The 60948-nt window shown below is 45.9% G+C and overlaps 5 non-coding genes across 5 annotated transcripts; all 5 read right to left on the minus strand.

Moving 5' to 3' along the window:
* Nucleotides 1-29933: 29933 nt before the first annotated feature.
* On the minus strand, nucleotides 29934-30059 carry LOC142576869 (U5 spliceosomal RNA). The gene has a single exon (XR_012826990.1). It is a non-coding gene; the product is annotated as a U5 spliceosomal RNA (small nuclear RNA).
* A 3137-nt stretch (nucleotides 30060-33196) lies between these two features.
* LOC142576905 (U5 spliceosomal RNA) lies at nucleotides 33197-33322 on the minus strand. Its single transcript, XR_012827021.1, has one exon. It is a non-coding gene; the product is annotated as a U5 spliceosomal RNA (small nuclear RNA).
* A 3136-nt stretch (nucleotides 33323-36458) lies between these two features.
* Nucleotides 36459-36584, minus strand: LOC142576870 (U5 spliceosomal RNA). The gene has a single exon (XR_012826991.1). It is a non-coding gene; the product is annotated as a U5 spliceosomal RNA (small nuclear RNA).
* Nucleotides 36585-39721: 3137 nt separating this feature from the next.
* LOC142576871 (U5 spliceosomal RNA) lies at nucleotides 39722-39847 on the minus strand. The gene has a single exon (XR_012826992.1). It is a non-coding gene; the product is annotated as a U5 spliceosomal RNA (small nuclear RNA).
* A 20347-nt stretch (nucleotides 39848-60194) lies between these two features.
* On the minus strand, nucleotides 60195-60320 carry LOC142576904 (U5 spliceosomal RNA). Its single transcript, XR_012827020.1, has one exon. It is a non-coding gene; the product is annotated as a U5 spliceosomal RNA (small nuclear RNA).
* Nucleotides 60321-60948: the final 628 nt, after the last annotated feature.

Consider the following 60948-nt stretch of genomic DNA (forward strand, 5'->3'; position numbering starts at 1 on the left):
ATCAACTCACCGCAAGGGCCAGTCTGCGCAGCTTAATATGACACAGGATGTGGTCTACTGAGTAGTTGAGGTATCGGGTCGCGAGTTGCTTCTGTTTAAAAAGTTTTCTCCGAAATTATTATTGCTCTTTTGAACAGCTTACGCCTATACGCCACGCTGTTACGGATCTGTGCGCCGACAACGGCGCGCGCAGGCGCACGTTAGACTTTTCTGACAGGAACGCTATTCTTGCGGGATGAGGCACAGGAGCGGTAACTACGCTCGGTCGGCCACTGCGGTAACACACGATACGCTTGCTCATCGATATCTGCGCCAATCAACAACGTAAGCCTTTCTTTTGATTGCAATGGTAGGCCCTGCCCAAACGGGCAAGGCCTCTCAAAAGTTGGCCTATAGGCACATTGGAGTGTCCCTCCCCACAGTAATCTTTAGTAAAAGGCGAATAAGCAATTTTATTCGTGACTTAGGTACATAAAACAGGTTCCAGTGAAGTTACAGACGTCAAGTTCACAGACAAGTTCCAGACAAATTGAAACACACTGCTTCACATGGTGTATCACAAGAATATATTTACAAGAATGTGGCAGGTTCTATATCCCTGCTGTGGGCACAAACAATACACTTCATGTCTTGCGCAACCCTTCAATTGGCGCGCACTGAAATTTCACTCTACCATGCGTGAGTGCAATAAACGGGCAAGACCACTTCTTAAGGAACTCTTCTTCACCCAAGAAGAAGAGCTCTGCCTCCAAATGGTCAATTACTATGGTGTACATTCTTGAGAGCAGCCTCCACTGGCTCTTTCGGGGCTTACCCTGATTAACAGCCAGCCCCCTGTTCTCCCACAGCACGAAGAACCCAACTGCAAGCAAGAGCCTGGCCACGTGGTTATGCGGGCACACTCCTCGGTTAACAAACTTTTGGATCTCTAAGGAGGCATATACCTTACTCAACAACGTCCAGAATATTTTTGCTACCTGACAGGAGAGCAAGGCGTGTTTGTTATCTTCATGTGATTTACAGTTAATACATTGTTCGTTTTTGGTGTAGTGCCATTTGTACGTGCGGTCCGCTGTGGGTAAGACGGACCAACCAAAGCGCCAGACAACATCCTGAATGTCACCCGGTAACCAGCTGGGGGTTAACAACACCCATGGGAATTGTGTTTTCCTCGTGTCGTTTACCGAAGTTAGCAAGAGTTCTTGGGCTAGCTCTGTGTTGTTCACCTCCAAGAGGGGTGTTTCTAATTGTAGAGATGAGATTCTCTTGAAAATGCCTAAGACATGCCTATAGAACGCTGAGGGGTTTACTGCTTTAGGACCTGTTACCTCTGCCTGAGAAAACAGGCGACCTTGAACACCCAGCAAGTAGCAAGCCAGCTTCCTTGCTGGGTGGTCCGGACTCAATTGTAGTACTCTCAGTGTGGTCTTAAGAGCAACGATGTGTCCCAAAACAACCACCGAGCGGATGTTCCAACCGCCGTTCTCTCTTGGCAAAGCCAAGATTTTCATACTTCACCGAGGCTGTCTTGGTATTCCAGAAGAAACGTATTATTTGCGACTTCACCTGTCTGGCTATCTGGTACGGTACGACCACAGAGTTGGCCAAAAACCACAGGCGGCCCGTAAGAACGCCCATTACGAGGTACCTTCGTACAGCGAAGGGAAAGCTGAACTTGAGGGCGTGGGACACCTCCTCTTTGAAAGAGTGGAGTTCCGTCTTCCAGCTCTCGACTGACGCTCCCTTAGCATTGTACTCGATCCTTAGTATGCGGATCCTATTTACCACTGTAACACCATGCAGCGTTGTTGGTGCTGACGAGTGCAAATAGAGCGACTTACTTTTGTGAATATTAAGTTTCGCGCCTGAAATGGAGGCGTACTCTGCGAACACTCCTAGGGCTACGCCTAGAGTGTCTTCGTCTCTGTGATAAATCGTCACGTCGTCTGCATATGCCGTGAGTTTTACCGAACAATTGCCTGGGAGCTGTAACCCCAGCACGCTCTTATGTTTTTCCACTTGCAACAGGAATGGTTGGATCGTCAGGGCGAATAGCAGGGGTGAAAGCGGAGAGCCTTGTCGCACGCCGCGTGAAACCTGAAAGGATGCTACTATCTCCTGATTCATCGTCAGGTCGCTACCGATATCATTGTACAGTTCCATGATCAGGTACACAAACTGCCTGGGAAACCCAAAGGCTAGTAATACCGCAAATATGTATGTGTGCTCCACCCAGTCGAAGGCTTGAGCTTGGTCGAGAGAAGTTAGCCACCCTCTGGCTTGCCTTGCCCCAGTGTACTCTATTATGTCCCTGTTGAGCATGTTTAGGGTTTGGACATTACGCCCCGAGACGGAGCAGGATTGCCAAGAATGTATTAACGATGGCATTGTCTCCTGCACTCGCATCGTCAGTACGGTGGTCAGCAGCTTGCAGTCGGTGCCCAGCAGCGTAATGGGGCGCCAATTACGTGGATCCTCGAGGCCTTCTTCCGATTTGGGAAGTAAAAGGATCCTTCCCCGTCTAAACGATTGTGGGAGAGTGTGCGTACTTATGAACTTATTAAGGACCTCACACAACTTCGGGCCTATGAGGTCCCAAAAAGTGGAGTAGAATTCGGCTGTAAGGCCGTCGCAACCTGGCGCTGAACCTTTATGCAGGTGCTCGTGAGAGCTCCTCTATTCAGATTGGGGTAACCAGGTAACAGTACTCTTCAGGAGAGCTTTGTGGTAAGTCCGCCAAGAAGGGATGCCCAAGTACACTATCCAACTTGAGCTCAAGCTCGTGGGTAGAGAGGCTCTCAAAATGTGCGTGAAACCTTAAAATGTCCTGTTGACTGAAGTCCTTGTTTTTCATCCGACTCAACCTGCGACTGCTTCCATAGTTAAGTACTTCCGGACGCGAGCGTGGTAAATGCCTGGCTGGAAATGAAGAGACAGAAGACGTTAAATTCCTCAGCCGCGTTAATCTCGTCTTAAGGTCGTTCAGGTAGGTCTTCATTAACAGTGAGGACGGTTGGCCCCGCTGTACGATCCGGATGCGATGCAATGTGTGTCTGATTAAGTCGGACTGCCCGTGCTTAAGCTTTTTTCCTTCATCTGTGCAGATCTCCCTCCATGATCGTTTGAGCTCGTCCCAGTTTCCTGTGTTCAGCTATCTTCAATTTATATTAAATTGATACGGGTAACATGCGTAGCTGTTCAAAAAGTGACATACAGGGGTGAGTACTTATTCAATAATTTCTTATACGAATAGCACGTTATTGAAGGCGACAAACATGGTCTCAATATGTTTTGTATGTCTCGCCCCTCGTTTGCAGGCAATAGCATAAATCGCTGAGCGCGAATGAGAAATACCGACCGCGTGAAATCGAAAGTCCAACAAAGCACTCTCGAGCCCTTTGTAATACATGACAGCCATGATTTAATTTGGAGCAGACATTAATAATTTGTTGCTTCCAGTTCATATCAGACTCAAACACAGCACCAAGATATTACTTGCATTGCGACACGCTGAGGACATTCTTGTTGTTAATAACTGGTGCAACGTGGCGATATTTTATATTATTCGCGAGTGAAGCACGGTGTACTTTATTTTCTGGTTATCAAGTTTCAGCTGATTACTTATGTACCATTATGATACTTCACTAAGTTCTTCATTAAATTTACATTTCAGTTCATCTAACTTATCGCCTGTGGAAAGTAATGCTGTGTCATCGGCATGCATAATAGCTTCAGAATCCTTCTGACCTGACGGAAGATCGTTACTATAAAAAAAGAACAGAGGCCCAGCAAGGAACCGTGCAGAACACAGAAAATTGTGTTTTGTGGTAGAGAGGCTAGATTGCTTACAGCAACATATTGTTTCCTATTTGAAAAATAACGTTGAATTAGATTATAAATCTTTCATTTCAGGCCCTACGTTTACAATTTCTGTTGCGGTATTGTCTGATCTACCGCATCGAAAGCTTTGGTTACATCTAAGTAAACTACTATGGCTAGTTTGTTATTATGCAGGGCAGTATTTATGAGTTGTGTAAGAACAAGAACTGCGGAAGACGTTGATCTTTGGGGCCTGAAGCCATGCTGATTAGGACAGATGATGTTATATTTGTTTTAAATATGCTGTATACGCTTACAAAGTGCCTTTACAAAAACTGTATTGATTGCATTTAGCAGCGATATCAGCCTGTACTTTTCTATGTCGGATCGCTCACCGCTTTTAAAGATAGGTATGACCTTCTTCACCTGCAGTTCATCACGATACACTCCATTTTCGAAAGCATGGTTTAAGATATGCAGTAGATGGATTCCCAGCATATCAAAGTTGTTTTTATCAGACCTACAGGTAATGCATCTGGTTGTGCCGCCTTAGCCACTGAAGGGTTGTTTACTGTTGTAACTAATTCTTGAATTTCTATGTGAGGCAATGCAAAAGCGTTGTTGTCACGCTCTGCCATTTTCACCGAAGGAACATCAGCATGTACATGTGCATGTACAGGTGCCCTCAGAATAATTCGGAACGCCGGACACGCAGCTGCTCGTCGGCGGAGCGCGCCGGCGGATAAATACAGGCAAGGTCTGCGCATGCGCAGTCTCCCTAGCGAGCAAGTTTCGCTCCCAAGTGTTTCTAGATTGGCGTTGTCTTGCTCCAAAAAGGTAGCGCTAGGTGCCCTTTAGCATTGAGCAGGGGGGGCTGGGCGTATGAATGTCTGTAGCGCAGCATGCACCATAATCTATAAATAAAGGCTTGTGGACGCCGTGCAGCGTATTCTCGCCATGGTCTGCATCCCGTGTGGGAGATAATAGCAATGCTTTGCGTGAATACGTGCTAGTGAGGCGGCTTGGCTACAACGACCTCGCTGCCCTATTTTTTCAACCGTGTTAGCCTGCCCTGCGAAGTATTAGTTCTTATTAAATTATCTCCTACTCCGTGGTACTAATGGCTTCGTAAAACGAGGACAATTTCCACTTATACATGACCCTTCTTAAAGGGTGTGTTTGCGATAGTGGCAATAAAAGAGTTTACAAAATGAAATAACGCGGCACGTTCCTCAAGGGCAGTTTCATGCACAGGAGGCCACCTCATTCCTTTTCCTCGAGGGAGGCCGCTCTTCGGGCCACTTGCTCGCATGACCAGCTCTGGCTGGTGGACCGTGCTTGCCTAGAGATGTCCGCCAGGGGGCTCCCGGACGTCTAGGGGCCCAACCACATTTAGATAGATCCAGTAAAGTTTTATCCATCCATCCATCCATTCGAAGGGCACTTTAATGAAATCTTCACGACTCCAGTCATTTATTGGCGCACCACATTACGTGGTTCGCATATATTGTGCGCCAATCAAACACGGAAACTGGATCATTGGAAGCGAGTATTCTTACGTATTGATCGCGTGTCGGCGTTTGTTGGTGTAGATATTCATTTTCATACTCATTTTCTTTTGCTCAGAGGGGATATACAATGATAATCAAGGGTAGGCTGTGTGAGCTGAATGAAAAAAAAAAATATAGTAAGGAGAACATAGTAAATATAAATAACAGGAAGAACACTGGGTTCATTTTTTCCACAGAAAACAAAAAGAATCGAAACGTAACTTTGTTTCGTCTAAAGCGGTTGGCATGTTCTGCTATCAACATCTCGCGATGTCCACGCGAAGCGCAGCTTGTAGGCAGCGTGGAATTGACTCGCAGAGCGCATCTACGAAGTCGCTCCTCTCACCAAAGCCCTTCCACTCGCGCGTTGTGGCGAGCCAGAGCTCGTCGGCACTTGCACCTCCAAGATTCAGCTTGGATAAACTTTCCTTCATCGTGCCCCACACGTTCACAACATTGAAGTCTGCACCTTTCGGAGGCAAATAAAGAACGCGAACACCACATTTTTAAGAAGTTTTTCCACAGCTCTGGCCATGTGCACCGGCTCAGGTCTTGTTGGAACAAGTAGCAGCCATCTTTAAATGGCCCGTCAAGAGCTATGGCAATAGGTGGAAGTCCTTAATTTCAGCTGTGAACAATGGGGACAGCCGGATTATCGGACCGAGGCCCTCTTTGCTAATTGCTCCCCAAACGTTGAGGGCAGAGTGGCCGCTGTTGTAGATCTCGGAAACATACTCAGGCTCATATCTACACGAAAAGGAGGCAATGGATAATGGTCTTTGCAGATAAAATACCTCTCGCGCGTCCGAAGAATTTCTGCTTAAAAGATCAGAATGAAAAGGAAAATACCTGCAGTTGTATGGTCTCCATACCCGGCGCTCTTAATCCCATCTAGATGAAAATGTCGATTCATCTGAGAATATGACTTCCTTCCATTCTTCACAGTCGTCCAGCGCTCATATGCCCTGCCAAACTCAAGGCGCCGGCGTTTTTGGCACTCCGCAATGTGTGGCTTTTGTGCCGCGACAAATCCACGAAGACCAGCCTCTCGCATGCGCCTTCTAATTGTTTCCTTACTGCCTTGCAGGTTGAAGGCTGTCTTGATCTGGCGGATCGGCAAGGCTGCAGCAACAATCAGAAGGTCGGACTCTTGCAACATGCATCGGTGTCGTCCCGATCGTGCTGCATCTTTGAGTCGGCCATCTTCATCCCTGTATGCTTGGATTATTCGGTTGACCGCACTTATAGACTTTCCTGTGAGGCGGCATATCTCACGTTGAGGTACATCTTGTGAACTGAGCTTAATTATATTTCTCCGCACAGTCACCGGCCCTTTTTTCGGCATGTTGCCTCTATTGTAATAGCGCGGAATTCGCGTAACTGTCATTGTTTAAATATGTTCGTATCTCTTTATCAATCGAGCCGCCGATATCATCACGGTTGCATCAGACGCAAACGCCGCCGTTTGCCAGCGCTAGTCACCGTCACGTACCATAAATATTTTGAGCAAATTATAAATACGGCCCACATGAAAAATGAAAAACAAAGGCGCCCAAGCACCCGACCATGCACACACGAGCGCTTATGCTCCAACGCGAGTGCATGCGCAGACAGAGCTTGTCACGGACACCATCGGCCCAGCCCCCTTCACAAAACGTTAAGGGGCACCTAGGGCTACCGTTTTGGAGCAACGCAACCCAAACTAGATGCACTAGGGAGCCAACCCTGCTCGCTAGGGAGACCGCGCACGCGCAGACCATGGTACTACTTTTTCCACGGGCGCGCTCCGTCGGCGAGCGGCCGCGTGTGTTGCGTTCCGAATTATTCTGAGACCGCCTGTACCTTAGGCCCTACGGAGGCAAAATAGTTACCTAATGATTCAACTGTACCTTCATCAGCAGTTTCAGGGAAAGTAGAGATGTTCGATCCTAAGCCGATTGCGTAATTTACCGTGTCCCAAATTTTATTTTGTATATACATGCGCCTGCTTCACGAGAGATGAATAACATTGTTTTTTTTTCCTTTTCCTCATAGGAAACATAGATAGGTTTAGATAGCGTTTAAATTGAGTTATGTAATATTCGTTTGATCTGAACCGTTACCATTTGTGGTACGACTTATCGTTATCTTTTCACAATGTTAATATTTCAATATTCATCCAAGGACACTTTGGGTAGCTGTATATTTATGGGTCGGCAAAGGCCGCCGTTCAATCGCACATTTAAGTATATCTAGAAATTTACTGTACTCGGTATCAACGTGTTTATCATATACCGCAATGAGATCTGTTCTTTCTAATCTTTCACGCAGCCGGATGTAGTCTATCTTAGTCAGTATTTTACTCTGTACCGAATTCAGTGTTTCTCAATAGGAACAATAATGGATGAATGGTCTGCAATCAACTCACCGCAAGGACCAGTCTGCGCAGCTTATGTAATATGACACTGGATGTGATCTACTGAGTAGTTGAGGTATCGGGTCGCGAGTTGCTTCTGTTTAAAAAGTTTTCTCCGAAATTATTATTGCTCTTTTGAACAGCTTACGCCTATACGCCACGCTGTTACGGATCTGTGCACCGACAACGGCGCGCGCAGGCGCACGTTAGACTTCTCTGACAGTAACGCTATTCTTGCGGGATGAGGCACATGAAGGGTACCTACGCTCGGTCGGCCGCTGTGATAACTCAAGATATGCTTGCTCATCGATATCTGCGTCAATGAACAACGTAAGTCTTTCTTTTGATTGCAATGGTAGGCCCTGCCCAAACGGGCAAGGCCTCTCAAAAATTGGCCTATAGGCTCATTGGAGTGTCCCTCCCCACGGTAATCTTTAGTAAAAGGCGAGTGTGTTTAGAAAAAGTTTATTTCGACAAGAGACGATACGAACACTGAGTCATAATCACGGCACGATTCCACCCGGACGATAACATGTAAGAAACGAAACAAAGCGCGTTGTCAACGTAAGTAGTGTCCGAGTCCTCACGCACCAACATATAAACACGTATACCCACGGAAAGGCACAGTTTCACATAAACTAAATGCCACATGTACAAAATGATTTTCAATATATACAGCGTACACAATGGTTATATACAATGAGGATGTGATAGAACACTTTACACAATTTTGAAGTGATGTGCACGAGATGTGTATATACAAAAATGATCATGTATACGAGTGGACACACACACAGAAATCACGGGCACCTGCATTCTATGTGCATTAAATGAATAATTCTGATGGTCTGGCTACAAGAACCAGGCTGGACGAAAATTCAGCCATACGTGTCCATCAGCCACCGACAGGAAACGACATGACCACTGTTGAAGGAACTCTTCTTCTCCAAGGAAGAACAACTCCTCCGACAGAAACGACAGTAGCTCAGAGTAGAGCCTCCCCATAAGTGGAAACAGAGCGCGGTGACGACGTCCCATGGCAACTGCCTCGCACCGGTTACGCCATAGACAGAAGGCCCCCGCAGCAATTAAAAGTCGCGCGAAGCGGCCACGTGAGCAGCGACCAGATGTAATAAAGCGGTTAACTCCAAGGCCACGAAATCCAGTATGCACGGCCCTCCAAAATATCCTGGCAACGACGCATTGCAGCAGTACATGTTTATTGGATTCTTGAAGGGGGCAATTGGGACACTGCGAAGATGGGACAACGCCCCACCGCTCAAGCCTGTCCCGAGTTGGAAGCACTTGCCACCGTAGACGCCACATGAAGTCGCGTAGGTGGCCAGGCAAAAATGACGCCGTTATCGCATCCCACGACACATTATTGGAACGTGCGAGGCGCGCTGGGGGAACTAGAGGAAGCAGTAAGGCTGACATAGTATCGACTACGCGGTTTTGGAGAACGTCTACATCAGGACATACCTGTTGTATGTGGCGATAAAATGCCACGGCCGTACAGTAAAATGTAGGTGCGTTTAACACTTGTGGGCCGCGATTTAAGTGTACGCCCGGTAACATGTAGCGAATTTTCGTGCCTAGGAAATAGCAAGCGAGTTCACGCGCTGGACACTGATCATGCTGTAACAGACGGAGCAGAAATTGCAGAGCAAGCAGCCGGCAGCGGACAGACACGGATGGGAAGGCAAATCCACAGCGAGAGCGTGGTTGCCCAAGCGCCGCGCGACAGACTAGTTCTGTACGGCCCGACCAGAAGAAGGCACCAAGAAGGGATTGCAAGGACCTAGTAACCCGTAATGGTGGCTGTACGACGTGACAAACGTACCACACTCGGCCGCAAAATACAGACTGCGCTAAGTACCTTCTTTCTGATAGGGGTAAATCATAACCTTGAACATCTTTAATATTTCGCCTTACATCTTCAAGAATTGAGAGCCACACAGAGTCTGATATGCCATTAGAGGTGTAGTCAAGGCCTAAAATGCGAAGAGAATTGCTCTTTTGAAGACTGAAAAGGGGACTTAGGCGTGTCTGTGGTGAACCAATGAACAAATAACGACATTTTGAAAAATTTAGCGCAGCACCTGAAATATTTCCGTACTCAGTGAAAATTCGAAGGCTACGGGTTAAGCTATCTTCATTCCTGAGATATAATGTGATGTCATCGGCGAAGGCTGTCACCTTCACAACACCGCTACCAGGCAGTGGGAGACCGCATACGTAAGGGTCTCTCACTATTGAGCGCAGAAATGGTTCTAGGCTGAGCACGAAAAGTACTGGGGATAGAGGGCACCCTTGACGAACGCCACGAGTAACGGGAAACGGTGCACTTTCTCGACCATCAAGGAACAATGTACTTCGGATATTTGAATAGGTATTCCTAATAAGTTCAACAAAATTTGACGAGAAGCCGAACGAGGTCAGTACATTAAAAATGTAGTTATGTTCAAGGCGATCGAATGCCTTTTCTTGATCCAGTGAAACTAAGAGACCACGTGCCGACCTGGTCAGCGTGTATGTCATTATGTCACGAGTAACGAACGAAAGACTGTGTATCTCTCTGCCAGGGACTGAGCATGCCTGATGGTGTCCTATTAGGGAAGGCATCAGGCTTCTCAAGCGCCGGGTGAGAACAGCTGTGAAGGTTTTGTAGTCGACGTTGAGAAGCGTGATTGGCCTCCATTCCTCTGGACGAACTGATGACGGATCATGCTTAGGTATCAGCACAATACGACCGTCCCGAAAACTAAACGGGAAATCAAAGTTCTCAAAGCATTGGCTGATAACCGATACGAAAGTGGCACCAATATCTTCCCAGAACGTTAGATAAAACTCCACGGGTAACCCGTCCGGCCCTGGGGCCGAGCCACGCTTCATAGAAGATAATGCTGCTTTCACTTCCTCGGCTGATGGTCGTGCACAAAGACGGTTAGCTACCTCACATGGAACCTGAGGCAGCCCACTAAGCAAAGTATGAAGTCCTTGAGAGCCAGAATCTATTTGCATGGTCGTACGCGCCATGTTTTCAAAATGCGTTACAAATAGCGAATAATCACGTGTGGGAGGTGGTGTAACAGGAAGTGCTCTTGGGGCCGCAGAACCGAATGCATTCGGCTGTCTAAAAAGCGAGTTTCTTGAAAAGCGCAGAACTTCGGGGTGCGCACACGGATTACGTCTGCATCGCCAAGCAGCAGCTGACAAAGACGACGCCGCGATGAGGCGTTGGAAACGCCTCCGTAGCTCACGCTGCCAGGACCGCATCAACGGAGTCAGTTGATTGACGCGAAGGGCGATGCGGAGCTTCGTGGCAGTATCCGCCAGTTCCTCTGACATACGTCGTCTGAGTGCACGTCCTTCAACTGAACAGTGTAGACGCCACTGCATCTTGAGCGCATCCGATGACTCTCGGTCAGATCTAGAAACAGAGGCGACCAAAACTCGTGACAAACAAGAGCGCGAGCGCGCGTCATGTAGAACGCGCATGTCCAGACGCCAGGGTTTTACTGATGAGGAAGCAGGGAAGCGAATTTCAAGTATTACTGGTTTGTGATCGGAAATATAAACAGGGGATGAAGGTAACGTTATCACATCAGACTGGGTGACATACTGAGCTAAACTGCTTGGCACATAGGCACGGTCTAACCTGCTTGACGACGCACCGCGTCGCCAGGTCCAGGCAAATAAAGAACCATGAAAAAGTTGATATGTATCTAGCAACGAAAAATGCTGGACGAGGCGCCGCAACTCCCGTGCGTTCCAATCAGGGCGACCCCAGCCTGGGCTCTGCACATCTGCTCGCGTGTCTAAGACGCAGTTGAAATCCCCAACGAGCACCACGTGACGGCCGTCAAGGAAATACACGTCCAGGTCACGGAAAAAATCATTGGACTTAAAGGCCTGCGCGGGTCCATATATGCACAAAATCCGTAACCTAAATGAAGATAGTACACAATCAAATGCCAATATTCGCCCAGTCCCATCATAAAAGACATGATGATCTCGCAAGAGAGCTCTGTTGAAAATAATAATACCAACTCCGCTAGATCGTGATGTACCGAAGGAGAAGAAACAGTCTAGGTTAAAAGTGCGTTTGAAAGTAAGGACATGTCCAATGGTGAAAAAATTTGTTTCTTGTAAACACAGTATGTCACACTGTTTTGCGCGGGCCACGCTGATAATTTCGGCTTGTTTTACAGGACTTCGGAACCCTTGTGCATTTAATGAAATAATCTTCAAGGTGTCAGCCATAATTAATTAAATGTATCACCAAACTGACCTGGTCGTGTTGTTCAAGTCGGCGCCCCGGGAACAAGTCCAGGGGTTAAGCAGTCCACGCGTCACTTCTTCGACCCTCTCGAAGAAGGCCGAGGTTTTTTGGGCCGCTGTAACTCGGCACGGCGATCGGGGCCGCCGTCCGAGCCAGAGGCTGACGCATGAGCGCGCTTTACGTCTCGTGGGGCCGCCATTTCTATGTCGAGTTCATCCAGGCTTGGCGACAGTCCAACGCTGCTATCAACTCCGAGGCTGAAGCTGTTTTCTGATGAGGATGATGTCGGTAGCGGTAGGACGGCGGGATTGATTTCATCGTCGCCGACAACCTCGGCAGCCGGGGGCCCACCCGGATGCAATGGCTGCGCCGCTGTAGGAGATGCAATTGAGGTGGATGAAGCCGCAGCAGACTTCGTGGGTACATCGACTGCAGCGATCGCAGAGTCAGGCGCTTTATCCGCGTTCAAAACTTTGCTGGGATCAGGAGGAGTGATGGTAGCAGCCCAAGTGGAGGCGCTTTCGGCCACAGCACGCGTGTCCTTCGCTGCTTGGAAGGCCAGCGAACATGGCGTGTTGCGATCCGCCACGTCACGGTCTTCTTTTTCAGTAGAGGAGGCCGGCGAACATGACGCGCTGGGACTTCTCGAGCTGCATGCCTCTTCTTTTTCATTTCTTGACGCTAGTTCTTGCGGTGTCAGTGCAATTTCTTTGGTTATGGCCTCACGCGCAGTCGCAACCGCAGCTGACGCCGGCGGTAAGCGGGGAAAGGCCCCAGTAGCAGCGTCTGAGTATGAACGCCGCACAGGGCACGCGACTGTAGGGTGACTATCCCCGCAACGCCGACAAAGACGGTCACACCCGTCGCTTTCGTGGCCATGGACGCCACAACGGCCACAGAACGCTGCGGTGCACTGTGCACGGTAGTGGTCGCTGGAACCGCACCGACGACACACGCGTTGCAAGCCGCGGTAGTCACACGTCACACGATGACCAGAGACTCGCAGATAATTTGGGACCGGGGTTGTGGCACTCATTTCCATACGCACGAAGCGTGTGCCCGTGAGCACGCCACGTCGTCCGCTCATGAGACCAGCATTGACAGACAGAACCTTGCCGTATGGTGATAGTGCCTGGACGAGGACTTCGTTCGGAACGAAGGACGGCAAAAAGAGGCAGGTTACGTTGGTTACCTGCGGGCCAACGGGAACGACGGGACAACGCTCGCCACCGATGACGAGGCAGCCAGCATCGACGATTAGAGTCATGGAAGCCATGCTCTTGACGGTGACTTGGAAGTTGAGGCCTCCCATGTGCTGAACGCAGTAGACCTCAGAGAGGCCAACTATTGAGGCCGTCGCGTCGACGACGGTCTCGGGACCATTCCCCCTAGGGACAACAACATCGAAGACGTGGGCCTTCGAGGGAGTCCATGACACTTACTTGGCCAAGTGAACCTTCAAGCTATTCTCAAATTTCCATGCTTAAACCTCAACTCTTGTTATTATTTAGCAAGTGTATATCTGACTGGGCTTTTCTACATGTACTTGTTAATAGAGAAATTTTACATGTTGCCGTACTCACGTTTAAAAGCTAATGACATTGTTAAAATAGCCCGGATTGCTTGCACTGCACGACTGCCATTTTCATGCGCAGCAGTCGCCATCTGGTGTTGAACATCGAAGTTTTAAAAGCATGCGGAGGACTTTTTTTTCAACCGGATACTTATTATTAGTTCTAAAATCCAGTACGCACGCAGTTGGTCCCACCCATAGCCTTCAAGGCTAGTGATGGGTCCGCACGCTAAACAAGTACTATAATATTGGCCGACTTTTTGGTGAATGGGCTCAATCACAAAACACTTCAGTAACACGCAAGAAAATTGGCAAGCTTCAGTATATAACTTTGTGGCATATTCGACCGAAGCAGAGAGTCCAAAGTCCAAAGAATTTCCAAAGCACTGACAGGGCATCAAAAAAAAAAGCTGGTTCCTTTTTTTTGTAAATTTGTTTACACGCTTCTTCATTCCAATAGTTTCATAGTAATGAGGAAAAGATGTTTTAACGATGCCAAAATGTCATTGGTATCCATTACTTCGTTTGGAACTTCATGACACACGTTGGCTCCTTTATGTTGTACAGGTCTATGGCTGTATGTATTATGAGAAGGCGGGAAGGTAAATGGACTGTTTGTAGCGGCTCTTGTTTGTTTCATTGATAATCTGAATATAGTAAGCGGCAGGTCGTTATTTGACCTTATTTATTGTATTTACTACTTCAGCTATCTTCAATCTATATGAAATTGATACGGGTAACATGCGTAGCTGTTCAAAAAGTGGCATTCAGGGGTGAGTACTTCTTGAATAATTTATTATACGAATAGCACGTTATTGAAGGCGACAAACATGGTCTCAATATGTTTTGTATGTCTTGCCCCTCGTTTGCAGGCAATAGCATAAATCGCTGACCGCGAATGAGAAATACAGAACGCGTGAAATCGAAAGTCCAAAGCACTCTCTAGCCCATTGTAATACATGACAGCCATGAGTTAATTTGGAGCACCAATATATTACTTGCATTGCGACACGCTGAGGACATTCTTCTTGCTAATAACTGGTGCAACGTGGTGATAATTTATATTATTCGCGAGTGAAGCACGGTGTACTTTATTTTCTGGTTCTCAAGTGTCCCCCGCAGGGGCGTCTGCGTCAGCAGGCGTTTGGTGTGTTGCGACACCACGGACCCGAGCACACGAGGGTTGGACCCTCCCGCGTGTAGCCGTGCGCGGCTTAGCCGTGTTCGGGGAAAGGGGGATCCTGGAGGTTGAGCCGATGCTGGGTGATCGGACCTTTAAGGCCCCCCGGCGGAGGCAACACACCTCTTCGGCCTCTGCTTCACGTAGACGGCACCCCCGGACTGACCCACCCATGGGGAAACCGGCAGTCGCCTTTTCCTGTCCTCCTCTCCAATCTTCGTCTTTCTCTCTCGCCTTTTTCATCTTTCCTGTCTTCTCTTCACTTCTGCTAACTTCCTAGTCTCCCGGCGGCAAGGGTTAACCTTGTGTAGCTAGCCAGCCTTGGTTATGCTGTATTTGGTTATAGCAGCGATGTACGGCTGGCGTTGGCAGGGTTTCTCTAGCAGGCACTCCTTTCACGTCCCCCTGTTGGGCTCCATGGTGGGTGGTCGGCATCGCGGCCGAAAACCCTACTGTACTCATGGAAAACGCTTTTCCTAAACTCCCTGATCGCCCTCACAAACGAGGGCGCACCGAAGATCTCTTTCAGTTTTTCGGACGACAAGTCCAGAACTTTCCTAGATATCATGTAATCCACTCAGAAAACCCAGACAAACTAGTGCGTAACATTTCACCGTTCCTTGTTTCGGAGTCTTTAACTGAAGTTTTTGGAACAGGATATAAGGCGTCGAGAATGACAAGTGGTGATCTTTTCTTGGAGCTCCACGATAAGAATCAGTACGAGAAACTGCCGAAACTTGTCTCATTTGGGGAGACCCAAATAACAGTTACTGCGCACCGAACCATGAACACCACACGCGGCGTTGTCTCGGACGATGACATGCTAGAGCTCACTGAAGCTGAACTCTTGGAAGGCTTCAGTGAACAGAATGTCATAAATGTAAAGCGAATTAAGATCAGGCGAGACGGTAAAGAGATCAATACGAAACACCTGATACTCACTTTCGGTTCAAGTGTCCTCCCCGAGTCCGTCGAGGCCGGTTATATCAAACTTCGTGTTAGGCCATACGTGCCCAATCCTCTCAGATGCTTTAAGTGCCAAAGGTTCGGCCACAGTTCACAGAACTGTCGAAGCCGCCTGACATGTGCCAAGTGTAGTGACACTGAACATTCCTCTGAAACATGCCAGAAGACTCCACATTGTGTCAACTGTGATGGCGAGCACGCCGCATACTCTCGCGCCTGCCCGTCGTGGAAAAGAGAAAAAGAGATTGTGACAATCAAAGTCAAAGAAAATATATCTTTCAAGGAGGCACGTAGGCGGTTGTCATACCTGCCTAAGAGCAGCTTTGCCGATGTGGCGCGTAAGGGGGCAGCGTCACAACGGCCTCCGGCGGCTGTCCCACCCACAGGCAGTGAGTCGACAGTTACGCCATCTGCCCCCGCGGCGGTTGCAGCTAGCGCTGCTCCGTCAACCGAGGAGAAGGGACCATCCACCCCGAAGGTGGGTACAGCCGAGGCTGCCCCAACCTCCGAGGCCCCTTCCAGCACTGGCAACGGCCAGCGCAGCCAAATCCCTCAGGGAGCCCCATCGACCTCCGGGCTGGTGGGCGCAGGGGTCTTGCCCTCCAAGGCGGGACTCCCTTTGAAAACCTCTCGCTCGCAAGAGCGCTTGTCCGGCGCCTCACACGAGGCAATGGACACTACACCTGTCCCCAAGGCGCACCAAACGCCTAAGGAGCGTCGAGAATCGCTCGAACGCTTCAGAAAGAACAAAACTCCAATTACAGGTCCTCGAAAGGGCTCTGTAATATAAGGCATCCACTCCGTTTCCGTAAACACAGCACCAATTTACCTTAAACATGGATACACAAATCATTCAATGGAACATCAGAGGTCTCCTTAGAAACCTTGATGATTTGCAAGAACTCATCCACAAACATAATCCAAAAGTGCTGTGTTTACAGGAAACACACCTTAAATCTAAACACACAAACTTTCTCCGTACGTATGTTACGTTTCGGAAAGATCGCGATGATGCCGTCACATCATCGGGTGGTGTTGCGATTCTTACTCATAGAAGTATTGCGTGTCAACCTTTACAGCTACAAACGCCCCTTGAAGCAGTGGCGGTTCGAGTTGTCCTACTAAACAAACTCATCACCATTTGCTCCCTTTACATACCCCCGCATTACCAACTGAACAAACATGAATTTCACTCCTTGATCGATCAATTGCCAGAACCTTATGCTGTTCTTGGCGATTTCAATGCGCACAGCTCCCTGTGGGGCGACTCTCGTATAGATGCGCGAGGTCGCCTTCTTGAACAGTTCCTTTTTTCTTCTGGAGCGTGCCTTCTCAATAAGAAAGAACCCACATATTACTCTCTTGCAAACCGATCCTTTTCGTCAATAGATCTTAGTATAGTCTCCCCGTCTGTACTGCCTGAACTTGAATGGGAAGTTACCGACAACCCTTACGGTAGCGACCACTTCCCTATACTGCTAAGATCATATAAAGAAAACGAATATCCACAATACGCTCCTAGGTGGAAGATTGAGACAGCTGATTGGGAGAAATTTCGATCTCAAACTAGTATCTCATGGGCTGACCTGTCTTCGTTAGGAATTGACGCTGCAGTCGAGTTTTTTACAGCATTCATAATAGATGTCGCATTTAAATGCATATCAGAAGTAAAAGGCTTGGCCTGCAAACGGCGTGTCCCATGGTGGAACGACGATTGTAGGATCGCTCGTAAAAAACAGAACAGGGCGTGGGGGTTGCTACGCGCTTCTCCCACTGCAGAGAATCTAGTTAACTTTAAAAAAGTAAAATCCGAAGGCAGGCGAACCCGCCGACAGGCCAGACGAGAAAGTTGGCATAAGTTTCTATCGAGTATTAACTCGTTCAGAGATGAGGCGAAAGCCTGGAACAGGGTCAATAGGATAAGAGGGCGACAAGCACATGCACTCCCTTTGGTAAACGCAGAAGGCGATACCCTACAAGATCAGGCGGACTCACTTGGGGAGCACTTTGAGAGCGTGTCCAGTGCCAACCATTACTCGCAATCCTTTCTGAAACATAAACAAATAGAAGAATGTAAGCCACTCATGAGAAAATGTCAACAGAATGAACCATACAACTGTCCTTTTAGCATTGCCGAGTTGAGAGCTGCCTTGAGCGCATGCAAGAGCTCTGCACCGGGATCTGACAGAATCATGTATGAAATGATCAAAAACTTACATAAAGACACCCAAGTTACACTAGTCACAATTTTCATCGCGATTTGGGCTGCGGGATACTTCCCGACTACATGGAAAGAAGCCATTGTGATCCCGGTTTTGAAACAAGGCAAAGATCCTTCCTCAGTGGCAAGTTACCGCCCGATAGCCCTGACAAGTTGCCTTTGTAAGGTATTTGAAAAAATGATCAATCGCCGTCTCGTGCATCTCCTAGAGTCCAGTAAAATGCTTGACCCATTTCAATGTGGTTTTCGGGAAGGGCGATCTACAACCGACCATCTTGTGCACATCGAAGCGAGCATTCGCGATGCCTTCGTGCACAAGCAATCTTTCTTATCTGTATTTCTGGATATGGAAAAAGCGTACGACACAACCTGGCGGTACGGAATCCTGCGCGATCTTTCCGCGCTAGGTATCCGCGGCAATATGCTAAATACTATAGAGAGCTACCTAGAGAACCGTACATTTCGAGTGAAAATAGGTCCTGCACTGTCGCGTACATTTATACAGGAAACTGGGGTACCCCAGGGTGGCGTACTCAGCTGCATGCTCTTTGTCGTAAAGATGAACACGCTTCGTGCATCTTTACCACCAGCTATTTTCTATTCCGTCTACGTAGACGATATACAAATAGGTTTTAAATCCTGCAACCTCACAGTCTGCGAGAGACAAGTACAGCACGGTTTGAACAAGGTGTCACAGTGGGCAGAGAAAAATGGATTTAAAATCAATCCTCACAAGAGTTCTTGTGTTCTGTATTCAAGAAAGAGAGGCCTGGTTCCGGATCCTTGCTTAGAACTGTGTGGACAACAGATACCTGTAAACAAAGAACACAAATTTCTAGGTGTTATACTTGACAGTAGACTCACTTTCATCCCACACATAAAACATCTTAAAGAAAAATGTCTGAAAACAATGAACCTATTGAAACTTCTATCGCAGACTACGTGGGGTAGTGACAGGACGTGCTTAATGAATCTATATAAGAGCCTGATTCGATCACGACTAGATTATGGTGCCGTGATCTATCATTCTACCGCCCCGAGTGCGCTAAAGATGCTAGATCCGGTCCACCATCAAGGAATCCGCTTAGCCACGGGCGCTTTCAGAACGAGTCCCATACAAAGTTTATATGCAGAATCGAATGAGTGGTCACTTCATATCCAGAGAACATACATCAGCCAAACGTATTTTTTGAAAGTCCACTCTAATCCTCAACATCCGTGTTATAGCACCGTTAACGAGATGACATACGCTACACTCTTTCGCAATCGACCCTCCGTAAGACAACCTTTCTCGCTGCGTGTGAGGGAGCTTAGTGAAGAAATGCATGTCCCACTCCTCGAGCTTCGCCCAATGCATCCAGCCAAGCTGCTACCTCCTTGGGAGTGGCAGCTGATACAATGCGACACATCTTTCGTTCAAGTTACAAAGCACGCTTCAGACATGGAAATGCAAATGCATTTCCGGGAACTCCATCACAAACACTCCTGCACGGAGTTCTACACAGACGCATCGAAGTCGCACGACGGGGTGTCCTATGCAGCCGTCGGTCCATCCTTCACGGAATCCGGCGTACTGCATCCGGAAACTAGTATCTTTACGGCTGAAGCCTACGCAATATTATCGACCGTGAAGCATATAAGGAAATCAAAACTCAAAAGATCAGTTATATATACGGACTCCCTAAGTGTTGTGAAGGCTTTGATGTCATTCTCTAACCACAAAAATCCGGTAATTAATGAACTCCATTCCATCTTATGTAACGCATATATATCTAACCAGCATGTGATTATATGCTGGGTGCCAGGACATAGGGCCATCGAAGGTAATGTTTTGGCGGACCAGATGGCCACGTCAGTTGCATGGCATTCTGCTAATCTCACCGCTGCAGTTCCTGTCACAGATCTGAAGCCCTTCTTGCGGAGGAAACTACGAAATCACTGGCAACGCCTATGGGACGCGGAAACAAATAATAAACTCCACGTGATAAAGCCACAGTTAGGATTCTGGCCCTCTGTAACAAAATCACGCCGAACAGATGTCCTATTCTGTCGTCTCAGAATAGGACACACATTTGGCACGCATAACTATTTACTCACTGAAAATGATCCTCCAACCTGCGGTAGATGCGGGCAGAGGCTGACCGTCCTCCACGTCCTCCTGGAGTGTCGGGAAGCTGAATATGAAAGAAAGAAACATTTTCCTTTAGCATACCAGCATCATATCCCCCTTCATCCCGCAATGCTACTCGGCCCAGAACCTTTATTTGACACCAACGCCGTCCTAAGTTTTCTGAAAGATGTTGTCTTGCATGTTTTTAGCCCCACATGTTCGTAGCGGGTCCTCTCTCCAGAGGATGCCGCTGCGATATCGCTTTAGTATAGCACATGCCTCTAGGCCCTTGTCTTTCAAGGGCTCTGTCGAGGCAGCAGTGCTGCAAGTAATTTTCCGATCTTATATATTTTATAATTTCCATCATTCTTCTACGATGGATTTTAATCTTCATAGTATTCGTCATAATTCATCGCCATAATTTTATAGCACGTAGATTTTACGCACTTTACAACGAATATTTTTAGTCCACTTTACAGCCAAGTCACATCTTCCATAATACATCTTCAACATTACCACGTGTCATGGCGCTCTTTGGCCAAACCTGGCCCTTGCGCCACAAAACACAACACATCATCATCATCATCAAGTGTCAGCTGATTACTTATGTACCATTATGATACTTCACTTAGTTCTTCATTAAATTTACATTTCAGTTCCTCTAGGTTATCGCCTGTGGAAAGTAATGCTGTGTCATCGGCATGCATAATAGCTTCAGAATCCTTCTGACCTGACGGAAGATCGTTATTGTAAAGAAACAGAGGCCCAGCAAGGAACCGTGCAGAACACAGAAAATTGTGTTTTGTGGTAGAGAGGCTAGATTGCTTACAGCAACATATTGTTTCCTATTTGAAAAATAACGTTGAATTAGATTATAAATCTTTCATTTCAGGCCCTACGTTTCCAATTTCTGTTGCGGTATTGTCTGATCTACCGCATCGAAAGCTTTGGTTACATCTAAGTAAACTACTATGGCTAGTTTGTTATTATGCAGGGCAGTATTTATGAGTTGTGTAAGAACAAGAACTGCGGAAGACGTTGATCTTTGGGGCCTGAAGCCATGCTGATTAGGACAGATGATGTTATATTTGTTTTAAATATTCTGTATACGCTTACAAAGTGCCTTTACAAAAACTGTATTGATTGCATTTAGCAGCGATATCAGCCTGTACTTTTCTATGTCGGATCGCTCACCGCTTTTAAAGATAGGTATGATCTTCTTCAGCTGCAGTTCATCACGATACACTCCATTTTCGAAAGCATGGTTTAAGATATGCAGTAGATGGATTCCCAGCATATCAAAGTTGTTTTTTATCAGACCTACAGGTAATGCATCTGGTTGTGCCGCCTTAGCCACTGAAGGGTTGTTTACTGTTGTAACTAATTCTTCAATTTCTATGTGAGGCAATGCAAAAGCGTTGTTGTCACGCTCTGCCATTTTCACTGAAGGAACATCAGCATGTACTTGTGCATGTACCTTAGACCCTACGGAGGCAAAATAGTTACCTAATGATTCAACTGTACCTTCGTCAACAGTTTCAGGGAAAGTAGAGATGTTCGATCCTAAGCCGATTGCGTAATTTACCGTGTCCCAAATTTTATTTTGTATTTACATGCGCCTGCTTCACGAGAGATGAATAACATTGTTTTTTTTTCCTTTTCCTCATAGGAAACATAGATAGGTTTAGATAGGTTTAGGTTTACATTGAGTTATGTAATATTGGTTTGATCTGAACCGTTACCATTTGTGGTACCATTTATCCTTATCTTTTTACAATGTTAATATTTCAATATTCATCCAAGGACACTTTGGGTAGCTGTATTTTTATGGGTCGGCAAAGGCCGCCGTTCAATCGCACATTTAAGTATATCTAGAAATTTCCTGTACTCGGTATCAACGTGTTTATCATATGCCGCAATGAGATCTGTTCTTTCTAATCTTTCACGCAGCCGGATGTAGTCTATCTTAGTCAGTATTTTACTCTGTACCGAATTCAGTGTTTCTCAATAGGAAGAATAATGGATGAATGGTCTCCAATCAACTCACCGCAAGGACCAGTCTGCGCAGCTTAAGTAATATGACACTGGATGTGATCTACTGAGTAGTTGAGGTATCGGGTCGCGAGTTGCTTCTGTTTAAAAAGTTTTCTCCGAAATTATTATTGCTCTTTTGAACAGCTTACGCCTATACGCCACGCTGTTACGGATCTGTGCACGGACAACGGCGCGCGCAGGCGCACGTTAGACTTTTCTGACAGTAACGCTATTCTCTCGGGATGAGGCACAGGAGCGGTACCTACGCTCGGTCGGCCACTGTGATAACTCAAGATACGCTTGCTCATCGATATCTGCGTCAATGAGCAACGTAAGTCTTTCTTTTGATTGAAATGGTAGGCCCTGCCCAAACGGGCAAGGCCTCTCAAAAATTGGCCTATAGGCTCATTGGAGTGTCCCTCCCCACGGTAATCTTTAGTAAAAGGCGAAGAAGGAATTTTATTCGTAACACAGGTACATCAATCAGGTTCCAGTCAGGATACAATCATCGGATTCACCGACGGGTTCAAGACAGGTGAAACAAACTAAATCACATGGTATTTCTCAAATGTATATACAACAATGTGACAGGTTCTATAGCACCGCCTCTGTCCAGATACGTACACATCATGTCCTCCGCAACGGTTCAATTGGGGTGCACTGAAATCTCACTCTACCATGTGCGAACTCAATAAACGGGCACGACCACTTCTTGAGGAACTCTTCTTCCCCTAAGAAGAATAATTCCTCCTCCAAGCGATTAACAACTATGTTGTACATTCTTGAGAGCAGCCTCCACTGGTTATTTCGGGCCTTGCCCTGGTTAACAGCCAGCCCCCTGCTTTCCCACAAGACGAAGAACCCTACTGCAATCAAGAGCCGGGCTACGCGGCTGTGTGGACACGGTCCTTGATTAATAAACCTTTTGATCTTTAAAGAGGAATACGCTTTATTCATCAACGTCCAAAATGTTTTGGCTACCCGACAGGATAGCAATGCATGTTTGTTGCCCTCATGTGCTCGACAGTTGACACATTGTTCGCTTTTAGTGTAATGCCATTTGTACATGCGGCCCGCTGTGGGTAAGACGGACCAGCCGAATCGCCAGACGACATCCTGAATGTCACCTGGTAACCAACTTGAGGTTAACAGGACCCAAGGGAATTGCACTTTCCTCGTATCATTTACTGAAGTTAGCAAGAGTTCCTGCGCTAATTCTGTGTTGCTCACCTCCAAGAGGGGTGTTTCTAATTGTAAGGAGGAGATTCTCTTGTAGATACCTACGACATGCCTATAAAAGGCTGACGGGTTTAATGCTTTAGGGCCAGTTGTCTGGGCTTGAGAAAAAAGGCGACCTTGAACCCCCAAAAAGTAGCTAGCTAGCTTCCTTGCCGGGTGGTCTGGACTCAGTTGTAGCACCCGCAGTGTGGTTTTAAGGGCAAAGATGTCTGCCAAAACAACTACTGAGGGAATGTTCCAGCCGCCTTTCTCTCTTGGCAAGCCGAGATTCTCATACTTCACCAAGGCTGTCTTGGTGTTTCAGAAGAAACGTATTATTTGCGACTTCACCTGTCTTGCTATCTGGTATGGTACGACCACAGAGTTCGCCAAAAACCACAGGCGGCCCGTCAGGACGCTCATTACGAGGTACCTTCGTACGCTAAAAGGGAAACTAAACTTGAGGGCGTGAGACACCTCCTCTTTGAAAGACTGGAGTTCCGTCTTCCAGCTTTCGACTGATACTCCCTTAGCATTGTACTCGATCCCTAGTATGCGGATCTTATTTACCACTGTAACACCATGTAGCGTTGTTAGTGCTGACGAGTGCAAACAGAGCGACTTGCTTTTGTGTATGTTAAGTTTAGCGCCTGAAAGAGATGCATATTCTGCGAACACCCTTAGGGCTATGCCTAGACTATCTTCATCTCTGTGGTAAATTGTCACGTCGTCTGCGTATGCCGTGACTTTGACCGAGCCAGTACCTGGGAGTTGTAACCCCAATACACTTTTATGTTTTTCTACTTGCAACAGGAAAGGTTCTATTGTCAAAGCGAAAAGCAAGGGGGAAAGCGGACAACCTTGCCGCACGCCTCGTGATACCTGAAAGGACGCGACTGTCTCTTGATTCATAGTCAGCTCGCTACCGATGTCGTTGTAAAGTTCCATTATCAGGTAGACGAACTGCCTGGGGAACCCAAAGGCTAGCAATACTGCAAATATATACTTGTGCTCAACCCTGTCGAATGCCTGTGCTTGGTCAAGTGAAGTGAGCCATCCTTTGGCTTGTCCTGCCGTGGTGTACCCTATGATATCCATATTGAGCATGTTTAAGGTTTGGACGTTTCGCCCAGAGACAGAACATGATTGCCAGGAGCTTATTAATTTTGGCATGATTTCCTGTACTCGCATTGTCAATACGGTGGCCAGCAGCTTGTAATCAGCGCCTAACAATGTGATGGGACGCCAATTGCGTGGGTCTTTGAGGCCGTCATCTGTTTTTGGAAGTAAAATTATCCGTCCTTGTTTAAACGACTGTGGGAGAGTGTGCGTGCTAATAAACCTATTAAGTACTTCACACAACTTCGGACCTATGAGCTCCCAGAATGCGCTGTAAAATTCTGCCGTAAGGCCGTCACAACCTGGTGCTGAGCCTTTATGTAAGTGGCGTAATGCCCGTGAAAGCTCCTCTAATGTTATTGGGTTAACCAACTGACAGTACTCTTCTGGGGGGATTTGTGGCAAGTCCGCCAAGAAAGGGTGGCCAAGGACACTATCTAGGTCGAGGTCAAGCTCGTGGGTTGAGAGATTTTCAAAGTGCGCGTAAAACCTTAATATGTCCTGTTTATTGAAGTCCTTCTTGTTCCTCATTTGACTTAATCTGAGGCTGCTTACGTAATTAAGAACTTCCGGGTGTGAGCTTGGCAAGTATCTAGCTGGAAATGAAGTGACGGAAGACGTTAGTTTCCTCTGCCGCGATAGTCGTATGTTGAGGTCGTTCAGCTAAGTTCTCATTAACATTGAGGATGGTTCGCCCCGCTGAATTATTCGGATGCGTTGCAATGTATCTTTAATTAAGTTAGAATGCCTGTGTTTGAGCTTCTTCCCTTCATCTATGCATATATCTTTCCATAATCTCTTAAGCTCATCCCAGTTCCCTGCGTTCATTGATGCTGCTAAGCGGTTACGATGACTAACCCTTGCAGTTTCGTCATGAAATAGTTTATTATCTACGCGCCAAAAGTAGGAATGAAACAATTTATCTTTAATTTCACAGACCAGCTCTACAGGTCTGTGATCCGAGATATCTAGGGCAAACGGAGGAAGTTCCACTGCCTTGCAATCCACGATTGAGGATTCCAACGAAGGGGATACATACGTGCGGTCCAAACGAGCCTGCGCATTATTACGACACCATGTGTGTTGGAATGTTTGCCCGTGTCGTAACACATACGCGTCTGTGAAATTGAACTGTTCTACCAGTTTTTTAAGTTCAGAGATGTATATGTCTACCCTCTCCTTAGATGGACCTGTTCTGTCTGTCAGATTATTCAAGACACAGTTAAAGTCTCCTGTGAGGATGAGATGTTTTCTTTCTAAGAATAAGGGGTTCGACTGTTTGTAAAAGCTAGCCATTGCCGGGCCTCTCACTGGTGCGTAAATGTTCACAAGTCTAAATTTCTCCGTTTGGTACTCAAAGTCGAGTACTACCATTCGGCCTTCCGGATCAAAGCTGAAGTGCCATCCGCTGAGGAGTGACCAGTTTAATACTATGATACCTGCCCCACATGCTTGGTGCGTGGGGAACGAGAAAATCCCTTTAGCCCGGAATTGCCTTTCAAGGCCCTTAACTTTCTCTAAAGAATCTATATTCGTTTCTTGTAAACATAAGATATCACAGTGTAGTTTTCGGGCAAGTCTTGCCACTGTGTGTTGCTTAGCCTGGTTGCTAACCCCTAACGTTCCATGTGACTATCTTTAGAGGCATAGCTTAGGAGGATGAGGGAAATAAATTACTGTGCGAACCTTTGCGGCTATATGTAACCTTATTTACATATCTGGTGTTACCTATAGACCTACATCAGTTGATATAACGCGCGTGCTACATTTAAAGGTACCGCTACTCCGCTAGATGAAGTGCTCGTGCCCGTTGCAGGGTTCTGTGCGTTATACAACAACGGAAACAAACACAACTCAGATAATTAATTTGATACACGTGTCGCGGCATGCGCACATCGTTCGCCTCTCTCAGTGGTGGCTGAAGCACGCCCACGCAAGTCACAAAATGTTCGGAAAGGAACCTGAACAAACACGGAACAAGACGCGGTCTTGCGTCTATCTTTCTGTTTCCTCGATTGGAACGCTCTCCACGTGAGCGGCCGCGAGAAGACGGCTGCGCGAACGGGCACGCAACGCCGCGCCAGTCCGAACAGCCGCCGCGCCCGCCCCAAGGGGACAGCGCTGCGCGACAGCCAGACATCGCTCAAAAAAGGTAAATAAATAAATAAATAAAAAATAAAAGAGAGAGAAGGAAGAAAAAACGAAGAAAGAAAGGTGGGGGGCAGCGAGGGAAAAAACCACAGGTAGCTAACGTCGTTCGCCTTCTCTCTACGACGGCGGGGAGGCGAAAGATTAATACGTGGAGTTGAGGAGAGACCTGAGCGATGAAGATACCGATGCTGTCCGAGGCTGGTCTCCTAAATGGTGTCACTTACTTGGCCAGGTGAACCTTCAAGCTATTCTCAAATTTGCATGCTTAAACCTCAACTCTTGTTATTATTTAGCAAGTGTGTCTCTGACTGGGCTTTTCTACATGTACTTGTTAATAGAGAAATTTTACACGTTGCCGTATTCACGTTTAAAAGCTAATAACACTGTTAAAATAGCCAGGATTGCTTGCACTGCACGACTGCCACATTCATGCGCAGCAGTCGCCATCTGGTGTTGAACATCGAAGTTTTAAAAGCTTGCGGAGGACTTTTTTTTAACCGGATACTTTTTATTATTAGTTCTAAAATCCAGTACACACGCAGTTGGTCCCACCCATAGCCTTCAAGGCTAGTGATGGGTCCGCACGCTAAACAAGTACTATAATATTGGACGACTTTTTCGTGAATGGGCTCAATCACAAAACACTTCAGTAACACGCAAGAAAATTGGCAAGCTTCAGTATATAACTTTGTGGCATATTCGACCAAAGCAGAGAGTCCAAAGTCCGAAGAATGTCCAAAGCACTGACAGGGCATCAAAAAGAAAAACAAGCTGGTTCCTTTCTTTTTTGTAAATTTATTTACACGCTTCTTCATTCCAATAGTTTCGTAGTAATGAGGGAAAGATGTTTTAACGATGCCAAAATGTCATTGGTATCCATTACTTCGTTTGGAACTTCATGACACACGTTGGCTCCTTTACGTTGTACAGGTCTATGGCTGTATGTATTATGAGAAGGCGGCAAGGTAAACAGACTGTTTGTAGCGGCTCTTGTTTTTTCATTGATAATCTGAACATAGTTAGGGGCAGCTCGTTATTTGACCTTATTTATTGTATTTACTACTTCAGCTATCTTCAATTTAAATAAATTGATACGGGTAACATGCGTAGCTGTTCAAAAGTGACATACAGGAGTGAGTACTTCTTCAATAATTTATTATACGAATAGCACGTTATTGAAGGCGACAAACATGGTCTCAATATGTTTTGTATGTCTCGCCCCTCGTTTACAGGCAATAGCATAAATCGCTGAGCGCAAATCAGAAATACAGAACGCGTGAAATCGAAAGTCCAAAGCACTCTCTAGCCCTTTGTAATACATGACAGCCATGAGTTAATTTGGAGCAGACATTAATAATTTGTTGCTTCCAGTGCATATCAGACTCAAACACAGCACCAAGATATTACTTGCATTGCGACACGCTGAGGACATTCTTGTTTTGGTAATCATTGATGCAACGTGGTGATAATTTATATTATTCGCGAGTGAAGCACGGTGTACTTTATTTTCTGGTTATAAAGAGTCAGCTCATTACCTATGTACCATTGTGATACTTCGCTAAGTTCTTCATTAAATTTACAATTCAGTTCCTCTAAGTTATCGCCTGTGAAAAGTAATGCTGTGTCATCGATATACATAATAGCTTCAGAATCCTTCAGACCTGACGGAAGATCGTTATTGTAAAGAAACAGAGGCCCAGCAAGGAACCGTGCAGAACACAGAAAATAGTGTTTTGTGGTAGAGAGGTTAGACTGTTTACAGCAACATATTGTTTCCTATTTGAAAAAGAACGTTTTTTTTTAGATTACAAATCTTTCATTTCAGACCCTAAGTTTCCAATTTCTGTTGCAGTATTGTCTGATCTACCGCATCGAAAGCTTTGGATACATCTAAGTAAATTACTATAGCTGGTTTATTATGCAGTGCAGTATTTATGAGTTGTGTTAGAACAGGAATTGCGGAAGACGTTGATCTTTGGGGCCTGAAGCCATGCTGGTTAGGATAGATGATGTTACATTTCTTTTAAAAATGCTGTATACGCTTACAAAGTGTCTTTACAAAAACTATTGATTGCATTTAGCAGCGGTATCAGCCTGTATTTTTCTATGTCGGATCGCTCACCACTCTTAAAGATAGGTATGACCGTCTTCACCTGCAGTTCATCAGGATACACTTCATTTTCCAACGTATGATTTAAGATATGCAGTAGATGGATTCCCAACATATAAAAGTTGTTTTTTATCAGCCTAATAGGTAGTGCATCTGGTTCTGCCGCCTTAGCGACTGAAGGGATTTTTACTGTTGTAACTAATTCTTCAATTTCTATGTGAGGCAATGCAAAAGTGTTGTTGTCACGCTCTGCCATTTTCACTGAAAGAACATCAGCATGTACTTGTGCATGTACCATAGGCCCTACGGAGGCAAAATAGGTACCAAATGATTCAACTGTACCTTCGTCGACTGTTTCATAGAAAGTAGAGATGTTCGATCCTACGCCCAATCTGTAATTTAGCGTGTCCCAATGTTTTTTTTTTTATTTACATGCGCCTGCTTCATGAGAGATGAATCACATTGTTTTTTTGCTTTTCCTCATAGGAAACATAGATAGCTTTAGATAGCGTTCAAATTGAGTAATGTAATATTCGTTTGATCTGAACTGTAACCATTTGTGGTACCATTTATCCTTATCTGTTTACAAAGTTAATATTTCACTATTCATCCAAGGACACTTTGGGTAGCTGTATCTTTATGGGTCGGCAAAGACCGCCGTTCAACGGCACATTTAAGTATATTTAGAAATTTCCTGTACTCTGTATCAACGTGTTTATCATATGCCGTAACGATATCTGTTCGTTCTAATATTTCACGCAGCCGGACGTAGTCTATCTTACTCAGTATATTACTCTGTACCGAATTCAGTGTTTCTCAATAGGAACAATAACGGATGAATAGTCTGCAATCAACTCACCGCAAGGGCCAGTCTGCGCAGCTTAATATGCCACAGGATGTGATCTTCTGAGTAGTTGAGGTATCGGGTCGCGAGTTGCTTCTGTTTAAAACGTTTTCTCCGAAATTATTATTGTTCTTTTGAACAGTTTACGTCTATACGCCACGCTGTTGCGGATCTGTGCATCGACAACGGCGCGCGCAGGCGCACGTTACACTTTTCTGACAATAACGCTATTCTTGCGGGATGAGGCACATGAAGGGTACCTACGCTCGGTCGGCCACTGCGATAACACAAGATACGCTTGCTCATCGATATCTGCGTCAATCAACAACGTAAGTCTTTCTTTTGATTGCAATGGTAGGCCCTGCCCAAACGGGCAAGGCCTCTCAAAAATTGGCCTATAGGCTCATTGGAGTGTCCCTCCCCACGGTAATCTTTAGTAAAAGGCGAAAGATTAATACGTGGATTTGAGGAGAGACCTGAGCGATGAAGATACCGATGCTGTCCGAGGCTGGTCTCCTAAATGGTGTCACTTACTTGGCCAGGTGAGCCTTCAAGCTATTCTCAAATTTGCATGCTTAAACCTCAACTCTTGTTATTATTTAGCAAGTGTATCTCTGACTGGGCTTTTCTACATGTACTTGTTAATAGAGAAATTTTACATGTTGCCGTATTCACGTTTAAAAGCTAATAACATTGTTAAAATAGCCAGGATTGCTTGCACTGCACGACTGCCATTTTCATGCGCAGCAGTCGCCATCTGGTGTTGCACATCGAAGTTTTAAATGCTTGCGGAGGACATTTTTTTTTTAACCGGATACTTTTTATTATTAGTTCTAAAATCCAGTACACACGCAGTTGGTCCCACCCATAGCCTTCAAGGCTAGTGATGGGTCCGCACGCTAAACAAGTACTATAATATTGGCCGACTTTTTCGTGAATGGGCTCAATCACAAAACACTTCAGTAACACGCAAGAAAATTGGCAAGCTTCAGTATATAACTTTGTGGCATATTCGACCAAAGCAGAGAGTCCAAAGTCCAAAGAATGTCCAAAGCACTGACAGGGCATCAAAAAGAAAAACAAGCTGGTTCCTTTCTTTTTTGTAAATTTATTTACACGCTTCTTCATTCCAATAGTTTCGTAGTAATGAGGGAAAGATGTTTTAACGATGCCAAAATGTCATTGGTATCCATTACTTCGTTTGGAACTTCATGACACACGTTGGCTCCTTTACGTTGTACAGGTCTATGGCTGTATGTATTATGAGAAGGCGGCAAGGTAAACAGACTGTTTGTAGCGGCTCTTGTTTTTCCATTGATAATCTGAACATAGTAAGGGGCAGCTCGTTATTTGACCTTATTTATTGTATTTACTACTTCAGCTATCTTCAATTTAAATAAATTGATACGGGTAACATGCGTAGCTGTTCAAAAAGTGACATACAGGAGTGAGTACTTCTTCAATAATTTATTATACGAATAGCACGTTATTGAAGGCGACAAACATGATCTCAATATGTTTTGTATGTCTCGCCCCTCGTTTACAGGCAATAGCATAAATCGCTGAGCGCAAATGAGAAATACAGAACGCGTAAAATCGGAAGTCCGAAGCACTCTCTAGCCCTTTGTAATACATGACAGCCATGAGTTAATTTGGAGCAGACATTAATAATTTGTTGCTTCCAGTGCATATCAGACTCAAACACAGCACCAAGATATTACTTGCATTGCGACACGCTGCGGACATTCTTGTTTTGGTAATCATTGATGCAACGTGGTGATAATTTATATTATTCGCGAGTGAAGCACGGTGTACTTTATTTTCTGGTTATAAAGAGTCAGCTCATTACTTATGTACCCTTGTGATACTTCGCTAAGTTCTTCAGTAAATTTACAATTCAGTTCTTCTAAGTTATCGCCTGTGAAAAGTAATGCTGTGTCATCGATATGCATAATAGCTTCAGAATCCTTCAGAACTGAGGGAAGATCGTTATTGTAAAGAAACAGAGGCCCAGCAAGGAACCGTGCAGAACACAGAAAATAGTGTTTTGTGGTAGAGAGGTTAGATTGTTTACAGCAACATATTGTTTCCTATTTGAAAAAGAACGTTTTTTTAGATTACAAATTTTTCATTTCAGACCCTAAGTTTCCAATTTCTGTTGCAGTATTGTCTGATCTACCGCATCGAAAGCTTTGGATACATCTAAGTAAATTACTATAGCTGGTTTATTATGCAGTGCAGTATTTATGAGTTGTGTTAGAACAGGAATTGCGGAAGACGTTGATCTTTGGGGCCTGAAGCCATGCTGGTTAGGATAGATGATGTTACATTTCTTTTAAAAATGCTGTATACGCTTACAAAGTGTCTTTACAAAAACTATTGATTGCATTTAGCAGCGGTATCAGCCTGTATTTTTCTATGTCGGATCGCTCACCACTCTTAAAGATAGGTATGACCGTCTTCACCTGCAGTTCATCAGGATACACTTCATTTTCCAACGTATGATTTAAGATATGCAGTAGATGGATTCCCAACATATAAAAGTTGTTTTTTATCAGCCTAACAGGTAGTGCATCTGGTTCTGCCGCCTTAGCGACTGAAGGGATTTTTACTGTTGTAACTAATTCTTCAATTTCTATATGAGGCAATGCAAAAGTGTTGTTGTCACGCTCTGCCATTTTCACTGAAAGAACATCAGCATGTACTTGTGCATGTACCATAGGCCCTACGGAGGCAAAATAGGTACCAAATGATTCAACTGTACCTTCGTCAACTGTTTCATAGAAAGTAGAGATGTTCGATCCTACGCCCATTCTGTAATTTAGCGTGTCCCATTGTTTTTTTTATTTACATGCGCCTGCTTCATGAGAGATGAATCACATTGTTTTTTTGCTTTTCCTCATAGGAAACATAGATAGTTTCAGATAGCGTTTAAATTGAGTAATGTAATATTCGTTTGATCTGAACTGTAACCATTTGTGGTACCATTTATCCTTTTCTGTTTACAAAGTTAATATTTCACTATTCATCCAAGGACACTTTGGGTAGCTGTATCTTTATGGGTCGGCAAAGACCGCCGTTCAACGGCACATTTAAGTATATTTAGAAATTTCCTGTACTCGGTATCAACGTGTTTATCATATGCCGTAATGATATCTGTTCGTTCTAATATTTCACGCAGCCGGACGTAGTCTATCTTACTCAGTATATTACTCTGTACCGAATTCAGTGTTTCTCAATAGGAACAATAACGGATGAATAGTCTGCAATCAACTCACCGCAAGGGCCAGTCTGCGCAGCTTAATATGCCACAGGATGTGATCTTCTGAGTAGTTGAGGTATCGGGTCGCGAGTTGCTTCTGTTTAAAACGTTTTCTCCGAAATTATTATTGTTCTTTTGAACAGTTTACGTCTATACGCCACGCTGTTGCGGATCTGTGCATCGACAACGGCGCGCGCAGGCGCACGTTACACTTTTCTGACAATAACGCTATTCTTGCGGGATGAGGCACATGAAGGGTACCTACGCTCGGTCGGCCACTGCGATAACACAAGATACGCTTGCTCATCGATATCTGCGTCAATCAACAACGTAAGTCTTTCTTTTGATTGCAATGGTAGGCCCTGCCCAAACGGGCAAGGCCTCTCAAAAATTGGCCTATAGGCTCATTGGAGTGTCCCTCCCCACGATAATCTTTAGTAAAAGGCGAAAGATTAATACGTGGATTTGAGGAGAGACCTGAGCGATAAGGATACCGATGCTGTCCGAGGCTGGTCTCCTAAATGGTGTCACTTATTTGGCCAGGTGAACCTTCAAGCTATTCTCAAATTTGCATGCTTAAACCTCAACTCTTGTTATTATTTAGCAAGTGTATCTCTGACTGGGCTTTTCTACATGTACTTGTTAATAGAGAAATTTTACATGTTGCCGTATTCACGTTTAAAAGCTAATAACATTGTTAAAATAGCCAGGATATCTTGCACTGCACGACTGCCATTTTCATGCGCAGCAGTCGCCATCTGGTGTTGAACATCGAAGTTTTAAAAGCTTGCGGAGGACTTTTTTTTTAACCGGATACTTTTTATTATTAGTTGTAAAATCCAGTACACACGCAGTTGGTCCCACCCATAGCCTTCAAGGCTAGTGATGGGTCCGCACGCTAAACAAGTACTATAATATTGGCCGACTTTTTCGTGAATGGGCTCAATCACAAAACACTTCAGTAACACGCAAGAAAATTGGCAAGCTTCAGTATATAACTTTGTGGCATATTCGACCAAAGCAGAGAGTCCAAAGTCCAAAGAATGTCCAAAGCACTGACAGGGCATCAAAAAGAAAAACAAGCTGGTTCCTTTCTTTTTTGTAAATTTATTTACACGCTTCTTCATTCCAATAGTTTCGTAGTAATGAGGGAAAGATGTTTTAACGATGCCAAAATGTCATTGGTATCCATTACTTCGTTTGGAACTTCATGACACACGTTGGCTCCTTTACGTTGTACAGGTCTATGGCTGTATGTATTATGAGAAGGCGGCAAGGTAAACAGACTGTTTGTAGCGGCTCTTGTTTTTTCATTGATAATCTGAACATAGTAAGGGGCAGCTCGTTGTTTGACCTTATTTATTGTATTTACTACTTCAGCTATCTTCAATTTAAATAAATTGATACGGGTAACATGCGTAGCTGTTCAAAAAGTGACATACAGGAGTGAGTACTTCTTCAATAATTTATTATACGAATAGCACGTTATTGAAGGCGACAAACATGGTCTCAATATGTTTTGTATGTCTCGCCCCTCGTTTACAGGCAATAGCATAAATCGCTGAGCGCAAATGAGAAATACAGAACGCGTGAAATCGAAAGTCCAAAGCACTCTCTAGCCCTTTGTAATACATGACAGCCATGAGTTAATTTGGAGCAGACATTAATAATTTGTTGCTTCCAGTGCATATCAGACTCAAACACAGCACCAAGATATTACTTGCATTGCGACACGCTGAGGACATTCTTGTTTTGGTAATCATTGATGCAACGTGGTGATAATTTATATTATTCGCGATTGAAGCACGGTGTACTTTATTTTCTGGTTATAAAGAGTCAGCTCATTACTTATGTACCATTGTGATACTTCGCTAAGTTCTTCATTAAATTTACAATTCAGTTCCACTAAGTTATCGCCTGTGAAAAGTAATGCTGTGTCATCGATATACATAATAGCTTCAGAATCCTTCAGACCTGACGGAAGATCGTTATTGTAAAGAAACAGAGGCCCAGCAAGGAACCGTGCAGAACACAGAAAATAGTGTTTTGTGGTAGAGAGGTTAGATTGTTTACAGCAACATATTGTTTCCTATTTGAAAAAGAACGTTCTTTTAGATTACAAATCTTTCATTTAAGACCCTAAGTTTCCAATTTCTGTTGCAGTATTGTCTGATCTACCGCATCGAAAGCTTTGGATACATCTAAGTAAATTACTATAGCTGGTTTATTATGCAGTGCAGTATTTATGAGTTGTGTTAGAACAGGAATTGCGGAAGACGTTGATCTTTGGGGCCTGAAGCCATGCTGGTTAGGATAGATGATGTTACATTTCTTTTAAAAATGCTGTATACGCTTACAAAGTGTCTTTACAAAAACTATTGATTGCATTTAGCAGCTGTATCAGCCTGTATTTTTCTATGTCGGATCGCTCACCACTCTTAAAGATAGGTATGACCGTCTTCACCTGCAGTTCATCAGGATACACTTCATTTTCCAACGTATGATTTAAGATATGCAGTAGATGGATTCCCAACATATAAAAGTTGTTTTTTATCAGCCTAACAGGTAGTGCATCTGGTTCTGCCGCCTTAGCGACTGAAGGGATTTTTACTGTTGTAACTAATTCTTCAATTTCTATATGAGGCAATGCAAAAGTGTTGTTGTCACGCTCTGCCATTTTCACTGAAAGAACATCAGCATGTACTTGTGCATGTACCATAGGCCCTACGGAGGCAAAATAGGTACCAAATGATTCAACTGTACCTTCGTCAACTGTTTCATAGAAAGTAGAGATGTTCGATCCTACGCCCATTCTGTAATTTAGCGTGTCCCATTGTTTTTTTTTATTTACATGCGCCTGCTTCATGAGAGATGAATCACATTGTTTTTTTGCTTTTCCTCATAGGAAACATAGATAGTTTCAGATAGCGTTTAAATTGAGTAATGTAATATTCGTTTGATCTGAACTGTAACCATTTGTGGTACCATTTATCCTTATCTGTTTACAAAGTTAATATTTCACTATTCATCCAAGGACACTTTGGGTAGCTGTATCTTTATGGGTCGGCAAAGACCGCCGTTCAACGGCACATTTAAGTATATTTAGAAATTTCCTGTACTCGGTATCAACGTGTTTATCATATGCCGTAATGATATCTGTTCGTTCTAATATTTCACGCAGCCGGACGTAGTCTATCTTACTCAGTATATTACTCTGTACCGAATTCAGTGTTTCTCAATAGGAACAATAACGGATGAATAGTCTGCAATCAACTCACCGCAAGGGCCAGTCTGCGCAGCTTAATATGCCACAGGATGTGATCTTCTGAGTAGTTGAGGTATCGGGTCGCGAGTTGCTTCTGTTTAAAACGTTTTCTCCGAAATTATTATTGTTCTTTTGAACAGTTTACGTCTATACGCCACGCTGTTGCGGATCTGTGCATCGACAACGGCGCGCGCAGGCGCACGTTACACTTTTCTGACAATAACGCTATTCTTGCGGGATGAGGCACATGAAGGGTACCTACGCTCGGTCGGCCACTGCGATAACACAAGATACGCTTGCTCATCGATATCTGCGTCAATCAACAACGTAAGTCTTTCTTTTGATTGCAATGGTAGGCCCTGCCCAAACGGGCAAGGCCTCTCAAAAATTGGCCTATAGGCTCATTGGAGTGTCCCTCCCCACGGTAATCTTTAGTAAAAGGCGAAAGATTAATACGTGGATTTGAGGAGAGACCTGAGCGATAAGGATACCGATGCTGTCCGAGGCTGGTCTCCTAAATGGTGTCACTTATTTGGCCAGGTGAACCTTCAAGCTATTCTCAAATTTGCATGCTTAAACCTCAACTCTTGTTATTATTTAGCAAGTGTATCTCTGACTCGGCTTTTCTACATGTACTTGTTAATAGAGAAATTTTACATGTTGCCGTATTCACGTTTAAAAGCTAATAACATTGTTAAAATAGCCAGGATTGCTTGCACTGCACGACTGCCATTTTCATGCGCAGCAGTCGCCATCTGGTGTTGAACATCGAAGTTTTAAAAGCTTGCGGAGGACTTTTTTTTTAACCGGATACTTTTTATTATTAGTTGTAAAATCCAGTACACACGCAGTTGGTCCCACCCATAGCCTTCAAGGCTAGTGATGGGTCCGCACGCTAAACAAGTACTATAATATTGGCCGACTTTTTCGTGAATGGGCTCAATCACAAAACACTTCAGTAACACGCAAGAAAATTGGCAAGCTTCAGTATATAACTTTGTGGCATATTCGACCAAAGCAGAGAGTCCAAAGTCCAAAGAATGTCCAAAGCACTGACAGGGCATCAAAAAGAAAAACAAGCTGGTTCCTTTCTTTTTTGTAAATTTATTTACACGCTTCTTCATTCCAATAGTTTCGTAGCAATGAGGGAAAGATGTTTTAACGATGCCAAAATGTCATTGGTATCCATTACTTCGTTTGGAACTTCATGACACACGTTGGCTCCTTTACGTTGTACAGGTCTATGGCTGTATGTATTATGAGAAGGCGGCAAGGTAAACAGACTGTTTGTAGCGGCTCTTGTTTTTTCATTGATAATCTGAACATAGTAAGGGGCAGCTCGTTATTTGACCTTATTTATTGTATTTACTACTTCAGCTATCTTCAATTTAAATAAATTGATACGGGTAACATGCGTAGCTGTTCAAAAAGTGACATACAGGAGTGAGTACTTCTTCAATAATTTATTATACGAATAGCACGTTATTGAAGGCGACAAACATGGTCTCAATATGTTTTGTATGTCTCGCCCCTCGTTTACAGGCAATAGCATAAATCGCTGAGCGCAAATGAGAAATACAGAACGCGTGAAATCGAAAGTCCAAAGCACTCTCTAGCCCTTTGTAATACATGACAGCCATGAGTTAATTTGGAGCAGACATTAATAATTTGTTGCTTCCAGTGCATATCAGACTCAAACACAGCACCAAGATATTACTTGCATTGCGACACGCTGAGGACATTCTTGTTTTGGTAATCATTGATGCAACGTGGTGATAATTTATATTATTCGCGAGTGAAGCACGGTGTACTTTATTTTCTGGTTATAAAGAGGCAGCTCATTACTTATGAACCATTGTGATACTTCGCTAAGTTCTTCATTAAATTTACAATTCAGTTCCTCTAAGTTATCGCCTGTGAAAAGTAATGCTGTGTCATCGATATACATAATAGCTTCAGAATCCTTCAGACCTGACGGAAGATCGTTATTGTAAAGAAACAGAGGCACAGCAAGGAACCGTGCAGAACACAGAAAATAGTGTGTTGTGGTAGAGAGGTTAGATTGTTTACAGCAACATATTGTTTCCTATTTGAAAAAGAACGTTTTTTTAGATTACAAATCTTTCATTTCAGACCCTAAGTTTCCAATTTCTGTTGCAGTATTGTCTGATGTACCGCATCGAAAGCTTTGGATACATCTAAGTAAATTACTATAGCTGGTTTATTATGCAGTGCAGTATTTATGAGTTGTGTTAGAACAGGAATTGCGGAAGACGTTGATCTTTGGGGCCTGAAGCCATGCTGGTTAGGATAGATGATGTTACATTTCTTTTAAAAATGCTGTATACGCTTACAAAGTGTCTTTACAAAAACTATTGATTGCATTTAGCAGCGGTATCAGCCTGTATTTTTCTATGTCGGATCGCTCACCACTCTTAAAGATAGGTATGACCGTCTTCACCTGCAGTTCATCAGGATACACTTCATTTTCCAACGTATGATTTAAGATATGCAGTAGATGGATTCCCAACATATAAAAGTTGTTTTTTATCAGCCTAACAGGTAGTGCATCTGGTTCTGCCGCCTTAGCGACTGAAGGGATTTTTACTGTTATAACTAATTCTTCAATTTCTATGTGAGGCAATGCAAAAGTGTTGTTGTCACGCTCTGCCATTTTCACTGAAAGAACATCAGCATGTACTTGTGCATGTACCATAGGCCCTACGGAGGCAAAATAGGTACCAAATGATTCAACTGTACCTTCGTCAACTGTTTCATAGAAAGTAGAGATGTTCGATCCTACGCCCATTCTGTAATTTAGCGTGTCCCAATGTTTCTTTTTTATTTACATGCGCCTGCTTCATGAGAGATGAATCACATTGTTTTTTTGCTTTTCCTCATAGGAAACATAGATAGTTTTAGATAGCGTTCAAATTGAGTAATGTAATATTCGTTTGATCTGAACTGTAACCATTTGTGGTACCATATATCCTTATCTGTTTACAAAGTTAATATTTCACTATTCATCCAAGGACACTTTGGGTAGCTGTATGTTTATGGGTCGGCAAAGACCGCCGTTCAACGGCACATTTAAGTATATTTAGAAATTTCCTGTACTCGGTATCAACGTGTTTATCATATGCCGTAATGATATCTGTTCGTTCTAATATTTCACGCAGCCGGACGTAGTCTATCTTACTCAGTACATTACTCTGTACCGAATTCAGTGTTTCTCAATAGGAACAATAATGGATGAATAGTCTGCAATCAACTCACCGCAAGGGCCAGTCTGCGCAGCTTAATATGCCACAGGATGTGATCTTCTGAGTAGTTGAGGTATCGGGTCGCGAGTTGCTTCTGTTTAAAACGTTTTCTCCGAAATTATTATTGTCCTTTTGAACAGTTTACGTCTATACGCCACGCTGTTGCGGATCTGTGAATCGGCAACGGCGCGCGCAGGCGCACGTTACACTTTTCTGACAATAACGCTATTCTTGCGGGATGAGGCACATGAAGGGTACCTACGCTCGGTCGGCCACTGCGATAACACAAGATACGCTTGCTCATCGATATATGCGTCAATCAACAACGTAAGTCTTTCTTTTGATTGCAATGGTAGGCCCTGCCCAAACGGGCAAGGCCTCTCAAAAATTGGCCTATAGGCTCATTGGAGTGTCCCTCCCCACGGTAATCTTTAGTAAAAGGCGAAAGATTAATACGTGGATTTGAGGAGAGACCTGAGCGATGAAGATACCGATGCTGTCCGAGGCTGGTCTCCTAAATGGTGTCACTTACTTGGCCAGGTGAACCTTCAAGCTATTCTCAAATTTGCATGCTTAAACCTCAACTCTTGTTATTATTTAGCAAGTGTATCTCTGACTGGGCTTTTCTACATGTACTTGTTAATAGAGAAATTTTACATGTTGCCGTATTCACGTTTAAAAGCTAATAACATTGTTAAAATAGCCAGGATTGCTTGAACTGCACGACTGCCATTTTCATGCGCAGCAGTCGCCATCTGGTGTTGAACATCGAAGTTTTAAAAGCTTGCGGATGACTTTTTTTTTAACCGGATACTTTTTATTATTAGTTCTAAAATCCAGTACACACGCAGTTGGTCCCACCCATAGCCTTCAAGGCTAGTGATGCGTCCGCACGCTAAACAAGTACTATAATATTGGCCGACTTTTTCGTGAATGGGCTCAATCACAAAACACTTCAGTAACACGCAAGAAAATTGGCAAGCTTCAGTATATAACTTTGTGGCATATTCGACCAAAGCAGAGAGTCCAAAGTCCAAAGAATGTCCAAAGCACTGACAGGGCATCAAAAAGAAAAACAAGCTGGTTCCTTTCTTTTTTGTAAATTTATTTACACGCTTCTTCATTCCAATAGTTTCGTAGTAATGAGGGAAAGATGTTTTAACGATGCCAAAATGTCATTGGTATCCATTACTTCGTTTGGAACTTCATGACACACGTTGGCTCCTTTACGTTGTACAGGTCTATGGCTGTATGTATTATGAGAAGGCGGCAAGGTAAACAGACTGTTTGTAGCGGCTCTTGTTTTTTCATTGATAATCTGAACATAGTTAGGGGCAGCTCGTTATTTGACCTTATTTATTGTATTTACTACTTCAGCTATCTTCAATTTAAATAAATTGATACGGGTAACATGCGTAGCTGTTCAAAAAGTGACATACAGGAGTGAGTACTTCTTCAATAATTTATTATACGAATAGCACATTATTGAAGGCGACAAACATGGTCTCAATATGTTTTGTATGTCTCGCCCCTCGTTTACAGGCAATAGCATAAATCGCTGGGCGCAAATGAGAAATACAGAACGCGTGAAATCGAAAGTCCAAAGCACTCTCTAGCCCTTTGTAATACATGACAGCCATGAGTTAATTTGGAGCAGACATTAATAATTTGTTGCTTCCAGTGCATATCAGACTCAAACACAGCACCAAGATATTACTTGCATTGCGACACGCTGAGGACATTCTTGTTTTGGTAATCATTGATGCAACGTGGTGATAATTTATATTATTCGCGAGTGAAGCACGGTGTACTTTATTTTCTGGTTATAAAGAGTCAGCTCATTACTTATGTACCATTGTGATACTTCGCTAAGTTCTTCATTAAATTTACAATTCAGTTCCTCTAAGTTATCGCCTGTGAAAAGTAATGCTGTGTCATCGATATACATAATAGCTTCAGAATCCTTCAGACCTGACGGAAGATCGTTATTGTAAAGAAACAGAGGCCCAGCAAGGAACCGTGCAGAACACAGAAAATAGTGTTTTGTGGTAGAGAGGTTAGATTGTTTACAGCAACATATTGTTTCCTATTTGAAAAAGAACGTTTTTTTTAGATTACAAATCTTTCATTTCAGACCCTAAGTTTCCAATTTCTGTTGCAGTATTGTCTGATGTACCGCATCGAAAGCTTTGGATACATCTAAGTAAATTACTATAGCTGGTTTATTATGCAGTGCAGTATTTATGAGTTGTGTTAGAACAGGAATTGCGGAAGACGTTGATCTTTGGGGCCTGAAGCCATGCTGGTTAGGATAGATGATGTTACATTTCTTTTAAAAATGCTGTATACGCTTACAAAGTGTCTTTACAAAAACTATTGATTGCATTTAGCAGCGGTATCAGCCTGTATTTTTCTATGTCGGAACGCTCACCACTCTTAAAGATAGGTATGACCGTCTTCACCTGCAGTTCATCAGGATACACTTCATTTTCCAACGTATGATTAAAGATATGCAGTAGATGGATTCCCAACATATAAAAGTTGTTTTTTATCAGCCTAACAGGTAGTGCATCTGGTTCTGCCGCCTTAGCGACTGAAGGGATTTTTACTGTTGTAACTAATTCTTCAATTTCTATGTGAGGCAATGCAAAAGTGTTGTTGTCACGCTCTGCCATTTTCACTGAAAGAACATCAGCATGTACTTGTGCATGTACCATAGGCCCTACGGAGGCAAAATAGGTACCAAATGATTCAACTGTACCTTCGTCAACTGTTTCATAGAAAGTAGAGATGTTCGATCCTACGCCCATTCTGTAGTTTAGCGTGTCCCATTGTTTTTTTTTATTTACATGTGCCTGCTTCATGAGAGATGAATCACATTGTTTTTTTGCTTTTCCTCATAGGAAACATAGATAGTTTTAGATAGCGTTTAAATTGAGTAATGTAATATTCGTTTGATCTGAACTGTAACCATTTGTGGTACCATTTATCCTTATCTGTTTACAAAGTTAATATTTCAGTATTCATCCAAGGACACTTTGGGTAGCTGTATCTTTATGGGTCGGCAAAGACCGCCGTTCAACGGCACATTTAAGTATATCTAGAAATTTCCTGTACTCGGTATCAACGTGTTTATCATATGCCGTAATGATATCTGTTCGTTCTAATATTTCACGCAGCCGGACGTAGTCTATCTTACTCAGTACATTACTCTGTACCGAATTCAGTGTTTCTCAATAGGAACAATAATGGATGAATAGTCTGCAATCAACTCACCGCAAGGGCCAGTCTGCGCAGCTTAATATGCCACAGGATGTGATCTTCTGAGTAGTTGAGATATCGGGTCGCGAGTTGCTTCTGTTTAAAACGTTTTCTCCGAAATTATTATTGTTCTTTTGAACAGTTTACGTCTATACGCCACGCTGTTGCGGATCTGTGCACCGACAACGACGCGCGCAGGCGCACGTTACACTTTTCTGACAATAACGCTATTCTTGCGGGATGAGGCACATGAGGGGTACCTACGCTCGGTCGGCCACTGCGATAACACAAGATACGCTTGCTCATCGATATCTGCGTCAATCAACAACGTAAGTCTTTCTTTTGATTGCAATGGTAGGCCCTGCCCAAACGGGCAAGGCCTCTCAAAAATTGGCCTATAGGATCATTGGAGTGTCCCTCCCCACGGTAATCTTTAGTAAAAGGCGAATAAGGAATTTTATTCGTGACTAGGGTACATCATACAGGTTCCAGACAGTTTACAATCGTCAAGGTCACAGACAGGTTCCAGACAAGCACACTATTTCACATGGTGAAATTCAAACACACTATTTCACATGGTGCATTACAATAATGGGTTTACACGAATGTGGCAGGTTCTATATTCCTGCTATGGGCGCAAGCAGCACACTTCATGTCTTGCGCAACCCTTCAATTGGGGCGCACTGAAATTTCACTCTACCATGCGTGAGTGTAATAAACGGGCATGACCACTTCTTAAGGAACTCTTCTTCACCCAAGAAGAAGAGCTCTGTCTCCAAATGGTCAATTACTACGGTGTACATTCGTGATAGTAGCCTCCACTGATTTTTCCGAGCCTTACCCTGATTCACAGCCAGCCCCCTGTTCTCCCACAGGACAAAGAACCCTACGGCAATCAAGAGCCGAGCCACATGGTTATGCGGGCACGGGCCACGGTTAACAAACCTTTGGATCTTTAACGAAGCATACGCTTTACGCAACAAGGTCCAGAACGTTTTCGCTACCTGACAGAAAAGCAAGGCGTGTTTGTTGTCTTCATGTAATTTGCAGTTAACACATTGTTCACTTTTGGTGTAATGCCACTTGTACATGCGGTCCGCTGTGGGTAGGACGGACCAACCAAAGCGCCAGACGACGTCCTGAATGTCGCCCGGTAACCAGCTGGGGGTTAGCAAGACCCATGGGAATTGAGTTTTCTTTGTGTCGGTTATCGAAGTTAACAAGAGTTCTTGGGCTAGTTCTGTATTGTTCACCTCCAAGAGGGGCGTTTCTAATCTTAGAGAAGAGATTCTCTTGAAGATGCCTATAACATGCCTATAAAAGGTTGAAGGGTTTACTGCTTTGGGACCTGTTATCTGTGCCTGAGAAAACAGGCGACCTTGAACACCCAGGAAGTAGCAAGCTAGCTTCCTTGCTGGGTGGTCCGGACTCAATTCTAGTACTCTCAGTGTGGTCTTAAGGGCAAAGATGTCTGCCAAAACAACCACCGAGGGGATGTTCCAGCCACCTTTCTCTCTTGGCAAGCCAAGATTCTCGTACTTCACCAAGGCTGTCTTGGTATTCCAGAAGAAACGTATTATCTGCGACTTCACTTGTCTGGCAATCTGGTAGGGTACGACCACCGAGTTGGCCAAAAACCACAAGCGGCCTGTAAGAACCCCCATAACGAAGTACCTTCGTACAGCGAAGGGAAAGCTGAACTTGAGGGCGTGGGACACCTCCTCTTTGAAAGAGTGGAGTTCCGTCTTCCAACTCTCGACTGATGGACCCTTTGCATTGTACTCGATCCCTAGTATGCGGATTCTGTTTACCACTGTAACACCATGCAGCGTTGTTGGTGCCGACGAGTGCAAACAGAGCGACTTACTTTTCTGGATATTGAGTTTCGCGCCTGAGATGGAGGCGTACTCTGCGAACACTCCTAGGGCTACGCCTAGACTGTCTTCGTCTCTCTGATAAATAGTCACGTCGTCTGCATATGCCGTGACTTTTACGGAACAATTGCCTGGGAGCTGTAAACCCAGCACGCTCTTGTGTTTTTCTACTTGTAACAGGAATGGTTCAATCGTCAAGGCGAAAAGCAAGGGTGAAAGCGGACAGCCTTGTCGCACGCCGCGTGAAGCATGAAAGGATGCTACTATCTCCTGATTCATCGTCAGGTCGCTACCGACATCACTGTACAGTTCCATGATCAGGTACACAAACTGCCTGGGAAACCCAAAGGCTAGTAAAACTGCAAATATGTATGTGTGCTCCACCCGGTCGAAGGCTTGAGCTTGGTCGAGAGAAGTTAGCCACCCTCTGGCTTGCCTTGCCCCAGTGTACTCTATTATGTCCCTGTTGAGCATGTTTAGAGTTTGAACATTACGCCCTGAGACGGAGCAGGATTGCCAAGAATGTATTAACGATGGCATGATCTCCTGCACTCGCATCGTCAGTACGGTGGTTAGTAGCTTGTAGTCGGTGCCCAGCAACGTAATAGGGCGCCAATTACGTGGATCCTCGAGGCCTTCTTCCGATTTGGGAAGTAAAATAATCCTTCCCTGTCTAAACGATTGTGGGAGAGTGTGCGAACTTATGAACCTATTAAGGACCTCACACAACTGCGGGCCTATGAGGTCCCAAAAAGTGGAGTAGAATTCGGCTGTAAGGCCGTCGAGACCTGGCGCTGAGCCTTTGTGCAGGTGGTGTAGTGCTCGTGAGAGCTCCTCTATTGAGATTGGGGTAACCAGGTAACAATATTCTTGGGGAGAGAGTTGTGGCAAGTCCGCCAAGAAGGGGTGGCCAAGTACACTATCCAACTTGAGCTCAAGCTCGTGGGTGGAGAGGCTCTCAAAATGCGCGTGAAACCTTAAAATGTCCTGTTGACTGAAGTCCTTGTTTTTAATCCGACTCAATCTGCGACTGCTTACATAGTTAAGCACTTCTGGATGAGAGCTTGGTAAATGCCTTGCTGGAAATGACGAGACAGAAGACGTTAAATTCCTCAGCCGCGTTAATCTCGTCTTAAGGTCGTTCAGATAGGTCTTCATCAACAGTGAGGACGGTTGGCCCCGCTGTACGATCCGGATGCGATGCAATGTATGTCTGATTAAGTCGGAGTGCCTGTGCTTAAGCTTTTTTCCTTCATCTGTGCAGATCTCCCTCCATGATCGTTTGAGCTCGTCCCAGTTCCCGTGTTCATCGTCGCCGCTAAGCGGTTACGGAGACTGGCCATGGCCGTTTCGTCGTGGAAAAGCTTATTATCCACTCGCCACAGATGGGAAAAGAATACTCTATCTTTCATTTCGCAGATCAACTGCACCGGCCTGTGGTCTGAGATGTCTAAGGCGAACGGAGGAAGCTCCACTGCCTTGCAGTCCACGATCGAGGGAATCAAAGAAGGAGAAGCATAGGCGCGGTCCAAGCGAGCCTGTACATCACCTCGGCACCACGTGTGTTGGAAAGTTTGACCGTGTCGTAACACGTACGCGTCTGCTAAATCGAACTGTTGCACCAGTTTTTGAAGTTCAGTGATGTATGTGTCAACCCGCTCTTTAGAAGGGCCTGATCTATCTGTGAGGTTGTTGAGAACACAGTTAAAATCTGCTGTAAGTATGAAATGTTTTCGTTCCAGGAACAAAGGGTTCAGCTGTTTATAAAAGCTGGCCATTGCCGGGCTTCTAAGTGGTGCATAAATGTTTATAAGTCGGAATTTTTCTGTGTGGTACTCGAAGTCGAGTACCACCATGCGACCCTCGGGGTCGAAACTGAAATGGCATCCGTTTAGAAGTGACCAATTAAATATTATGACACCGGCCCCGCACGCTTGATGTGTGGGAAACGAGAAGAACCCTTTGGCCCGGAATTGCCTTTCGAGGCTCTTCACTTTCGCTATGGAGTCTATGTTCGTTTCCTGCAGACATAGAATGTCGCAGTGTAATTTTCTGGCAACTCTTGCCACTGTTTTCTGCTTAGCTATGCTACTAAGTCCCCTCACATTCCACGTAACTATATTTAATGGCATGGTTTGGTAAAAGAGAGGACTAAATTGCGGACATTGTTAATTCGATTTTAACAAGTGGGCCTTCTCGGACAGTACTAAGCTTTACACACCATCGCCTGGTCTGGTCGGCTGTCAGTGAATGAGCATGATACATGAAAAAGAACCGTTCCCTTGCTGCAAAAAGTGCTCGTGCCCTTTGGTATGGAGTTATGTGCGCTATGGTAAAGCGGAACAGCAAACCAGTCATGATAATACACATGTGGCAACATGTTGTTGCCTAAAGAATACACATCCACTTAAGACAATTCATCAGCTTGGCTATGCATTGATAGGTGCTATAACCTTATATATTATAGAGTGTAAAAAAGAAAAACAAAAAAAAGGGGGGGGGCGTGGCTGATTGCACGCTACGGCCGCTGACCCACTAGTGTCAGCAATTAGGCACCTAACAATCATACACATGTAGCAACATACCTGTTGCCTAAAAAGAAAAAAAAAAGAACACATTCACGTAATACACATTTCAATAATGACATGCAGTGATGGGTGGCTGAACCCCTCTACACTAACGGATGATACAATGTTGGGCAATAAATGATAGGCCGGTTGCACGCTGCGACTGCCGACCCACTAAAGCGCCCGAGGCGCGTGTATACCACGGCGGGCATCGGCTGGCCCGAGTGCCTCCAAGGCCAGTTGTTGCACTATGGCGCGAAATCAATAATGATAAATGTGCATTTTAGACGCCAAACTTGCGTCTATCTATCTGCAGCCGCGCTGGGAAAACGTGCCACACAAGTGGGCCCGAACAAAACAGTTTCGCCAGTGAACAGGGAACGCCCCACAAAAAAAAAAAAAAAAAAAAAAAACCCGTCGGCATCCGTTCGATGACAGCGGGGACACGCCCGCACAAGTGACAAACTGCGAGAAAAGGAAAAAAGAGAAAACCACGTAACGAGCAAGACAAGCATTTTGGCGCGGACCTGCGTCTATGTTGCTGCTTCCGCACATGAAACAACCTCCGCGTGGACGAAGAAGCTACGTGAACGGGCTGGCAATGCCACGCCGGTCAGAGCAGCCATACGCCATGCTCGTTCCGCCGGCCGAGCCGCCACTCCCGCCCCAAGAGAGCAGCGTTGCGTGGAAGATAAACCCGCTCCGATGAGCGAGACATCGAAAAGACGCGCCCACACACAGCTCTCGTCGTATGCCCTCCTAAGCAGCGGCGAGAACACAACCGCACAGGTAACTATTCGAACCATGAGAAGAAAAAAAGAAAAAAAAAACAGTTGAGTTCTCAGCTCGTCCGGCGCCGCTACGGGCTGGCCGCGCAACCGATGACGGAACAGTAGTCATAGACCTAGCTATGGACATGGTACACAAACTGCCGCGAACAGAAAAAGGCGAAAGCATCTTTGTCGCTCACGTACCTAATAAAAGTCACTGTCGTCCGCATCCATTGCGTCGACAGACCCTGGTTCACTGTCACGTCGCCCGGGCGTTAGGTCTGTCCATTCCGTATCGGCGGACCAGTCCAACCGCCGTTCACCACTGTCGTCGCGCCTAGGTTTCTTGGCGCTCCCGTGCGGCCTCTCCGTTCCGTGTTCCGCCGAGACTGAGGGAGTCACGGTGTTGCCGTGGCCGAGTGTCTCGGGCTGCTGGCGTACATCGCTGTGCGCTGCTCGGCTGTGTCCGGTGCGTGAGTCGCGCCTGCGCAGGTCGTCGCTGCTCTCGCCACTCGGAGACTCTGGCGCCTCCTCGTCTATGTCACGAGCGCGCTCGGCTCGTCTGATGACGACGTCGACGACGTTTCGGCTTCCAGGAGGGTCGTCCCGTCGGTGCTCGCCTCGGAACCTCGTCGGGCGCCCCGCCTGTCCCCCCGTTCTCGCCGCCCCTTGGGGCTACTCCGTGTTGCTGGTCGAGCAGCTGCCTGCTGCTGGGTAACAGGCTCTGTACGAGGAAGCTGGTCTTGAGCTTGGGCGTCTTCCTCGCCCCCTGCTTTGTGGCCCGAGTGCGCGGCCGAACTGCTGCTTCTCCTTGTATCGTTGGTTGCGCGGGGGTCAGTGGTGACTTCCTGCCCATCTTCATCGCCTGTTTTATCCCACCATTGGCTCGGGCTTCCGCCAGCGTCCTTCCCTTCTCCCGCCTCCTCTCGACTCGAGCCAGGCGTCGGCTCGGTGCTCTGCTGTCTCGCGCCTTCCTGGGGGGGCGTGTGTCCATTGTTGCCGTTTTGTGCGCCCTTTCGGGTGCTGCCGCCGCTACGAGGTGCGGCTGCGACGCCGCTTCCTGACTGGACGCCGTCGCGCTGGCTTGGCGTCTTGATGCCGTCAGTGTCGTTGCTTTCCATGCGGGTGTCTTGCGTACTGTTTGGGATCGCGACACTGGAGCGATCGGATGGGAACTCGGCGCTGACGCCCGTGGTTGTACCTGGGTCGCAAGCCCCAAGGGTAGCGTTGGCCTGGCGGCCTGGGGTACAACTGGAAGCATCCGAAGGTCCAGGCAAAGCATGAGTCGACTGGTAACAACGAAACAACTTGTTTATTTTAACATCGCAAAGAGTTGGCGGTCAGGTTTGACCGTAGTAGAGAGACGGGAGAGCACTTCACTCAACAGAAGAAATCGGAGCCCTCCTTTTGGCGTCCGGGGGCAGCTGTTTTTATACTCTCGCAGTTGAGGGCAAGAAGGAACCCCTCAAAAGACGAGCACGTGAATGTACAATGGGCTAATGGTGACGCACACTGTCGTGGCGCTGCGCACGATCTCGTAGCACCCTGTCGTGGCGCTGCGCACGATCTCGTAGCACCCGGTCGTGGCGCTGCGCACGATCTCGTAGCACCTGGTCGTGGCGCTGCCGGTCGGACACAATGACTGTAACGAGAAGATGGTCCCTGCTTTGGCATCGCCTGTTTCGGGCACAATGACTGGAACGAGATCCCTGCTTTGGCATCGCCTGTTTCGGGCCCAATAACTGGAATGAGATCCCTGCTTTGGCATCGCCTGTTTCGGGCACAATGACTGGAACGAGATCCCTGCTTTGGCATCGCCTGTTTCGGGCCCAATAACTGGAATGAGATCCCTGCTTTGGCATCGCCTGTTTCGGGCACAATGACTGGAATGCGAGGAGGATCCCTAGGCGGTCGCATCGCCGCAGACGCGCCTGGAAACACCTGGCGATGAGTGTTGCGGCGACGACGATCGGGCCAAAATGTCTGCCGCCCCGCCGCAGATGCGCCGGCAAAACCACGTGTCGCAGGCGAAACGCAACAGACCGCCCCGCCGGGGGAAGGAGATCCCGATGGACAGGGGACTGCATCCGCTGTCCGGAGGGATGTCGCTCGATGATGCTCATAACCGAAGTCGGGCGTCCCTTGACGTTTCTTGAGCGCAGCGCACAGAGAAGGCCTCGTTCTCTCGTTCAGGTTCGCACGGGACACTGCAAAGTGACTTCGGGAGAGTTCACATTTTTGTTCTCGTTCCCGGCAAGCGTTAGAACTACGCTGAAAACTCAACCGCTCAGTCAGCAAGCACGGCACAACCCTCACTAAGCCCTGCCAGGCTCTTTCCCCTTTTTATACCACTGCCTAGTTCCTTACAGTAGTCTAGCATCACTCAGAACGCGTCCACAAATTGAAAAATTGCACTAGAAAGCATATCATCACTTTGAAACACTAAACAAAAGCAATATGTTAAAAAAAATCCTGCCTCAGGAAGAAAAACATCAGTAACAAACAATTTTGAGGCTGATTCCTACGTTAGGGGCTTCGACTTAAGCCATCGGCGTTACCGTTGAGACTCCCCTTTTTGTAACGCACCTCAAAGGAATATTGTTGTAAAGCGAGGCTCCAGCGCAGGAGGCGGCCATTTTTGGGAGAGATGGTCTGCAGCCATTGGAGAGGGCAGTGATCCGTCTCAATGATAAACCTCGAGCCGGCTAGATAGCATGACAATTTCTGAACGGCCCACACGAGACACGCACACTCTTTCTCGGTGGCGCTATACGCCTGCTCACGACTGGTCAGCTTACGACTAGCATACAGGACGGGGTGTTCTACTTCTTCATTTTCCCGTTGGCACAGTACAACGCCCATGCCTCGCTCACTAGCATCGCACTGAACAATGAACTCTTTTGTATAGTCTGGCGATCGTAGCACAGGCTGGCTTGTTAGGGCACTCTTTAGGGCGCTAAAAGCTCTTTCCTTTGTCTCGTCCCAGACGACTGTTTGAGGCTCTGTCTTTCTTAGAGCATCCGTCAGGGGAGCCGCGATATCAGAGTACCTAGGGATGTACCTCTGATAGTAGCCGGCGACACCCAAGAACGACCGAATATCGGTCTTGGTGCGCGGTTGCGGAAAGTCTCGCACAGCGGCCACTTTTATTTCAGAGGGGCGGCGACGACCCTGACCAATCACGTGACCGAGGTAGACAACCTCGGCCTGTGCTAACTGGCACTTAGGAGCCTTTACTGTCAAGCCTGCTTCGCGCAGGCGGGTTAGCACTGCCCGCAAGTGTGTCATATGCTCAGACCAGGATGCGGAGAATATCGCTACGTCGTCTAGATACGGTAAAGCGAATTCTTGCTGTCCCCGCAACACTTTATCCATGAGACTTGAAAAACAGTATGGCGCGTTCTTCAAACCAAAACTCAACACTTTAGGACGGAATGTTCCCATTGGTGAAATGAACGCCGCATACCTACTAGCCTCTTCTGTAAGTGGAACCTGCCAATAACCCCTGACAAGATCTAGGGTGGAAATAAACTGAGCGCTACTAACTTTCTCAAGGCGCTCCTCGATGTTAGGGATCGGATAAATTTGATCCTTAGTGATGGAATTAAGCCTGCGGTAGTCGACGCAAGGACGAGGTTCCTTGCCCGGTACCTCAACTAAAATCAAAGGGGAGGTATAATCACTCTCACCTGCCTCAATAACACCGAGCTGTAGCATTTTCTTTACCTCAGCCTCCATAATATCGCTCTGGCGGGGTGACACCCGATACGCCTTGGATCGTACTGGCTCTGTGGAGGTAAGTTCTATATCATGAGTAAGTACAGAAGTCCTACCAGGCCTCTCAGAGAACAGACCTTGAAACTCTTGTAATAGCTGGTGTAGTTCGGTTTTCTGCTCGGGCGACAGCGGTGCTTTACTGATAAGGTCACTAATGACTTGACCGGTGTCTTCCCTGTTCGTCACTGAGCCTAGTCCCGGAAGCTCGACCGGAAGCTCTTCAGGAACGTTTACCATCATGCACACCACTGCTTCCCTTTGTCTATAAGGTTTGAGCAGATTACAGTGGTAAACTTGCTGTGCTTTCCGCTTTCCTGGCAGACTTACCACGCAGTTAACGTCCGACAGTTTCTGAACAATTCGTGCTGGGCCCTCCCACTGCACGTCTAGTTTGTTGTTTAGCGATGTGCGCAATATCATGACCTCATCGCCAACCTCAAAACGACGGGCCCTGGCTGTTCGATCATAATAAACCTTGGCCCTCTGCTGGGCCTTTGCCATTGCTTCACCTGACAACTCCTGTGCCCTTCTTAAGCGTTCGAGGAGCTTAAGCACGTACTCCACCACGACTGGGTCGTCGCCCCTACCTTCCCATGATTCTCGAAGCATGCGAAGCGGAGACCGAAGCGAGCGACCGTACACCAGTTCAGCTGGCGAAAACCCCGTAGCCGCATGCGGCGCGGTCCTTAAAGCAAACATCACCCCAGGCAGACACAGCTCCCAGTCAGTTTGATGTTCAAAACACAAAGCTCTCAACACGCGCTTCATGACGGAGTGGAGCTTCTCAACGGAATTCGACTGTGGGTGGTACACTGAGCTGTGTAGCAGCTTTACCCCACACCTTTCGAGAAAAGTTGTCGTCAAAGCGCTAGTAAACACTGTGCCCTGATCTGATTGAATTTCTGCAGGAAAACCAACTCGCGCAAATATGGACAGTAGTGCATTAACTATCTCAACTGAGCTGAGTTCTTTAAGCGGCACTGCTTCAGGGAACTTTGTCGCTGGGCAGATCACAGTCAAAATGTGTCTGTACCCCGTGGCTGTTACCGGCAGAGGTCCCACAGTATCAATAACGAGCCGTCTAAAAGGCTCCGTAATGATAGGTACCAATTTCAACGGCGCCCTCGATTTGTCCCCTGGTTTGCCCACCCGCTGACAAGTGTCACATGTCCTCACGAAATGGTCTGCGTCCCGAAAACACCCTGGCCAATAGTACTCTTGCAAGAGACGGTCCTTAGTTTTCTTAACTCCTAGGTGTCCGGACCACGAACCCCCATGTGACAAGCGCAACAGATCCTGACGATAGCATTGAGGCACGACCAGCTGATCGAACTCCACTCCTCGGCGGTCTAGATACTTCCGGTACAGGACTCCACCTCTTTCCACAAAACGCGCAGTTTTCCTGGCGATACCTTCTTTGACATTGCAGCGCACGTTTTCCAGGCTGCCATCCTTTTTTTGCTCGGCTATCAAAGCCGTCCGGCTGACTTTTAGCAACCTATCAAGTCCGTCTGACGTAGGCGCGATGAGCAAATCAGTAGATAGCTCTTCTAACTTTCCTGTGTCGGGCATTTCCTCTCCAGTATCTGGCGCCTTTAACGTTACAGACTCAAGTTTATTCAGTTCGGGCGTGCTCGGAATATCAGCTTGCTGCGCCTCTGACCCTTTTTCGTTGTTTGATAACGTCGGCCCCGCAACTACCGCCTTTGCAGCGAGCTCCCGAACCTTCGATCTGGTTAAGGCCTGAACACTAGCTTCACCAAACAAAAGCCCCTTCTCGCGCAGGAGGTGATCGGACCTGTTTGAAAATAGGTACGGGTACTGGGGTGGCAGCATAGATGACACTGCGGCCTCCGTCTCAAGCGCTCCGAAAGGTCCTTCAATAAGCACTTTTGCTACCGGCAGACACACGCTATGAGCTTCCACGGCTTGCTTGATCCATGCGCACTCGCCCGTGAACATATGGGGTTCTACGTAAGATGGGTGAACTACATCCATCGTAGCTGCGGAATCGCGAAGCACTCGGCACTCTTTCCCGTTCACGAGGAGGTCTCGCATGTAAGGCTCGAGAAGCTTCATGTTCTCGTCCGTGCTGCCTATTGAAAAAAACACAACTTTTGGTGTTGTTTCCGGACACTGCGCCGAAAAGTGACCCGGCTTCTGGCACGTATAACAAACGCCCGCTCGCCTCATCTCGAACCGCTTTCTGCGTTCGGCTTCGGCTGCCGTCTCTTTACGTTTGGTCGGATTGCTTTCACTCGCATCCTCACTACGCGTGTCCCCCTTAAATCTCATGGGCGTGAACCTTGGCCTCTCAGACTTGGAGCCAAATTCACCCTTTTGACCGTCCTTAGCTCCGCGAGCTCGACGCGTCACAAACTCCTCGGCTAGCTCAGCGGCTCTAGCCACCGTACTCACGTCTGGCCTATCCAAGACCCAGTATCGCACGTTCTCCGGTAACCGACTATAAAACTGTTCTAGCCCGAAGCACTGCAGAACTTTATCGTGGTCACCAAACGCTTTCTCTTCTTTGAGCCACTCCTGCATGTTCGACATAAGCCTATACGCAAACTCTGTATAAGACTCACTTTTGCCTTTCTCATTTTCCCGAAACTTCCGACGGAACGCCTCCGCAGACAGCCGGTACTTTTTTAGCAGACTCGATTTTACTTTGTCGAAATCCTCTGCTTCCTCTCTATCCAAGCGAGCGACTACGTCGGCCGCCTCGCCGGGTAACAAAGTGAGCAAGCGCTGTGGCCACGTTTCCCGAGAGAACCCCTGCTTCTCGCACGTTCGCTCAAAGTTAACCAGGAACAAACCAATGTCCTCTCCAAGCTTAAACGGCCGCATCAGGTCAGTCATTTTGAACAATACGCGTTCTCCTGCACCGTGTGCCTGACTTCCATTACGAGCGCGTTCCATCTCTACCTCAAGACGCTTCATTTCCAAAGCGTGTTGACGGTCACGCTCTTGTTGCTCTCGCTCTTTCTGTTCTTTAAGTTCGCGCTCCTGTTTCTCTTTTTGCTCTTTAAGTTCGCGCTCCTGTTTCTCTTTTTGCTCTTTAAGTTCGCGCTCCTGTCTTTTTGACCTCTCCTCAATAGTCTCAAGGCATTCCGACAGCTCGTCATCCTCAGCCTCTAACTCAAGAATAGCCTTTAGCAGTTCTGGTTTTCTGAGTTTGTCTGAGACATCCAGACCCAACTCTCTTGCAAGCTCCAACAATTTCGGTTTGCGCAACGACTTCAAATCCATGGCTGCTCTGAATGCTGCTTTCTCTACTGCTTACTATTGTCTTGCCGCAAACTAACCCGGCAGCAACGACAACCACAATTACCAGCTCTGTTTCTAACACTAACAAAAGCCTGGCAAAGCTCAGAAGAAGAAAGTCCCGCACTCACCAAACCTCGCAGGCAGGAATTCCGCGCAGTCGTTCCGCTGCAGGCAACCAGTCGTCACACAGGGCTCGTTGCACTGCTCCCGGATCGTCGTTGAGCTGCTCAGCATACCGTCAACTGCATCTCTTTGCTGCTGGCCTCCGTTGTCGCGATCTCACCGATGGCAGACAGTTGTTTGAAGTCGTAGGCGATCTCACCGCTGGCAACCAGATGTTTGGATCTGACTGCTGGTGAGATCGGTTGTTGGGAACTCGGCGCTGACGCCCGTGGTTGTACCTGGGTCGCAAGCCCCAAGGGTAGCGTTGGCCTGGCGGCCTGGGGTACAACTGGAAGCATCCGAAGGTCCAGGCAAAGCATGAGTCGACTGGTAACAACGAAACAACTTGTTTATTTTAACATCGCAAAGAGTTGGCGGTCAGGTTTGACCGTAGTAGAGAGACGGGAGAGCACTTCACTCAACAGAAGAAATCGGAGCCCTCCTTTTGGCGTCCGGGGGCAGCTGTTTTTATACTCTCGCAGTTGAGGGCAAGAAGGAACCCCTCAAAAGACGAGCACGTGAATGTACAATGGGCTAATGGTGACGCACACTGTCGTGGCGCTGCGCACGATCTCGTAGCACCCTGTCGTGGCGCTGCGCACGATCTCGTAGCACCCGGTCGTGGCGCTGCGCACGATCTCGTAGCACCTGGTCGTGGCGCTGCCGGTCGGACACAATGACTGTAACGAGAAGATGGTCCCTGCTTTGGCATCGCCTGTTTCGGGCACAATGACTGGAACGAGATCCCTGCTTTGGCATCGCCTGTTTCGGGCCCAATAACTGGAATGAGATCCCTGCTTTGGCATCGCCTGTTTCGGGCACAATGACTGGAACGAGATCCCTGCTTTGGCATCGCCTGTTTCGGGCCCAATAACTGGAATGAGATCCCTGCTTTGGCATCGCCTGTTTCGGGCACAATGACTGGAATGCGAGGAGGATCCCTAGGCGGTCGCATCGCCGCAGACGCGCCTGGAAACACCTGGCGATGAGTGTTGCGGCGACGACGATCGGGCCAAAATGTCTGCCGCCCCGCCGCAGACGCGCCGGCAAAACCACGTGTCGCAGGCGAAACGCAACAGTACCTTGCGGTACCGTCCTCGGTGCGGGGTCCTGCAACGTAGGACCGTGATCCGCCCCTTCCTTACCGTTGCAGCTCCTCTGTAGGGACCGGGGCGCTGCCTTCAACGGCGTCAGCTTCCGCTGTGTCCTCTCGGCCTCCGGGGCCCTTCCGAGCGGCGGGAAGTCGTCCACTTCCATTGCTGCCATGCTGTAGGACTTTCGGGCGGTGCAATCCACGCTTGCGTGCGCGCCACCACAGCGGCGACACGCAAGCGAACAGGTCTCCTCAGGGTGGCCAAAGATGCCACACCGTCGACAAAATGGTGTCTCGCATTGAGCCTTGTAATGGCCCTCCTGGCTGCAGCGACGGCATAGCCGGCGGACACCTCGATACTCAAACGTGGCACGATGACCACTCACCCGGGCGAAGTTCGGGAGGGGGTTGTCGTGTTTCATATTCATCTTAAGGTATCTTGTACCTGTGCGTATACTGGGCCGGTCTTTATACCGTGCTTCCTCGATTTTCAGGGTGGTTCCAAACATCTTCAAACTCTCGGCTACTTCATTGTCCGAAATGTAGCTCGGGAGGTACATGCAGGTGACGCTGGCGACTTGGCGTGCCACGGGGACTAGGGCTGCGACTTGGTTTCCGAGGCGGAGGCCGCCTACTTCGAGAAGCTTGTGGACTGCAGGTGCAGAGTTGATACCGACTTGAAAGTCGAACGCTCCAAGGTGCTGGACACTGTATATTTCATTGACGGTGACAAGGGCTTCAACGGCGTCGATAACTTCGTCCACGGACGTACCCGGCGCGGCCGGACGTTGAAGAAGTGATGCTTTGGCGGTGGCATGGCGACAACCCCGCGTGCCTCCCTCGCGCGGGCACGATGAAACTTGGTTCTGGCGGCAAACAACCGGCTCGATGCGTGGATTTGAGGAGAGACCTGAGCGATGAAGATACCGATGCTGTCCGAGGCTGGTCTCCTAAATGGTGTCACTTACTTGGCCAGGTGAACCTTCAAGCTATTCTCAAATTTGCATGCTTAAACCTCAACTCTTGTTATTATTTAGCAAGTGTATCTCTGACTGGGCTTTTCTACATGTACTTGTTAATAGAGAAATTTTACATGTTGCCGTATTCACGTTTAAAAGCTAATAACATTGTTAAAATAGCCAGGATTGCTTGCACTGCACGACTGCCATTTTCATGCGCAGCAGTCGCCATCTGGTGTTGAACATCGAAGTTTTAAAAGCTTGCGGAGGACTTTTTTTTTAACCGGATACTTTTTATTATTAGTTCTAAAATCCAGTACACACGCAGTTGGTCCCACCCATAGCCTTCAAGGCTAGTGATGGGTCCGCACGCTAAACAAGTACTATAATATTGGCCGACTTTTTCGTGAATGGGCTCAATCACAAAACACTTCAGTAACACGCAAGAAAATTGGCAAGCTTCAGTATATAACTTTGTGGCATATTCGACCAAAGCAGAGAGTCCAAAGTCCAAAGCATGTCCAAAGCACTGACAGGGCATCAAAAAGAAAAACAAGCTGGTTCCTTTCTTTTTTGTAAATTTATTTACGCGCTTCTTCATTCCAATAGTTTCGTAGTAATGAGGGAAAGATGTTTTAACGATGCCAAAATGTCATTGGTATCTATTACTTCGTTTGGAACTTCATGACACACGTTGGCTCCTTTACGTTGTACAGGTCTATGGCTGTATGTATTATGAGAAGGCGGCAAGGTAAACAGACTGTTTGTAGCGGCTCTTGTTTTTTCATTGATAATCTGAACATAGTAAGGGGCAGCTCGTTATTTGACCTTATTTATTGTATTTACTACTTCAGCTATCTTCAATTTAAATAAATTGATACGGGTAACATGCGTAGCTGTTCAAAAAGTGACATACAGGAGTGAGTACTTCTTCAATAATTTATTATACGAATAGCACGTTATTGAAGGCGACAAACATGGTCTCAATATGTTTTGTATGTCTCGCCCCTCGTTTACAGGCAATAGCATAAATCGCTGAGCGCAAATGAGAAATAGAGAACGCGTGAAATCGAAAGTCCAAAGCACTCTCTAGCTCTTTGTAATACATGACAGCCATGAGTTAATTTGGAGCAGACATTAATAATTTGTTGCTTCCAGTGCATATCAGACTCAAACACAGCACCAAGATATTACTTGCATTGCGACACGCTGAGGACATTCTTGTTTTGGTAATCATTGATGCAACGTGGTGATAATTTATATTATTCGCGAGTGAAGCACGGTGTACTTTATTTTCTGGTTATAAAGAGTCAGCTCATTACTTATGTGCCATTGTGATACTTCGCTAAGTTCTTCATTAAATTTACAATTCAGTTCATCTAAGTTATCGCCTGTGAAAAGTAATGCTGTGTCATCGATATACATAATAGCTTCAGAATCCTTCAGACCTGACGGAAGATCGTTATTGTAAAGAAACAGAGGCCCAGCAAGGAACCGTGCAGAACACAGAAAATAGTGTTTTGTGGTAGAGAGGTTAGATTGTTTACAGCAACATATTGTTTCCTATTTGAAAAAGAACGTTTTTTTAGATTACAAATCTTTCATTTCAGACCCTAAGTTTCCAATTTCTGTTGCAGTATTGTCTGATGTACCGCATCGAAAGCTTTGGATACATCTAAGTAAATTACTATAGCTGGTTCATTATGCAGTGCAGTATTTATGAGTTGTGTTAGAACAGGAATTGCGGAAGACGTTGATCTTTGGGGCCTGAAGCCATGCTGGTTAGGATAGATGATGTTACATTTCTTTTAAAATTGCTGTATACGCTTACAAAGTGTCTTTACAAAAACTATTGATTGCATTTAGCAGCGGTATCAGCCTGTATTTTTCTATGTCGGATCGCTCACCACTCTTAAAGATAGGTATGACCGTCTTCACCTGCAGTTCATCAGGATACACTTCATTTTCCAACGTATGATTTAAGATATGCAGTAGGTGGATTCCCAACATATAAAAGTTGTTTTTTATCAGCCTAAGAGGTAGTGCATCTGGTTCTGCCGCCTTAGCGACTGAAGGGATTTTTACTGTTGTAACTAATTCTTCAATTTCTATGTGAGGCAATGCAAAAGTGTTGTTGTCACGCTCTGCCATTTTCACTGAAAGAACATCAGCATGTACTTGTGCATGTACCATAGGCCCTACGGAGGCAAAATAGGTACCAAATGATTCAACTGTACCTTCGTCAACTGTTTCATAGAAAGTAGAGATGTTCGATCCTACGCCCATTCTGTAATTTAGCGTGTCCCAATGTTTCTTTTTTATTTACATGCGCCTGCTTCATGAGAGATGAATCACATTGTTTTTTTGCTTTTCCTCATAGGAAACATAGATAGTTTTAGATAGCGTTCAAATTGAGTAATGTAATATTCGTTTGATCTGAACTGTAACCATTTGTGGTACCATTTATCCTTATCTCTTTACAAAGTTAATATTTCACTATTCATCCAAGGACACTTTGGGTAGCTGTATGTTTATGGGTCGGCAAAGACCGCCGTTCAACGGCACATTTAAGTATATTTAGAAATTTCCTGTACTCGGTATCAACGTGTTTATCATATGCCGTAATGATATCTGTTCGTTCTAATATTTCACGCAGCCGGACGTAGTCTATCTTACTCAGTACATTACTCTGTACCGAATTCAGTGTTTCTCAATAGGAACAATAATGGATGAATAGTCTGCAATCAACTCACCGCAAGGGCCAGTCTGCGCAGCTTAATATGCCACAGGATGTGATCTTCTGAGTAGTTGAGGTATCGGGTCGCGAGGTGCTTCTGTTTAAAACGTTTTCTCCGAAATTATTATTGTCCTTTTGAACAGTTTACGTCTATACGCCACGCTGTTGCGGATCTGTGAATCGACAACGGCGCGCGCAGGCGCACGTTACACTTTTCTGACAATAACGCTATTCTTGCGGGATGAGGCACATGAAGGGTACCTACGCTCGGTCGGCCACTGCGATAACACAAGATACGCTTGCTCATCGATATCTGCGTCAATCAACAACGTAAGTCTTTCTTTTGATTGCAATGGTAGGCCCTGCCCAAACGGGCAAGGCCTCTCAAAAATTGGCCTATAGGCTCATTGGAGTGTCCCTCCCCACGGAAATCTTTAGTAAAAGGCGAAAGATTAATACGTGGATTTGAGGAGAGACCTGAGCGATGAAGATACCGATGCTGTCCGAGGCTGGTCTCCTAAATGGTGTCACTTACTTGGCCAGGTGAACCTTCAAGCTATTCTCAAATTTGCATGCTTAAACCGCAACTCTTGTTATTATTTAGCAAGTGTATCTCTGACTGGGCTTTTCTACATGTACTTGTTAATAGAGAAATTTTACATGTTGCCGTATTCACGTTTAAAAGCTAATAACATTGTTAAAATAGCCAGGATTGCTTGCACTGCACGACTGCCATTTTCATGCGCAGCAGTCGCCATCTGGTGTTGAACATCGAAGTTTTAAAAGCTTGCGGAGGACTTTTTTTTTAACCGGATACTTTTTATTATTAGTTCTAAAATCCAGTACACACGCAGTTGGTCCCACCCATAGCCTTCAAGGCTAGTGATGGGTCCGCACGCTAAACAAGTACTATAATATTGGCCGACTTTTTCGTGAATGGGCTCAATCACAAAACACTTCAGTAACACGCAAGAAAATTGGCAAGCTTCAGTATATAACTTTGTGGCATATTCGACCAAAGCAGAGAGTCCAAAGTCCAAAGAATGTCCAAAGCACTGACAGGGCATCAAAAAGAAAAACAAGCTGGTTCCTTTCTTTTTTGTAAATTTATTT

Source organism: Dermacentor variabilis, chromosome 3, assembly GCF_050947875.1.
Source record: "Dermacentor variabilis isolate Ectoservices chromosome 3, ASM5094787v1, whole genome shotgun sequence".
Classification (NCBI taxonomy): Eukaryota; Metazoa; Arthropoda; class Arachnida; order Ixodida; family Ixodidae; genus Dermacentor; species Dermacentor variabilis.